Source organism: Apium graveolens, chromosome 4, assembly GCF_009905375.1.
Source record: "Apium graveolens cultivar Ventura chromosome 4, ASM990537v1, whole genome shotgun sequence".
NCBI classification, from domain to species: domain Eukaryota; kingdom Viridiplantae; phylum Streptophyta; class Magnoliopsida; order Apiales; family Apiaceae; genus Apium; species Apium graveolens.
The window spans coordinates 269795534-269867622 of NC_133650.1; the positions used below are offsets into that span (position 1 = coordinate 269795534).

The following is a 72089-nucleotide window of genomic DNA, read 5'->3' on the forward strand; positions in this document are numbered from 1 at the left end:
GGGAGTATATCACAGCTCTTATCTAAAATTTTAGTAGATAATAATAGCTAATTTTTTTACATTTTAACATGGAGATGCTAAATTTAGAGCGAAAATTTAAAGGCATCACATAAATCATGAACCCTGTGTGGTTGGATTTGAGCCTGCAAAATTTGTCTAGTATAGCTTTATAGTTATGTATGAGAGCAACATCCAGTGTAAAAGAAACAAATGACACATAAACGGCTGAAGTATATACTACAGTATATCTTTCTCTTTTTTGTCTTCAATATCATCAAATTATACTTGGATTTAAAATTTTACTTTTCATCTCTCTCTCTCTGTGGTCTATATATAGGGTGCGAATTGAAGACAAAGGTGTTATAGCATAAAGAAATACATGCAAGCTTACACCTGTCAAAGTGCATGGCTAGACTAGACAACTGTCTCTCTAAACCTCAAAAGCTTGGTATTTGTGAAGTTATTGAATATTAGATGTCTACATATATCTCTCATTTATAATCTCTCGTAGCTTTCAGGCTAATTATTACAAGTAGTTGCTGGTGGTGATCTTCTGAAGAAGCTAGTGTTAGTTTCACCTTCAGTTAAGGTATGTTTACACTGCTTCAAAAGTATATATCATGCAGGATTGAGTTTTATCAAGTACCAATTATGTTGGAGTAATTGTCGTCTCCAACATGTATGTTTTGCTTGCTGAACATTGAACATGGAAAATATACTATCTGGAACTTGCATGTTGAGGTTACTAATATCAAATCATCAATGTTTCTCAAGTAAACCCACACACTGGTCGAACCCTTGATCTCCTCCAAAGGAGGCAATACCTCAACCACTGCGCTGACCATTTGTTAACTCGTCAAATCAATGTTTTAGAGATATTTGATGTCATTTATCTATTTAGTACGTAGTTTTGAAGAGTATGAGATCATATTGACTTTAAGGTTTTAGATGTAACACGTAAAACCTTCAAATGAGTGAAATTCATTTTGTTTGCGTGTTGAAGTATTAGAGTTTGCTATGGTAACTCTCCAGAACCACAAATTAACACATATATTGGAGGATTTCATGTTGCACTTAGTTGATCGTGATTACAAAGTTGTTGATTATGTCGGTTGCACTTTATTGTTGATTATAATGATAAAGGAATATAAAAAGTTTTTGATGTGCTTGTATTCTAACATGAACATGCTTGTACTTGCCAGATAAGACTAATAGAAAAGATCAATAAAACGATTATTAAAAATGGGGCGGGAATTGTCCATAGAAGAAGAGTTTTCGAAGCTGCATCCTTGTTTTGATCCCAGTTCTACTAGGATTGCGATTGTAGGAGCAGGTCCTAGTGGATTATCTGCTGCTTATGCACTTTCTAAGCTTGGCTACACTGACATTACTGTTCTTGAAAAACACCATTCTGTTGGAGGCATGTGTGAATCAGTTGAAATCGAAGGTACGTAATCTACTAATCTCCCTGGATGAAACAAGTCACATGTGCCAGCGATGTGTGTACATTGTAATGTTGTGTTATAGTTTTCTGTACGTGATGATATGTTTAGGTAAGATTGAAAAACATGAATATTTTGTTGTACTCAGGAAGAATCTTTGATTTGGGAGGTCAAGTTCTTGCTGAAAATAGTGCTCCAACAATATTTCACTTGGCGAAAGAAATTGGCGCTCAAACCGAACAACTTGATAGCCATAAGTTTGCAACTATTGATAGCTCTACCGGAAAATATAATGACTCAAAAGTGGTAGATGATTATGTTTCAGTGATCTCTCTCACCTTAAAAATTCAGGTCAGTTTCGTGGTGAGGGTTACCAACTTTAATCTTTCTAAATGCTCAAGTAGTTTTACTTGCGAGTTACAACCGGTTTGATTTTCACAGGATCAGGTCCAAGATTCAGATAAAATTGGTGTTCATGCTGTTAGCGAAATTGCTTCAGACTTAGCTCCTCTTTTCTTAGAGACTCATGGGTTCAAATCGATACCGAAATCGGTGGCGTATGGATATACTGCATCTGGTTATGGATATGTACAAGATATGCCTTATGCCTACATTCATGAATTCACCAGGACTTCAATGGCTGGAAAGATTCACCGATTTAAAGGAGGCTACACAAGTGTTTGGAGGAGATTAAGTGAATCTTTACCTATAAAAGTCCGATCTGGTACTGAAGTATTACAAATCAAACGTAATTCAGGTAGCGTAACTATCAGTATCAGGGATAATACAGAGGCGGAAGAAGTAATGGAATTTGATAAAATTATTATTTCTGGTAGCCTTCCGTTCAATAGTGGGAAAACATACAGATCATCTTCATCAATCACTACAGGTATGTAAAACTTTTGAATATACATTTAATGGTTGAAAAAAACCCAGAAGCAATAATATGATGAAGAGAGAAGCTATAGAAATTTAGGTATCACCCATTCAGTAAATAGTAATATCCAAACTAGGTACTTCTGCTTACAACAAGCTCTATTGCCTATTTCAAACACTAACCTAGGAAGTGGTTTGAGACCCGAACCCGTATATGTAAACATATATAGGTCTCCAGTGAGACTTGAACCCGCAAACTCCTACTACAGGGAGAGGGTGATATTGCTGTAGCATTTCCCATTTAGCTGATGTAATTGTAACTTGCACGAGAAAGATGAAAAATTCAAAGAGAGACCTAAGTTTAGTAATCTAACTACATTTTATCTGTTCAGAAAATGTTAAGGAGATTATGGACAAGAGTGAGCTTGAGAAGGAGTTGTTTGAAAAAGTATATATTATTGATTACTACACAACTGCCATGAAGATAAAGGGGTTCGAGCACATTCCAATGGGATTTTATTACTTTGCGGAGTTCATGGATGATCCTGCATCAATTGGAAATCCTGTTGCAATGCAGAAGTTCTATGCAGACACAGACATATTTTTGTTCTGGTCATATGGAAACTCAACACATATTACAGGGGAAAAAATAATTGAATTTGCAAGCAATGCAGTAAGACGTATGGGAGGAGAAGTTGAAAAGACAATTCTGCAACGGCGGTTCAGATACTTTCCCCATATCAACTCTCAAGGTATGCTCATATTCAATCTTTACTTTTAACCCATAATCGAAGAATGAACATATTTATTCTGAACTGCAGATATGAAAAACGGGTTTTACAATAGAGTGGAATCTGAATTGCAAGGTCAGCTTAATACTTATTATGTGGGTGGACTAATGGCCTTTGAGCTGACAGAGAGAAATTCAACTTATGCAATGGCTCTCGTCCGCAAGCACTTTGCAAATGATAAGCTGCAGCCAAATTTTCCATATGTTAAGGTAGATCAACCATAGAAACAGTATTTTCATTTTTACATGGCTAATGTCTGCATATCTCAGTCTTTGTAAATGAAGCAGCTATACAGCCTGTACTTCTATAATTATATAACGCAAAACAAGGATAAAAAATAGTGTAGAACTAAATGAAGATGTCTTTTCACCAATGCTAACTGCAGTGGGAGCATCGTAAGATTCTACGATTTAGTTGATAAAAGTTGCTAATGCTAGCTATATATATTTTGCAGAGGCTATTCACATTGCAATCATATAGACAGCCACACACCTGTAAGCAACCAGATGAATCCCCTGGTTTGGAGTTTCCAGATCTTCTCTCCCTTGATGACTTTCTGCGTCATTGGGGAACACATAGTGTCACGGGGAACAAGATCCTCTACAACTGGATCAATGAAAAGGGAGAAGTGACAAGTAAGAGGACTTACAGAGAACTTCATGAAAATGCTTATTGTATTGCTCATAAGCTCTTGTCCAGCCATAAACCAGCCATCAAACCCGGAGACAGAGTTCTTTTAGTGTACATGCCAGGCCTGGAGTTCATTGATGCCTTCTTTGGTTGCCTGAGAGCTAGAGTAATACCTGTTCCAGCTATTCCTCCAGATCCATCTCAGAAAGGTGGACAAACTCTTCTCCATATTCAGAACATTGCAAACAAATGCAATGCAGTTGCAATTCTATCGACCAAGCGCTATCATGTATCTGTTAGAGCATTTTCTGCAAAGAACATTATTTTTCTGGCAGGAAAAAGTAAATCCTCCCCTCAGTGGCCTGAGTTGCCATGGTTGCATACTGACTCGTTCATAAAAAAAATTAGTGATGACACATACTTCCAAGCCATTGCTCCAGTAGGCAAACCTCTTCCAGAGGATTTATGCTTTCTTCAGTTCACATCTGGCTCAACTGGGGACGCCAAAGGAGTTATGATTACACATGGGGGGCTCATCCATAATGTGAAATTAATGCGTAAAAAATACAAGAGCACATCAAAGACAGTACTAGTAAGCTGGTTGCCTCAGTACCATGACATGGGACTGATTGGAGGGCTTTTTACTAGTCTGGTAAGTGGTGGATCTGCAGTCTTATTTTCTCCAGTAACATTCATCAAAAATCCACTTCTGTGGCTACAAACAATGAGCAAATATCAGGCCACACATAGTGCTGGCCCGAACTTTGCTTTTGAGCTTATTGTTAGAAGATTGGATCACAAGAACAAGAAGGAATTGGATTTGGACCTCTCCTCGGTGGTGTTTTTAATGGTTGCAGCAGAGCCCGTCAGACGGGGAACTCTAAAAAGATTTATTGAGTTAACTCAACCTTTTGGGCTCTCCCAAGAAGTGATTGCTCCTGGGTATGGGCTTGCGGAGAATTGTGTGTATGTAAGTAGTGCTTTTGGAGAGGGAAAATCTATTACTGTTGATTGGCAAGGAAGAGTTTGCTGTGGGTATGTTGATCCAAATGATCCTGACGTTGAATTTAGAATCGTTGATCCAGAGACAGGAAAGGAGCATGCGGAATACGGAAAAGAAGGAGAGGTCTGGATTAGTAGTCCAAGTGCAGGAATTGGATATTGGGGAATGGAAGAGTTGAGTCAGAAAACATTCAGAAACAAGCTAAAAGGCCAGACAGGAAAAATATATACTCGAACTGGAGACTTAGGAAGAATTATAAGGGGGAAGTTGTTCATCACAGGGAGAATTAAAGATCTTATCATTGTTGCTGGAAGAAATATATATCCATCAGATGTTGAAAAAACAGTTGAGGCCTCATCTGAAATTTTGCGCCCTGGCTGTTGTGCTGTGATCGGAGTTCCAGAGGATATTTTGTTGTCAAGACAAATTCGTGTTCCTGGAATAGCTGATCAAGTTGGACTCATTGTAATTGCTGAGGTTCGAGAAGATAGACCTGTTTTGGAAAATGTCATCGAACACATTCAGAATCGTGTTGCTGAAGAACATGGCATTACTATTGCTACAGTTGTGTTGATAAAAGCAAGAAGTATTCCTAAGACAACATCAGGAAAGATCAAAAGGTTCCAGTGTCTCAAACAGTTCACTGATGGCACCTTGAACTTAATCCAACAGCCACGGGTGGAGGAAAAGAGAAAAGCAACAAACATTATGGTCACAAAAAATTCTCTTTCTGGAAATAAAGATATTCAAAAGAAAGACATCATTGATTTCTTACTGGGGTTGCTATCAGAACAGACAGGGATTCCTACAGCGAACATTTCCATCACAGAGAGCCTCATGTCCTATGGAGTAGATTCTATTGGTGTAGTTCGAGCAGCCCAGAAGCTCTCCACTTATCTTGGGCAACCAGTAGGGGCGATTGACATTTTCACAGCGACCTGCATTGAAGATTTGGCAGATTTTGCTGAAAGTCTTTTAAAGAAGTCTCGACCTCAATCTATTGGTGATCTTTCTCACATGCATCAGGTCGAAACTTCCTCTATCAAGCTAGAGAAAGTCTCTTCATCTAATAAGTTGGCTATTTGGTTATACCAGCTTCTCGCTCTCATCTACATTTCCTTCATACTTATAATTCCTTCATATTTATCTGTATCTGCCTTTACAACACTGGTCTCAAAAAGTTACGCACCGGGATGGTTCTCCTGGATGGGTTACCTGGTCTCCTTTACTTGTGCACCTCTAGCTTGGTTACTTTGCATGTTCTCCACATGTATCAGTGTTTCATTCTTTGGGAATTCCTTTTTACAACCAAACTATGCACTGAGCCCTGAAATATCCATCTGGTCGGTTGATTTCATAAGATGGTGGGCACTATACAGGGTCCAGCAAGCTTCATCGAATGTTTTTGCAGTACACCTTAGAGGAACAATCTTTGCTAAGTACTGGTTCCAGATGCTTGGAGCTAAGATTGGTTCATCTGTCTTGATTGATACTGTTGACATTACAGACCCTTATCTGGTTTCGATAGGAGATGAGGCTGTGATTGCAGAAGGAGCATTAATTCAGGGTCATGAAGTGAGAAATGGTATCTTAAGATTAAATCCAATTAGGATAGGTCATAAATCTTCTGTCGCCCCTTTTGCTGTAATTCAGAAAGGCAGTATTGTCGGAGATGGATCTAATGTAGCAGCTTTGCAGGCTTGTGAAGGAGGCAAGAGTATGTACAAAAGTTTCAAGGCTGACACGAGTGAAAAGGTCAGTAACATATATCCCTGATTGTTTGAAGTCATTTTTTTCAGCTATCCTAATTTTGAATCTTAAGAAAACGATGTTATGTAACCAAATTTTAGGAAGAATAAGTACCTTAATTTACCCCCCAACTCTTACAAAGTTATTCCAAAATACAAAGAGAGAATTCTAATGATGTTTAAATGTATTCACAGGGAAATGTGATGCAGGTTAGCACGAACTTCAAAGACAACTCTACTTACCATTTTATGGGCATTTACATGGTGGGACTTCTCAGCAGTCTATCAGCAGCTATTACTTACATAGTTTACATATGGCTATTCCATAAGACGCCATCACTACAGCATTTTGGATTCTTATGCATATGCGGAACCTTTCACTGGCTCCCTTTTACCATGATTGCATACGTTACTATGCTTGAGAATGTTCCTTCAAGTCCATTTAGCTTTGCTCTTTTAGTCTCCATGGGTTACTTGGCTCATGGTGTTATCCTCTGCTTTCTCTCTTCTATATCTGTTCATTTTCTTTCAAGACTCGAGATAAAGAAGAACCAACATGTTGTAACTTGGCTTCAGCATCGAATCACTGTTTCCTGTCATTTGAGATTTGCCAAGTTTCTTTCTGGAACAGAAGCTTTCTGCATGTATTTCCGTCTTATGGGTGCAAAAATTGGGGAACATTGTTCCATAAGGTCCCTTAATCCAATCTCAGATCCAAAGTTGGTATCAATTGGCGATGGTGTCCATTTAGGTGACTTTAGTCGAATTGTCCCTGGATTTTATAATACAACAGGATTTGTTCATGGAAAGGTACAGGTACAGGAGAACTCAGTTGTTGGTAGTCAGGGTCTAGTACTACCAGGTTCTAACCTTCAGAAGGATGTGTTTCTGGGTGCACTTTCGGTTGCTCCAGTGAATTCAGTTCTGCAACAGGGCGGCGTCTTTGTGGGATCTCAAACTCCTGTGATGGTTAGGAACACGATGCATTTATTAGATGATCGGATCGAGGAAATGGATGTAAAGTATAAGAAGGTACTCGGAAACCTTGCAGCAAATTTGGCTGCCACAACCCTCAAAGTTAATGCTAGATATTTCCATCGTATTGGTGCTGGAGGAAAGGGAACTTTAAGGCTCTATGCTGACATACCAGAATTCCCCACACACAAGTTATTCTATCCAGGAAAGAGTTACCAGATCACTCTCCGACATAGCAACTGCTTAAGTTCAGATGATGATGCCAGACTTGATCCGCGTGGTGCTGCAATCAGGATCCTTTCAGACGAGAGCGATGCAACAACTCCAGTGCTTGATCTGACATTGAAGACAGGCAAGGCATTTCATGCGCGTTCTATAGGAGAATTTGCAACGTGGTTAGTTTGTGGATCTGCAGCACGTGAAGAGCATGTAAAACATTTTCCACATATACGGGAAGCTATGTGGGACTCCCTCCGACAAGCTGACTCATATACTGAGCTGCATTACTATTCAAATATAACCAGGATATTTAGATTTGAAGATGGACAAGAAATGTATGTGAAGTTCAAACTGAGGCCATTTGACAAGAAGTTCCCCGAGGATTCAGGAAAAGTAGAACCAAGAGGTATACTTCCACCAGAAACAGGAGCAATTCCAAGGGATGAAAATGACAAACGCCCACTATTGTTCCTCGAGAAAGATTTTCAACGTCGTGTGAATTCGCCTGACAGGGTTAGGTACATTCTTCAACTGCAAATGCGGTCCGTTCCAGGAGATGAAAGCGCACGTGAGACAGCACTTGACTGCACCAAGCCATGGGACGATCAAGAATTCCCTTATATAGACATCGGAGAGATAGTTATTAATCAAGTTTTGACAAAAGAAGAATCAGAAGCACTCGAATTTAATCCATTCCTCAGATGTCATGAAGTAGATGTCATTCGGGCCAAGTCATGCTCCCAAAGTGCGTCAATGGACCACGGACGCTCGATTGTTTATTCGATTTGCCAGCATTTAAGAAATAAGAAACCGCTTCCTGAATCATGGAAAATTTTCCTGGATCAGTCGGATGTAAAGCTGGACCTGTCCGGGTGTCCAATGGCAGGAGTACTAAAGGAAAAGACTGTCAAAAAAGTAACTCTCGCAAGACCATGGTATCAAAATTTGTGGATGATGACTGGACAACCAGTTTTACAAATCCTTGTGCCTTACTTTCTCATGGGGCTAGTTATGTTTGAGCCCCTAAACGCAGTACTTTCAAAAAAAGAAAGCATGAAGATCATCCCAGTGTACTGGTTGATATCGTTGTTATGGATATCTACAGGCCTTCTTGCTGGATTAGTATGTGCGGTGGCCAAATGGGTTTTGGTTGGAAAGAAAAGAGACGGTGAAATCGTGATGATATGGAGCATAGGGGTCTTTATGGACACTACATGGCAGGCTATAAGAACACTGGTAGATGATTACTTTATGCAAATGGTAGGAGGTTCAGTTGTATACAACATCTGGATGGCACTTATGGGTTCACAAATTGACTGGGAAGACGGTGTTTACGTAGACAGCTGCGGAGCTACATTGAATCCTGAAATGGTGAAGATAAAGAGGAATGGTTGTGTGGAGAGAGAAGCATTGTTGTTTGGACACATATATGAAGGTGAACAAGGGAAAGTGAAGTATGGAAAGATTTGTGTGGAAGAAGGCGGGTTTATCGGGAGCAGAACTGTCGCAATGCCAGGAGTGACTGTGGAGAATGAGGCTTCCCTTGCTGCTCTTTCACTTGCCATGAAAGGAGAGATTATCAGGTAAACCTCATGTAATATGTTTTACTGTTTATTTCAATCAGAAAGCAATAAGTTCCACAGTTTGAAATGTCAGTGTAGTACTCCTAATCATGTTTGTTATCTTGGAGGGCCTTATACAAGCAGAACCAAGAACTAACATGATTAGAGTACATTGTCTTCGTAAAACTTGTGTGAAGCAGTTGAATTAAGATGAAGTTTAAATATAGCTTCAAGTACTATCCCAAAACCAGTAAAAATGTTGGGCAACAAAAGCCATCACAGCAGTCAAATTCTGTTTGATTTTTCCAGTTTCTCAAACTAATCTATATCATATTCATGTCTACTTCAAAAAATTAACGAAACATTATAATACATTCGACGTCTAAAATTGCATTGAAGCCTACCAGATTTGATCATTTCCGAGGGGTAGTCGTATAGATGGCAATGCTAAACAAACAGGAGAGAGCAGGATCGTGAAGACGATGATGAAAAGAGGTTCAGAGAAGATGACAGAACACTTCTTCATCTCTAGTATAAATCACAGACTAACTATGCATACAGAGTAGATCTAACTAACTTCCACGCTCAACTATCTGTCAGCTAGACCTTCCACTCACTCAAACTAATTCATACAGCATCTTACATAAAGGTTTGTAGAGCAAAAATCCCAGTGCATCATTTGACCCTTGAGATACTTTAGATACTTAATATCAGACAACACAAGGACATCTTTTGAACTAAGATTGAAGTTCTAAGAAATGGAAACAAAGGCAGGCTTTACAGTCTTCAAGAGCAACATCTTTTTGAAGATCTTAAGAGATCAAGAACATGTTTTCTCTGGTTAATAAGGATATTAGATGTTCTAGTAACTTAAATGCCGAGGAAATAAGTCACATGACCAAGCTCGTTAATAGTAAAAGCTGTATTAAGAGAGTGTTTAACAAACTGATTACAGATAAGAATTCCGGTGATTAGCAAGTCATCTACTTAAGCAACCACAACAGTAGAAGTTCCATCTGAATCATTCTTCATAACCTATATAAACCAATGTTAAAAGGGTGATTTCTATTGCTCTGTTTCTCGTAATGTAGTACCTGGAAAAGTTTCATCAGCAGCAAGTAGTGTATGTACAGATATAAATCTCTTCATCAACACAATAATGCAAAAATGCATTATTATGTCTCCCTGGTAAATTTCACACCTACCAATAAATCTAGCTTTACTTTTATAAAAGGTACCATGAGAACTAAACTTTGTCTTACACAGCCATTTACAACCAATTACAGTTTACCAGCATGAAGAAGAATCAAGTCCTGTGTGCGCTTCCATTCTAGAGCTTAAATTTCAGTATTCATAGCATCAGTGCAATTAGAATCATTCTTAGCTTGAGGCTACGAAGTCTTAGCTTGCAAAACGAAGTACACTCAAAAACAGATAAAATCATTTCGAATGTAGCTAATATGCATGACTACAAGATGTCAAGTCGGGATGAATTTAAACATAAAACTTGTGACATATTAGTCTAGGGCTGATAAAGTAATAATTCATTATACTTCCTAGCCAAAAAAAATACTGGACCTTCTGAAAGGAACAAGTGATGAACCACCAGGGTCAGAAACAAAATCATGAGAGGATGAACTATTAGGAGAAGCATTGTCAATATGGTCAAAGAACAGAATCAGAATCAGGATCAAGATAAGTTAAAAAGCTTGGAAGAAGAATCCTGACTATGAGAGTGAACTGGAAATGAAGGAATAAACATCACATGTTACTTGTAGAAAAATAAGTCTGTGCAACATGGAAACATCTGCAAAATTATAAATTATTAAAATTCAGCATAAAAAGAAACAAACGCTCTCCAAAGGCAGCTCCCTACTCAAAAAATCCATAGTGATTAGCAAATTATATAATTTGTAATTGTAATCCTCTGGAGCAGAAGAATAAACCAAGAAAGGCTACATAACATTAAGCAACCTTTTACATTCAACTTCGAGTAATCAGAACGTTTATTCGTAAAAACTTGAAGAGGAGTTTTCCGAGCTTGTCACGTGCTTAAAGTATGTAGGAGTTCATTTAGATGGCTAAAACACATAGAAGAGTTCATGTAGATGGCAAAAGCACATAGAAGAGTTCATTGAACTTGAGCAGATTTTGATATTCAAGCAGACTTTAAATTATATAGATACTTGAACTTAAGGTTAACAAAAAAAAACACACTCGAACTCAATAGACAAAACTCGCTTGACAGCCCTGCAAATAAATTAATGACAATCCCTTTTGAGCACAGTTTGAAATTTAACTCCTGCATAGTTATCCTCTGTTATATAGAACAGAAAGCATACTCCATTTAATATTAGCTATAGGATTGATTTCCTCCCTATTCTAGTTTTTTTAACAGGTAGATCATGTGTACTATCTTACATGTTCATAACACGTTGTCTTTTTAGAAACTGATAAATATGTTTCCATGGGAGTAGGACAAAAGTTAATATTTTCAATGCCATGAACAGCAACCTTATCCTTTAGTCCCAGAAACAAGTAAAACCATTGACAAATTCCGACCGACAATAGCTACAACATTTAAACATAATTTGAACATTGTTGAAAGTTCACATTATTTTTGCTATTCCCGAAATAAATCCCAGCACAAGCCTGACAAATTCATGAATAACAGGGTTCAAAAGTAGTTTGTCTTGTAAAAATTCTTCAAGAAATCGGAGGCACCTTCATCCTTGGTGCCTGAATCCTGCGACAGCCCATGATGACCTACCACATATTGACCAATGATGTGATGCCGCTGCTTTGCATGCTCCACAACGTCCCCCAACTCTTCCATACCCTTGAAAAGCAGCATGTCTATCACCTGTGAATTTAAACATTAATCTGATGGGAAAATTAAATTTGTAAATGATAAGCAAGCATCATTTTCTTAGCACAATAAAGTCCAGAACCATGTTAGAGATGTTAAAGTTTACTCATCCGATTACTCTATATACATTTACAAAACATGCTATTCAATGCCTCATTTAAAATAACATAAAGACCTTGCCAGTTCTACATAGCCTAGTGGTCTAAATGAGTATCTTGCTACTATTTTGGCATAATCTTTGGATTTAATTTTAATACTTCAAGTCTTCAGTATTGAAGTAGCGACTTCAACAACCAATACAACACAATTCACAAATTTAAGTTTCAACCAATACACTTGATCAAGAGACAAATTTTGACTATAGATATTGAAGTTATTTTCTCTAGAGGGTTAACTTGGAACCAATTGAATCACTGAAGCTGCATAATAGAGTTGATTTATGATCTGACAGATCAATAGTATCTGAGTACGACATCACTAAGCAGCAGTTGATTAGTGATGACATGTACTACAAGTGAACAGAATAAGAAGTTTGGATAATGAATAACACCCAATAACAAATACTCTTCACTTAAAAACAAGCATATCCCACATTTGACCCATACATCTTTGATCTTTCTATATAATCCACAGCCTGCTACCAATTTGTGAAGGGTCTAATATTAATTATAACTTGGGCTCAATATCAAATTTGAGTTCAAAACCTGTGGAAACGATATAAGGCTCCAGTAAGATGCATGACAGCTACAGTGCTACTGCATCTGGCTGTGGAGTACCTTTAGTTATGATTCTCACTCTGCTTATCTGCCAATTTATTCTTAAAAGATCTGTCTTGCACACTTATAAACACTATTTTAATATATACTATCCATTTGCTTTAGTTATATATATCAAATGGTAATTTTACATTTTATGTATATACTATGAATACCTGTTATATTTATACATCTTGTATATATAGTCTAAATCACAGTACTGAACAAAAAAAAACTTGAATAGTTATTTAATTTTAGCAAAAAGATATACTGTATAAACACTAAAACAATGAATACAGTCCAAATTTATTTATGCACACCCTAATTTTGTTTTGGACTAAAGTACCCATAATGTCTTTACTTATCTATATTTAACTTTTTGATGATTCGCTTTTTATTCTTTTTTCAGATTAATATCATGTTTATATTTTAGTGATGCATGAGATTCATTTGTTAACTTGTTATAATTTATTTTTTTAATTTAGATAATACAGTCGAATTCAGATGCTTTTATTTTATTTATAAGTTATTTTTGTGGATGTGTTTTTCTTAATTTGATATTGTTTTCTATGTTTATCACACTTCTAGTGCATGAGATACACTTTCAGGAATTTCTTTGACGTATTTTATAACCATTAATAGACTTGGAAAATGTAATTATATGAAAATAATGTTAATAAGGGCGGTTTGAAAGCAAGGGCACCAACTAATTGCGTGGTTGAGAAAATATTGTAATCGAAATTAAAAAAAAAGGATAGTTTGGCCCGTATATCATCGCCCTAAAAGAAACTTGTATAGTTATTTATTTTTAACAAAAAGATATACTGTATAAACACTAAAACAATGAATTAAAATTAAGACCCAACCATAATAGTCTGATTTTCTATGTCATTATTTATTAACACTACTGGACAAGGTTAAGATGCAGTTTATATTACTGCTTGCTCTTTCTGTTACACATTTTTGTGAATACCCCTGGCATATTGTTAATGGAAAAATTGACCTATTAAAACTGGCATCTTTAAAGGAAATGTTGAATGAGAAGCAGGATCATTTAGACATCTACAATATTTTTGGCATATTTTTAAAAAAATCTTGAAAAAAAGAAACAAAAAAGCATCAGTAAGATGAAGATCTGGTCACCTGAAACTACAATCCTTATTAGACCTGGCAAAATGAATCTGGATCCGAAGAACCGAACCGAAATTCATGAAACCGAGATCTGATCCGAGATCAAATCATATATCCGATAATTATCTTAAAATCGATTTAAACCGATCCGAAAAATACCCGAACTGAAAATTTAACCGAAAATGATCCGAAATACAAGATCCGATTATAACTTGGAACCGATTAAAACCGAATAATATATTACCCGAACCGAATATGACCCAAAATAAGCAAAATTTATACTTTAAACAATTTTATGTTTATGATAACATACTTATTTAATCATATTCTTTTGTAAAAGTACATTATATTACATTAAAAATACTAAATTAAATAAAAAAGATATTTTTTAAATCTCAAAAATTGAAAAATAAATAAGTTATGATCTGAAAATATCCGAACCGAATTTAATCCGAACTTAATCCGATTTTAATCCAAATTACACCCGAACCGAATCACATCCAATCCGATCCGAATGGTATTCAAATATATCATAATCCGAAAATAACTCCGATCCGAAATTGATCCGATCCGAAACCGAACCGCTTATCCGAATTGTCAGGTCTAATCCTTATACCCTATGGACAACACTCCGTAGTATTAAAGAATGGAAGATTGGAAGCGAAGTACATCAGGCTAACAGGCTCTACTAGATCCAGGAAAAAAAAACTGTAACTAATACTTACATATTAGATCTTCCTCGAAAATCTAGTGCCTATTGAACATTTGATTGTCAAAATAAAACTAAGCTACTTATGTAGTTTGTGGAAATTTTGAATTGGGTCCATTAAGGCTATTAAGCAATGAAGGGGTTGGCAAAATCATTCATCAAGGTGTGGAAGTAACATAGTGCGGATGATGTCACTTGGGATGATGAAGATTTGGTGAACTTAAATTTCAATTTACTCCATGTCATGTTTTATAGAGATGGCCCAACAGGTATTATTATAATCAGTATTTTATAAACAAGAGCACTCTGTTTCAAGGAAAATTATAAATTCCAAAACAAACCAAAACCAAATTATTGTCTTCATCTCATTAAGTAAACCATATTATCAGTCTTTTTGTCTGCAATCAAATTGGCAATCTTGTTAACTGTTATTGCCTAAACTAAGATGTTCTTTTAAGAGACTTTATATAAGAATTAGAGGAGCTCATATATTTGAGAACATCAGAAGGTAAATAACAACTGCAGTTAAATATCAGTTCACAAAAAAATTAACCATCATCATCCTATTATATATTGAGCATGGTTTGTAATAGTATCATCCTATTATGTAGAACATAAGAACTTGTGAACTATAATTATTGGCAAGTGTAAATGGTAATTAACCATTATGTTAAATATTAAATTTATATTGGGAGGTGCAAAAGTAACACAAAAAAACAAAAGGAAACAGACTTCAAATTGCCAAAAGAATGAGAAAAATAGGCCACCATAAAAAAACATTTTCTTACAAAATACATATAAATATAACATTAATTTCTTAACGAGAGAAAGCTAGTACTTTAGAAATGATGCATATAACCAAAATTAACCAAAGCATATGAATGTATTTTTTAAATTAGTCCTACAATATAAGACTTTTACTATCAGACTGTTTAATAATTTATATTAATGCCTGTAACTTGTAACATATTAAGCATATACATATTATACTACAAAAAACTAATGCACAAGTGATAACTCATCCATTACAACCTAACACCAAAAATTAATTAGTACAAGCTAATACACTATAACCACAAGTTCTCACAACCCAAGGCTTCCAATAACACGCATAAGTCGTAAGAACCAAACAAGAAAGGAAGTAACAGAGTTAAATTTGGCGCTCTTACAGAAGATGAAAATTTTCATAAAATTAGAGTCTTCAACTAAAAATCACTTCCTTTACAGTCGAGCTGAAGAAGCTACAACATTCAATCTTCTTAAAGTAACCAACGAATAACAACAGAAGATCAAAGCTCTCAACTTCGTCCCAAGAGAAGAGTCGTATCTTAAAAGCTCTAAAGGCAGAGTTGTTAGTTGCAAACTAAAAAAGTACAATCTCTTTTCTGTTTTAACCAAATTACATACTGTCCAATTAGACACTTTCAACAGCCAAGGGCAAATTTAGACGGCTCGTATACTAAATGTAAATCTATTATAACCCCCAATTCACAGTTCCAACGAATCTAAATTAGTATCAATAAAACACGAAACACAAATCGAGTCAACCGAGGGACAAATGACTAAATTAGCCTACACAAGTGCACACAGATAAAATCGAGCAGCTACAGATCAAAACCGAAACAAATTCTCGATATCGAAAACACCGAAAAACATTTCTCAATTAAAACGCCACCATATATCGAAATCAATTACTTCTAATTAAAGCATATATAATTACAAGTAAGGGAGGTAAAGATAGTACCTTAGTGTTAGTAATATGAGAATTCTTACGAAACTGAGCGGCGATGTTAGAACGAAGCTGAGAAGGCGTAACGACGTCGTATAGATTGTAGATTTCCATAACAGTAGGAATAGATCTGCAAGCTGATTTGAAGAACTCGAAAGTACGAGTTCGAGCTTCTTCTAGACTCACTGAGTTTGGTGGTACCTTTACTGCTCTCATTGTAAACGCCATCTCTCTCCTCTCTCGATCTCTCTCAATCTCTCTCTCTCTGATGTAATCTTTTTTTTTGACAGGTCTCTGATGTAATCTTTAAAAGGGGAAATGTAGTAGACTATCCACTTTTAAATTTAAACCTGTTTTGAAATAAGAGTCTCGTAAAAAAATAAATTCTTTTATCGATTTTTAAAATTTAGAAAAATCGTCAAAAATACTAGAATTATATTAATTTATTGTAAAAAGACCTATCTTCTAAATTATTGCACATTTACTAGTTTTTCTGAAACACTAAATTTAAAAATTGCAATCGCATTTAAAAATGGTTGCTTTCTCCTCTCACTTTTTTCTTCATTCTCTCCCAAATTTATTCCTCTTTTATTACTCTCTCCCTCATCGTCTCCTTCAATTATTATCTTTACGACTTCTTTGTTTCTATGTAGGTGAGTTTTATACTTCGGTTTTTATTTTCTTGTTGTTACATTGCTTATTGGTATATGAAACCTAATTTTGCAGATTTTGTTTTAATATTTGTTGCAACTAATAAATGTATCATGTTTATTTATATGCAATATAGATATATATATATATATTATTAATTAATTTATGTAAGTTGTTAATTAGGATTTTTTTAGGTTATTTTATTGTTTGATTTTGTCGGAGGAGGACGAAGAAGAAGGAGAAAGAGGACAATTTTTTGGACAAATTTTTAGTTGCAAGTAGATCATTCAAATTTCTATTAACTTTAGTAATTGTTTACAGGTAGTTCTAGTTAAGATATTAATTTAAATAAATAGTAATTAGTGTAGCATTATGGAAAATTTATGTTATTGTATTTTACTACTTCAATTTAATTTTTACTTTTTAGTTCTTATAATGATAAAGTAGATACGTTCAATCTTATATTCATATCTCGCCTCAAATGCCTTATTGAATTATTAATATTAATTTAAGTAGAGAGCTATGTTTTTGTATTTTTAATAATAGAGCATTTGGTCATTATTCTGACTAATACACGATAAATTTTGTTTTGAATATTGTCCATATTTATTATTGCTAATGTTGTAGTTAGCTTATTTTTCCAACATGATATGCTTTTTGTACATTTTTTTTGTGACATGTTTCGATTTAGAAGCAGGTACCTTCTTTTTCCTTTGGATTCTAATTTGAATAGTTAGTTGTTTTCATTAAATTACTGTAATTGTGAATTACATTAATGGTTTTGGTCTTAATTTTGAGTTTATTTATCGTGTTTTTGTTTTTTTATAGGGATTTAAGTATACAATTGATGTTAAATTTAAAAATTACAATTTTCTGTTAAAACACACTTAAAACATATTTCTCTCTCCTCTCACGCTTTTCTTCATTCTCTTCCCAATTTCGTCTTCCTCTTTTATTACTCTCTCCATCGCCCTATCCTTAAATTATTATCTTTTACGGTTTTTTCATTTTTATATAGGTGAGTTGTATATTTCGATTTTATTTTCTTCCCTTTACATTGCTTATTGGTATATGAAACCTAATTTTGCAGATTTTGTTTTAATATTTGTTGCAACTGATAAATGTATCATGTTTAATTTATATGCAATATATATATATATTGTTAATTGATTTATGTAAGTTGTTAATTAGGATTTTTAAGTTATTTTGTTGTTTGATTTCGTCGGAGGAGGAGGACGAAGAAGAAGGGGAAGGAGGACACATTTTTGGACAAATTTTTAGTTGCAAATAGATCACTCAAATTTTTGTTAATTTTTTTTATTGTAGGGAATCCGCAGCCGCTACCCTTCGGGTGTGCACTGGGTATACCCCACGGGCTCAAGTAATAGCCTGCAAACTACGTGAACAAAGATAAACCACACTTAAGCAATAGGCTCTGGTTCAGGAGTCATAATAATAAATTCTCCTCCAGTGGGATTCGAACATGTGATCAAGAGAATAATTATCCTCTCTTTATAGGTAGTTTTAGTTAAGATATTAATTTAAATAGATAGTATTTGCATTAGTGTAGTATTTTGGAAATTTATATTATTGTATTTTACTTCTTCAATTTGATTTTTACCTTTTAGTCCTTATAATGGTAAAGTGGATGCGTTCAATCTTATATTCATATTTCGCCTCAAATGTCTTATTGAATTATTAATGTTAATTTAAATATAGAGCTATGCTTTTGTATTGTTTAATAATAGAGCATTTGGTCATTATTCGGATTAATATACTATAAGTTTTGTTTTGAATATTGTCCATATTTTTTTTTGTTGATGTTGTAGTTAACTTTGTTTTTCCAATATGATATACTTCTTGTACATTTTTTGTGACATGTTTCGATTTAAAAGCAGATACCTTCTTTTTCTTTTGGATTCTAATTTGAATAATTAGTTGTTTTGATTTTCTTTTTCTTTTGGATTCTAATTTGAATAGTTAGTTATTTTGATTAAATTATTGTAATTGTGAATTACGATAATGGTCTTGGTCTTAATTTTGAGTTTTTTATCGTGTTTTTGGTTTTTGTATAGGGATTTAAGTATAAAATTGATGTTACATCTCATGATGGTGCTAAATTGCTATGTTCCACAAGTATGATCACATTGAAGACATCAATGACTTGTTGTCTACTAAACAATTCTCTCAACTTAGTAAATCTTGTTTCAAAAATTTGTTGAAGATGTGTTTCAAGTTTCAGCACCATCTTGTTCATGATCTACTTATTAGGCAATTGAACCGGTCTAATCCAAATGAGTTGCGGATTGGTAAGGGTGTTATACTGAAATTTGGACAAGCCGAATTTGCAACTTTGACTGGACTTCTTTATATTAAAATATCAGATAAGACATCTTTTTAAAGAATATTTTGGTGGTGATGGCTCGGTTCATAAATAAAAGTTAAGAATGTTTTCTTAATAAACGGTGAAAGAGTGTTGAAGATACTATGAAGACTGCAAAACTTTACTTGCTGCATCATTTTCTTTTGACTACAAGCGTTACAACTCAGATTCCGAAAAGAGATCTTGATTTATTAGATTTTATGATATTTGAAAATTATCATTGGGGTAAAGAAGTGTTCAAATTTATATTGGATTCTCTAAGGAACAATGCGCTAATACTACTTCGAAGGATAGTTATTACAGACTCAATAGGTTTCCTTATATTCTTCAAGTTTGGTTTTACGAGTGTTGTCCTTACTTCAATGGGAAGTATTATGATCGAAATGGTGGTTTAAACCCGCGTATGTTGAACTGGATTTGTGAATGTAAAGCTAAGTTCGAAAATATTTATATAACTATGTGCTTCGGTGCAAATGATGTATGTATTTTTTAAGTTTTTAATATATTTTTTTGGTTAATTATATGTATTGGCAGTCTAATATTTTATACGTTTTTGTTTTCATTTGCAGTTGGGACCGAAGAAGTTTATTGCTAGTGATATGAATTTGAGGAGTTTAAGTTGAGTGAATTGGTGGCCCATGATTTTATTGTAAATGCGTGGTGTAATGATCCTCCTAATTTTTTTGGTGACGATGACTTTGTTAGCTATTTTTTACGTTCTGTTACGTTTGTTGATTCTTTATCAGGATGTGCTAAAGATCAACTTTCAGTTAAACAACTTGAATGTAAAATGTATAAACCGGAAGCAAGTCTAAAAAGCCTGGTTGCGCAGGTGAAGAGTTTGAAACTATTGTCATTGAACAACGGTCATATTTTGACGCATAATTGGCAAACGTACGTTATTTATTTCTGACCAAGGTACATATTTTTAATTTTGTAGATTATTATATAGTGGTAACTATAGTTCTTTGAATTTAAGTAATGCTAAAATTATATTTATTTTATTTTGAAATTGGTTGCAAGTTATTTTTGATAATCAAGAGTCTGACAAAGAAATTAACGAAGGAAGGAGAAATGCTCGTGTGTTTGAGGAAAATTGTAACGGCCCGACTTTTCAAGCTATTAAATCTAAATTTGAAACTAAAATACAATATAATTATTAATCCAAAATTCTATTACAAAGGTGAATATTAAAACGCGCAACTAATGGAAATTCAGAAGTCAATCTACTTAAGCCTTAAGTTCTCGAACTCCAATTCTAGCAAACTCGAATCTTAGACGAAACCTGAAAGTTTTAAGTAATGTGCTATACAGCCCAGCAAGAAACCAATCGATCCAACTAGTAGGCCAATTAACATTTAGACATATAACAAAATACGATAATCTATACGATACGAAATACGAAACAAACACTTTCGATACATATTCTTATTCTTATTCGATGCATTCGATACACATACCAAATAAACAATAATAATTCAAAACTCATAATTCATGTCATGACCACTACAACCCGGTGATAACAGTCCTAAATATTTAAAAAATTATCACTACAAACCGGTGAATATGGTCCTAAGTTCTTATTCGATATTTTCACAAACCATGGCATAAATCATATATCTGAAATATCATCGGCACACAACACATATACGATAATACATATCACCTCAAAATATATTATCAATTAGTCTATATTTTGTTAATCAAATATACACACATAACACATAATTTAGAAAACTCAAGTAAAATCGATCGAAAACTTACCTGAAAATTATGTCCAAAACTGAAATTAGCCTTTTTTGACAATCTAAGCGATGTTTTCTTGGATAACTCAAAACATGAAAGTTGTATAAAATGAAAATATCTTTCCGAAAAGTCTAGAATCAACAAATTATGACTTATGATGAACTTTCTACGAATTTTTACAAGACTGTTGATTTTTGTGCATAAAAGCCATACGAATTTTACTTATAAAGATGAGGATAACGAATATGGTGTATTTATAATGTTACAAAACCCTATTTCTTGACCTACATGTTATTTATATTAAAATTTGATCTAAATTTTAGGCACATTAGTCTAATTCAATTTTAAATCCTAGTATGTATCTAATTTTAATCCTTTTTATTCTATTATTCTACTATTAATATTATTCTAAAACATACGGGATATTACATACTACCCTTCTTAAAAAAATTGGTCCCCAAATTCACGCCAATATACATCTACACCCTCTAATCTCCTATACATCAAACTTAAACTATGGTCTAGAGGAACATCCTAAGAAATGTACTAGTCCCATAACTAACACACTCCTAATGACAGCGTGCTCTTGATACCAACTACAACAGCCCTACTTTTCAAATTATTAAATCTAAATTTGAAACTAAAATACAATACAATTATTAATCCAAAATTTTATAATAAAGGTGACTATTACAAATATGCAACTAATGAAAATCCAAAAGTCAATCCCCTTAAATCCTAAGTCCTAAAACTCCAACTTTATCCAACTCGAATCTTAGACGAAACCTGAAAATTTTATGTAATGAGCTATACAACCCAGCAAGAAACCAAGCGATCCAACTAGTAGGCCAAGTAACATATACACATATAATAATATACGATAATCTATACGATACAATATACGAAACAAACAATTTTGATACATATTCTTATTCTTATTCTTATTCGATACATTCGATGCTCATACCACATAAACAAAAATAATTAAAAAATCCATAATTCATGCCATGACCACGACAACCCGGTGATAACGATCCTAAATTTTCGGAAAGCTATCACTACAAACCGTTGACTACGGTCCTAAGTTCTTATTCGATATTTTCACAAACCATTGCATATATCATAGAACCAAAATATCATTGGCACACAACAAATATATGATAAAACATGTCACCTCAAAATATATTGTCAATTAGCCCATATTTTGATAATCAAATATACACAAGTAACACATAATTTAAAAACTATCTAATAAAATCGATCGAATTTTTTCTAAAAATTCTGTCCAGATTTGAAATTAGCCTTTTTTAACTGTCTAAGCGACGTTATTCTGGATAACTCAAAACATGGAAATTGTATAAAATGAAAAGATCTTTTCGAAAAGTCTGGAACCAACAAATTCTGACTTACGATGAATTTTATATAAATTTTACAAGAATGCTGATTTTTGTGCATTAAGCCATACGAATTTTACTTATAAAGATGAGTAAGACGAATATGGTGTATTTATAATGTTACATAACCCTATTTCTTAACTTACAAGTTATCCAAATTAAAATCTGATCCAAATTTTAGGTCCATTATTCTAATTCAATTTTAAATTCTAGTACTTGTCTAATTTTAATCCTTTTTATTCTATTATTCTACTATTAATATTATTCTAAAAAATATAGGATATTACGTACTACCCTCCTTAAAAAAAATTGGTCCCCAAATTCACAACAATCCTTGACCTCTACGCCCTCTAATCTCCTATACATCAAACTTAACTATGGTACATAGGAACATCCTAAGGACTGTACTAGTCCCATAACTAACACACACCGAAAGATAACCTGCTCTTGATACCAACTGCAAGAGCCCGACTTTTCAAACTATTAAATTTAAATTCGATACTAAAATACAATACAAGTATTAATCCGAAATTCTATAACAAAGGAGAATATTACAAACGCGCAACTAATGAAAATCCAAAACCTCGAACTCCAATTATATCCAACTCGAATCTTAGATAAAACCTAAAAATTATAAGTAATGAGTTAAACAACAACAAAGTTACGAGTAGTTGCTAGAGATTGTGGGGTTTCGGAGAACGTTCCCAAAAAGGACCAGAGGCGGAAAAGTTCAATCCAGAAAGAGAAAGACATGACAGACTCTCCAAATAGCAAGAATGAAATATGGGATTTAGTTGTGAATGATGATTTCTTATGTTATATTATAGTTTCTAATGACTTTGAATTTCTTGTTAAGTAAAAGTTATGTTGATGCATGACTTGTGAAATTTGAATGTCAATTAATGTTCTATAAGCATTACCAGATGTAACGACCCGTATATTTATGTACATTTATTAATATTTTGTCTGTATAATTTTTGGGTTTAATCAAGAATGAATGTGATATGTGTGATATGGATGATATGAGGTGTCTGAAAAGTCAAATATATGATTACGTGATTCCTACATGATGATCTGATCAAGTCGTGTCGCTTTTGCGGTTTTAGAATAATTTTTCTTCTTAATTTTTTTTTATCTAATTACTTAAAATCAATTAATTAATCAACCATACCCAGTATATACCCTTAAAGCAGTGTTTGGGGGGGGGGGTAAGATGTACGACCATGCCCATACTCCGAAGAGCAGGGAGGTTGTTTCGGTGAAGACTCCCAACTTAGTACAATAAATATATAATGTGGTATATATATATATATATATATATATATATATATATATGCGTGCGGGAATGAAAAGCAATGAGCCCATGGTTGTATTCACATGAGAATTATCCACAAGAAAATAACAGTAATCCAGTAATTATTAAAAGCTGTATAAGCATCAGAATATACTGAAAATCGCAGAGGCACACAACTCGAAATACATAATAGTAAGACAAACTCTATAATTGAAATCGTTGCAAATCACTAGAAACATCTTCAACTACACGCATTCGTCGTCTCCAAGAAACCATATTCAACGTCATGTCACTAGTGATATTCAAAGCTTCCATATCCAAAATTAATTAATCTGCCCAAGTTATGTGTAGTCTACCTCTCTTTCTCTTTCCCCGTACTACTACACGCTCAACCCTTCTAACCGGGGCTTATGCATGCCTTCTCCTAAAATGTCTATACCAGCGTAACCTACCCTCCCACATTTTCTTGAAAATAGACTCAACACATAGAACTTTCTTAAATGTTCCATTTGGAATATGATCTTCCATTGTACGCCCACACATCAATCTCAACATATGCATTTCTGCCGTATCTAACCGGCGTTCTTGAACTTTTCGCAATGGTCAACACTCCGAACCATATAATAATTCCGGTCGAACTGCAACTCTTTGAATTTACCCTTCAATTTCAAAGGTACATTCTGATTATACAGTACCTTTGTGGCAGCCCTCTATTTTAAGCCATCCAGCTTTAATACGATGAGTAACATTTGCTGTAACATCTCCATTGCTTTCAATGACCGAACCTAGATACTTAAAATGATTTTTCATCGGCACTCTATCTTCAGCAATACAAACTTCAACCTTTGACTCATTAATTTCCCCACTAAAATTTACCCACATGTATTCCGTCTTAGAACGGCTCAAATGCAAACCCCTTTGTCTCCAATAAATCATGCCACTTCTCTAATTATACATTACCCCCTCCTAGTTTCTACTATTATCACTATATCATCAGCAAAAAGCATACTTCATGGCACGTTAGTTAGGATTTCACGGGTGATCACATCCAAAATAACGATAAAATGCAACTTAAAATATTTAGATAAAATTATCAGAGTTATATTTAATCATGAAATCTTTTGTAACATCTTGTGCATTTTCTAAAAATAATGGCTAAATTTATTTTAGCTATATAGTAATTTAAATTGAATTTAGATTATTACTCTATTTACTTTGTAAAATTTTGTAGAAATATAGAGTTCGGCATAAGGTAGCATGTGCTTATCATCCTCAAACCCACGGGCAAGTTGAAGTATCGAATAGGGAAATCAAGCAAATCTTAGAGAAGACGGTAAATTCTACAAGGAATGATTGGTCTAAAAAGTTAAATGACGATTTTTGGGTTTATAGGACTGCATAGAAGACACCATTAAGGCTATCACCTTATCATCTAGTTTATGGAAAATCTTGTCATTTTCCTGTAGAGTTGGAACATAAAGCTTTTTGGAAAATCAAGAAGCTTAACTTTGATTTTGCTGTAGTTGGAGAAAGTCGCCTGCTTCAATTGAATGAGCTTGAGGAATTTCGATTAAAATCATATGAGAGCTCCAGTATCTATAAGGAAAAGATGAAGAAGTGGCATGACTAGAGAATTTTATATAAAAGAACTAGTGTCGGGGAAAATGGCCTTATTGTTTAATTCTCAACTAAAGTTAATATCAAAAAAGCTCAAATCTCGTTGGTCGGGGCCTTTTAAAGTTGTTCAAATTTTTCCATATGATGTTGTTGAGGTTGAAGATTTGCATACAGGATGAACATTTAAGGTCAACGGGAAAAGACTTAAGCCATATTTAGATGGTGATATTGATCATAATGTCTCATTCATCATTTTTTCTAAGTCATAAGGAGATGTATAGTCAAGCCATGATTATAAATAAGGCGCTTCTTGGAAGGCAATTCAAGCATGTTCTATTGTGACTTGGCACAATTTTTTAATTTTTAATTTTTAATTTTTTTAGGTTGGTTTATTTTCATTTTTCTACTTTTATACTCCCACAAGGTGCTTTGATATTTTTGGTATGATATGTTTCAAGTTCAAGAAGAGTAAAGACATTAATTTGATTTTGTCCGGGAGCTCTTGGGTCCCGGTTCTAAGAGCAACCCCAATGCGGGAGACCGGTTGCCACATTTTTGGACCCCACAAATATGACACATAAGCAAGAAGTGGTTGTATAGAAAAAGTGGCCACAACCCTACAGTAGAGGACCATTTCCTACCCCAGTATTCCACTTCAGTGACCCCACCCATCCACCCATTTGCAGGCATATGTACACTTTTATAAATTGATATATGATAATATAGTTAAATAATTATTTATAATTTTATTTTAATTTTATTTTATAATATTAAAATTTTAATAATAAAATTAAAATACTTAAAAATAAAAAAGACACTTTCCGTAATTAAAATGCATCATATTATAAAAATGGTAAAAACATTAGAGTAAGAACAACACACAAAAAACATAAAATTTAAGCCATACAATATAGAAAAAATTAACGATTATTGTGAAACCGCGAGATATGCTCAACCAAATCATTTTGTAGCTGGCGATGTGTCCCTCTATCACGCATCTGCATAGTATTTTGAATATACGTTTTATACGGGGCAAAAGGTTCTTCGCCTAAATTTGGTTGCGATAAGCCATTTGTTGCATCATCATAAGTTGGTAATGGACCAAATTGAGTGGCATATGTGTCCCTTTCATCTTCAACAATCATATTATGTATTATGATGCATGCTCTCATGATTCTTCCAAGATCTTCTTTTTCCCAAAAACGTGTCGGACCACGTACAATTGCAAAACGGGACTGTAACACACCAAACGCTCGTTCAACGTCTTTTCGTTGACTTTCTTGATATTTTGAAAATTATTTTCTTTTCTCAGCTTGTGGACGTGGTATCGTTTTAAGGAATGTTGCCCATTTAGGATATATTCCATCTGTTAAGTAATATCCCATATTATAATTGTTTCCATTGATAGTATAATTTACATCTGGAGCATGACCTTGTAGCACATCATCAAATACTGGTGACCGATCTAAAACATTTATGTCATTATTTGCTCCAGCAACTCCAAAAAATGCATGCCATATCCATAGATCAGATGAAGCAACTGCTTCCAGTATAATTGTTGCGACTCCTTTATGACCACTCATGAACATTCCCTTCCATGCTTTTGGACAATTTTTCCATTGCCAGTGCATGCAATCAATACTACCCATCATACCAGGAAAGCCACGAGCCTCACCCATCTGCAATAGACGTTGCACGTCATTCGAGTTCGGCTTTCGTAGGTATTCACCCTCAAATATCGTAACTACATTTGAGACGAACTTTTTCAAGCCTTCAACTGCGGTACTTTCTGCAATACAGACATAATCATCGACAGCGTCAGCAGATACACCGTATGCCAATATACGCATTGCTGCAGTGCATTTTTGTAAAGATGATAAACCTTTTCTTCTCAATGCATCGACCCTTTGTTGAAAGTATGGATCAAAATTTGAAAGAGCATCCACAATACGAAGGAAGACATGTCTTCCCATACGAAATCTTCGTCGAAAAAATTGCTCAGGATATACTGGATTTGGTGAAAAGTAATCATTCACAAAACGTCGATGACCTGTTTCACGATCTCTGAATATACTTTTTCTAGGCTTGGATCTTGAGCTCTGTCCATGCCTTTCATGATAGAGTTTGAGAATACGATCGTCTTCAGTATCATCATAGCAGAACTCATGAATAAATTCTTCAGTTAGAGTTTCTAGTGTTTCATCCATATGAAAGTGAGGATTTTGATTCATATGAATGTTAACTAAATGAACTAAGACAAGTAGTTTATATAGAAGGTAAAATGGAATATATTCGAAGACAGATGCTAGCTTCCAACGACTAGTTTACAAAGAGATAAAGACAAACACTAGCTTTTAACGGCTATATTACAAAGAGATAAAAACAAACACTAGCTTCCAACGGCTAGATTACACAAAAATAAAGACCAACACTAATTTCTTGCCATAATTTTCTCAAGCAATTTTGAATGAGCCTTCCGCTGAGCATCATTCATTTTGGTAGTATCTGCTAGAATGACTTGTAAATCCATCTCAGTTTGCTTTGCCTCAATCTCTTTCTGTTGAGTCTGAAGTTCTAGATGTTTAGTTTCATTTAATACTTGCATCAGGTTCATCTTCCTGCATGAATTAGCTCGTAATTCCTCATAGTCTTCATCCGCTTCTACCGTTCTTGCCTTCCCTTTTCCCCTCCTTTTAGCCGCTTTCACACCTTTAGGATGAACCGGAGATTCAACATCATTCTCAGTTGTTGGTGTATCGTTATTTCCCGATGATGAGTAATTTCCATAATTGCTTAATTTAGTTCTTTTTGAACTTTCAGTAGTTGAAGGACTTCTCCACTTGGGCTGTCTACGAAGCTCAAACCAGTGCTTGTCAAAATTACACTTCTTGTTGTATTTAGCTGAATGAAGTATATGAGCTCGCTCATTTATGTCATCCAAGTTTGAACCGCTCCCGAATGTCTTCTACGCCGCTTCATAACACGATCCAAATATTTGAGCACCTTTATTTATCCGTTACCACCTTTTTTTCATAGTCACGACTCCCCTCTTGATGACACCATGATTCTCTTCTTCACAATATTGATGAATCCGGTTCCAAAATGCCTCAGCTTTTTGATCAGTACCAACCAGTGGATCAATTGACACATTTAATCACGCACTTATTAAGAGTTTATCTTCAACCAACTTCCAATGATCATTAATTTCCCGAACATCTTCAGTTTCCTCAAAATCATCATTAAGATCAATAAAATTTGAATTATTAAAAGCTGGCACTTGTGAATGTGGGGAATTTTGAGTAGGTGATTGTTGGGTTTCAAATTGTGAATTTGAAAATGAAGGAAATGGAAATGGGTATGGAAAATTTTGAGGATATGGAAATGGAAATTGAGAATTTTAAGAATTTGGAAATTGGTATTGAGAATTCGGAATTTGAGAGTTACTATTAAAATTTTGCGGGTTTGAAAAAATAGGAATTTGGATATGGATACGGAAATTGAGGGTTTGAATTTTGAGAATTTGAATTTTGATTTGAAGATGGAGGATTATTTGGATTCATCTTTTTCTAATATTTTTTTTAAGAAGTAAGAAGTGTGAATAATAGGATTTGAAGATTAGTTTTTATAGGGAATAAAAATGACCGTTAATAATATTAACGTTATACGTAACATTAATATTTATAACGTTCAGCTCAAACGGTTCACTCAATAAAAAGAAAACAGCAGTAAAAGTGGTAGAGAAAGGACAGAAAAAGCAAAATTAAGGCAGAAGTGGCCAGGCCCTGCATGGAGAGACTGTACCACTTTTTCATAAACACTCCAACGCAGCTGGCCATTTAGTTTGCTAGACCAGGTCACATCACGAGTCCCAATGCAGCAACTGACCCTGCATTGGGGTTGCTCTAAGAATTAAAGTCAGAAAATATCACCACACAATCTTTTGTCACTCCCGTGCTGGAAGTGCGCCGGAATGAATGTCTATTGTGAACCAATGTCACCGGGGTGACATGTTTACGTCCCAAACCTACAAAATCTCTGGGAAGCCACGCTAGTATCCCTGTGTATTACTCCCTCCGTCCTTAAAAACATTTCCTATTTGTGTTGGACACGTTTGCCAATGCACACTTTTGATTGTTAACATCTTTAATTTCGTATTAATATTAAATATAAAAACTTCATTGTATTAAAATACTCATAAATACGAATCCAACAAAATCACTCATGACTATGTTTGATCTTATAAATTAGACATAAATTAGTAATCAATCGTTGAACGGTACAAAAAGTTAAAAATGGGAAAAACATTTTGGGACGGAGGGAGTATTTTTTATTTTTACTTTTATTTCTCTTTCATTTTGTACTGCCTTATGTTGTTATCATAGTATTAGTTCAATATTGTTTTTCATTGTATTTTTATTCATTTTCTTTCTTCTTTTGTTTTTTTTTCTTTTCGTTGTTCTAAATATAACTAGCACTGTTTATTTTAATATCTTGTATAATATAATAATATTTATAGTAAGGTGATTTTATGTTTATAACTTTGTATTACTAATTTGTAATTTTATACAAGTTTGTAGTTGGTAAAAAAATATTGTTTTTCATTTAAATTTTTTGATTATTATTATTATTATTATTATATATATATATATTAGATTTATTGTTACAAACATAATGTCATTTGTCATCGATCTCAATGATTTTGTCATACATGATCAATAATTTTTCATCACACAATTCGCTAACAGATACATTATTATTATTATTATTATTATTATTATTATTATTATTATTATTATTTATGTATATATATATGCACAAAAATTTATTCCCACATTTTGTAACCAAACCAAAACATGGATGTCTATGTTAGTTAGCGGGTAGTCTGCTGTAATATACGTGAATTTTAAATAATTTTAAAATTTTAAATAATAATAATAATAATAATAATAAGTTTTGGATTTGATTTGGATTAAGAATAAGTTATTAAATATATATAATTAAATTAGAAAAGGAAAAGAAATGATAATAATATTTAGTTAATTAATACAACTCTAATTCTAATAGTTATAGTTTACTTTGTGTAATAGATAAATATATATCAACACACCAACCATTATTCAAGTATGCAGTCTGATAATAAAACCCTAAGTTCACTTGGTTGTGAAGGGAGAGAAACAAAACAGCACTAGAAGAGCAAAACATTTTGTGGAGGGAGAGAAACAAAGCAGCACCAGAAGAGCAAAACAGAGTAACAGCACTACAGCTTCTCGTTAGTATTCAAATAACAAGAATTTTGTATGTCAGCACCCATCATACACTTGTTGTCCGGTTTTGTGTCAAATTATAGTCATATATAATATTTTATTATTACCATGTATGTGAGTAGATACTTGGTGTGTATTAATTCATATGAATTAAAACATTAATTTAATTATGTGAGCTGGGCAATTTCTATGTGATTTTAAAATATGTTTACTTAATTTATTTACTAAAAATTATTTTTGTATCACGTGAATTTATATACGATTAGTAAAAACAGAGTTCTTAAAAATCAAACTTTGGTTTACCTGCTTGATGGCCTTGTCAATTGCTTTACTGTCGAGGTCAAAGCCTTATCTTATTAGAACTTATTATTTTTATATTTTATTTTATTAAAGTTTACATTTACGATACTAAGTTATTATGCGATTGCTATAGTAGCAGAGAGTGAGTCTGTGATCTATCATGTGTCAAAAAGCCATTATATGCATAATTTTCTTAAATTAACGTGGTCAAATTATAAGTGTAAATTAAATATTTTCCTTAATAATAAATTACATTTGTAATTTAGATCGGGACACAGAAGTTTAGAGAATCGTTTATGGATTTCGTTAATTTTAGATTTTGCGATATTCCAGGTACGGATTCTGTCCCTTTTTTCTTCAGCGCTACTCCTTTTGGAAGAATTAAATATCGTTGTTTCGCTCAATTCCATATTTTGTTCATTCAGTTAAAATTGTTTGATCATTTTGACGTGCGGAAATTGTTTTAAAACTGATTTGAAAAATTTTAAATATATGTTTATGCGATTTTCAAAAATTATTTATGACACCCTCTACTTTGGATATCTGAATTAATTATCTCATGTGATATTTAAATATTGCGAGAATATTTTTATTTGAACCCTTAGAGATATAGGGTATACCGAGTTAACCAGCTATAGGGGTACTACAACCATGTCATTGCGGCACCAGTGACATGACACTTTTGTGACAGTGTGATTGGTCACAACGTATCCTTCTGTTAGCTCTTGGGAGGAGTTTTCGCGCATTTGATATTTGTTCAGGATACGTGAGTGCACCCAGAGTTTGATTTGTGATCTGATTTATGGTGACGTTGTATATGCCGTACACATTATCCAATTTGTTGCACGCATTAGGTACCCTATGATGTGTGTATTTGAATTTGTTCTGATCTCGGTATGGAATATTCTAACCTCTCGTTGTTTCATCCATGCTTGTTTTTAAAATTATTGTTTAATTATAAGTTGTGAAATATTCATTTCTGATTTTCTGTATTATAAATTGTATTCCAAATCCGTACTGGGCGTTTGGTTCATGCCATATTCTTTTTCTGGCAGGTGCTTAGGGGGATCTGAGACTGTGTGATGGAGAGCTACCTCATTTATTGATTAGATTTCGAACTTTATCTTTATCTAGACTTAATAATTTAATTAGAGATTTCTACATTTATATTATTGGTTTAGACATTTTGGGACATTTAATATTATTTTGGAGATTTTAGATTGTTAAATTATTTAGAAATATATTAGTGCTCTGTTTGTAGGTTTTTGGATTTTAAGTAATATCTCCCTTCTAAATTTAAGAATGGGGTGTTACAGGGATGACATTAGAGCTTAGGTTCTTTCTTGTACAAAACCTACTTAGGTTGACCTGTGAGTTTGGGTATACGATATGATGGGTGTTCTATTTAATTTAATTTCATTCTTCTCTTTATCATTTCATTCTGCTTCATAATTTTGAAATCTGTATCTAATTGCTTCATCATATTTATTCTTGTAATCTTCATTCGTTCGCTATCTTATATTATGTATGCCTCCTAGACGAGATTCTTTTCACATTGATCCAGCTCAGCTTACTGAGATGATAGGGCAAGCAGTGGCTCAGGCTATACAGCAGGCTTTGGCAAACCAAGGAAATCAGGATGGCGAGGGAAAGGATGTTGAGAAAGAGCGCATTGATTTTAGGACTTTCAGGTCTAATAGTAGTAAGAGGACTGGGATTATCAAGGTTTTGTACAGGATAGACAGTGGTATGGAGGTCAGAGTGGTCAGCAGGGACAGTGGCGCAGACATAATCAGAATAGGGGTGGTCAGTCATTCTATGGCTGAAATTAATATGTTGGTCAGAATCAGAATCAGCAGTTTCAGCAACAGAAGCAGCCTAGGTAGTGGCATAATCGTCAAAAGGGGCATAACCGTTACTCAGTGTATGGGGGAAACCCCAATATGATTCCAGTGGCTCCTTGTGCTACATGTGGCGGACATCATCCAAGTAGAGCTTGTTACAGATAGTCTGGGGCTTGTTTCTTGTGTGGTAGCATGTCCCATAGGGCAAATGATTGTTCAGTGTCACGCAACACTGGTGGAGGAGGAGCTGGCGGTGGTAGTGGAAGTCAGCAGAATCCTACAACCAGAGTGTTTGCATTGACTGCAAATCAGGCAGCAGCTAATTCAGGCACCATTTCAGGAACACTTCTTATTGGTAGACGTGATGCTTATGTGTTATTTGATACTGGTTCAACCCATTCTGTCGTGTCTTTATCGTTTGTTCGTCACCTTGGCATTCCACCTTCATTATTATATCCTCATATGTCTATTTCTACCCCGATGAGGAATTCTGTTATTATATCAGATGTATATCGAGAGTGTCTGATAGTTGTGGGAGATAGAAATTATAAGGTTAACTTGCTTCCAATGGAGATACATGACTTTGACATTATCTTGGGCATGAACTGGTTGAATGAACATCGTGCCACAATTGATTATCAAGGAAAGAGGGTGATCTTTAGGGATGCAGATAAACCAGAATTTGTATACCAATGGTCTCAGCCAAAGGGGGAGTTTAAGTTAATTTCTGTTCTAAAGGCGAGTAAATTATTGTCTAAGGGTTGTGATGGCTACCTTGATTTCGTGAATGATACATCGAAAAGTGAACCTCGCATCGAGGATTATCCAGTCGTGAAAGAGTATGAAGATGTGTTCCCCGATGAGCTACCACGCTTGCCACCATATAGAGAGGTGGAGTTTACTATTGAACTTGTTCTAGGTGGTGAGCCTATTTCTAAGGCGCCCTATCGAATGGCGTCGCTTGAGTTGCAGAAATTGAAGAAGCAGTTGCAAGAGTTGTTGGATAGGGGATTAATCAGGCCACGTGTGTCTCTGTGGGGCGCTCCGTGTTGTTTGTGAAGAAGAAGGATGGTTCCATAAGGTTGTGCATTGACTACAGGGAGTTGAATAAGGTGACTGTCATAAACAGGTATCCTTTGCCATGTATTGATGACTTGTTTGACTAGTTACAAGGGGCGAAGTTCTTTTCGAAGATAGATTTGAGATCTGGTTACCATCAGTTACGAGTTAGGGAGGAAGATATTCCGAAGACTGTATTTCGAACTTGTTATGGTCATTATGAGTTTCTCGTGATGTCCTTTGGGTTGACGAATGCACCAGCGGTATTTATGGATTTGATGATTTGGGTCTTTCATGATTATCTGGATAAATTTGTGGTAGTCTTCATTGATGATATCTTGATATTATCTAGGAGCAGAGAGGATCATGGGGAGCATTTACGCATTGTTCTTGACATCTTGAGGGAGAAGAAATTGTTTGCAAAATTTTCAAAGTGTGAATTCCGGTTGGAGGAAGTGGCGTTTTGGGGGCACATTGTATCTGGTAGGGGAATTGAATTAGATCCTGCGAAAGTCGAGGCTATTACTAATTGGTCTAGACCTAGAAATGTGACGGAGTTGATGAGTTTCTTGGGTTTGGCAGGTTACTACATGCGCTTTGTGGAAGGTTTTTCATCTATAGCTTGGCCATTGACTCAGCTAATGAGGAAGGGAATTAAGTTCGAGTGGAATGATGATCGTGAGAGGAGCTTTCAAGAGTTGAAGAAGAGGTTGGTGTTAGCTCCAATACTTGTGTTGAAATCAGGGAGTGGAGGTTTTCAGGTTTATAGCGATGTTTTTAAGAGAGGATTGGGGTGTGTTCTTATGCAGCATGGGAAAATGATTTCTTACGCTTCTAGGTAGCTTAAACCCTATGAGGTGAACTATCCTACCCATGACTTGGATTTAACAGCAGTGGTCTTTGCTTTGAAGATCTGGAGACACTATCTTTATGGAGAGACTTGTGACATCTTCACTGATCACAAGAGTCTCAAATACATCTTTACTCAAAAGGAGCTTAACATGAGGCAGCAGAGGTGGCTTGAACTTCTTAAGGACTATGATGCAAATATTCAGTACCATCCAGGAAAGGCGAATGTAGCAGCAGACACTCTTAGTAGGAAGAACTTAGGGAGTGTTTCATCTCTCATTACTCAGTCAAATCTTACTTCAGATTTGGAGCGGTTGGGTGTTGAGCTGTATGTTAGAGGGCCAGGAGGTAGCATTGCAAGTTTGAAAGTGCAGCCAAATCTTGTTTCAAGGGTCAAGGAAGCTCAGAAGAATGATACAGGTTTGGAGGCTATTAGATCCAAGGTGGTAGATGGTAAGGAAAAACACTTTCATGTTGATGATGAGGGCGTGATATGGTTGGGTAATAAATTATGTGTTCCTGTAGACCCGACAATCCGTGAGGAAATTTTGAAGGAGGCTCATAGTTCTTCATTTTCTATTAATCCAGGTTCCACTAAGATGTATGGAGATTTGAAGAAGCACTTTTGGTGAAGTGGAATGAAGGGAGATATAGCAGAATTTGTGGGAAAATGTCTTACATGTCAACAAGTGAAGATAGACCATCAGAGGCTTAGTGGATTGTTACAATAGCTAGATATTCCAGTTTGGAAGTGGGAAAATATTACTATGGACTTTGTGACACATTTGCCGAGGACTTTCAAGAAGAATGATGTCATATGGGTGGTGGTTGATAGACTTACTAAGTCCGCTCACATCTTACCTATTAGAGAGACTACTCATGTTCATGAGTTGGCATAGATTTTTTAATGTGATATTGTCAGACTTCATGGTGTGCCTGTATCGATAGTTTCTGACAGGGATACGAGATTTACAACACATTTTTGGAAGGGATTCCAGCAGGCTTGGGGTACGAGGCTTAATTTTAGTACAGCTTAACATCCGCAGACCGATGGGCAGTCAGAAAGGACGATCCAAACATTGGAGGATATGTTGAGGGCATGTGATTTGGAGTGGACAAGTGACTGGGATAAGTATTTGTATCTTGTTGAGTTTGCATATCATGCGAGTATTGGTATGCCACCATCTGAGGCTTTGTATGGTAGGAGGTGTAGGGCACCATCTTGTTAGGATGAGGTTGGTGAGAGAGTCATTGAAGGGCCGGAGTTGGTTAGAATCACTAATGAGAAGGTAGAGAAAGTTAAAGAAAGTTTGAAGGAGGCTCAATCGCATCAAAAGAGCTATGCGGACCAACACAGGAAGTTTGGTGGATTTGAGCCAGGTGATCATGTGTTCTTGAAGGTGTCGCCATGTAAGAGTGTGAAGCATTTTGGTATGAAGGGGAAGCTTAGTCCGAGATATGTTGGACCTTTTGATGTTATGGCGAAAGTTGGGGAAGTATCTTATTGAGTTGCGTTACCGCCACAACTATCTCATCTGCATAATGTGTTTCATGTGTTAGTTTTGAGAGGCTATAAGTATCATCCGTTACACATTGTTCAGTATCCATTACATAAGATTAGAGATGATCTCTCTTGTGAAGAAGAAGTAGAGGCTATTTTAGCTCGATAGGAGCGGGTTTTGAGAAAAAAACATCATTCTGTTTGTGAAAGTTTTGTGGAAAAATTATTCGGAGAGGGAGGCTACTTGGAAATTAGAAGAATCTATTCTAGAGAAATATCTGCATTTATTCTATTCAGGTATGAGTATTTAGTTTCGTTTGATTCCGGGGACAAAATCCTTTTTAAGGGGTAGATATGTAATATACGTGAATTTTAAATAATTTTAAAATTTAAAATAATAATAATAATAATAATAATAATAATAATAAGTTTTGGATTTGATTTGGATTAAAAATAAGTTATTTTATATATATGATTAAATTAGAAAAGGAAAAGAAGTGATAATAATATTTAGTTAATTAATACAACTCTAATTCTAATAGTTATAGTTTACTTTGTGTAATACATACATATATATATATATATCAACACACCAACCATTATTCAAGTACGCAGTCTAATAATAAAACCCTAAGTCCAGTTGGTTGTGGAGGGAGAGAAACAAAGCCGCACCAGAAGAGCAAAACAGAGATAGAAAGATTAAATAGGAGACGAGAGTAAGAGCACTACAGCTTCTCGATTTAATAATTGAAAAGGTATTCTTATTTACTGTACTTGATTGTGTGCATGTGTCCACCCAATTGTGTGTATGTAGAAATAAAGAAAATAATTTCAGTTTTACATGTTAGTATTCAAATAACAAGAATTTTGTATGTCAACACCCATCATACACTTGTTGTTCGGTTTTCTGTCAAGTTATAGTCATATATAATATTTTATTATTACCATATATGTGAGTGGATACTTGGTGTGTATTAATTCATATGAATTAAAACATTAATTTAATTATGTGAGTTGGGCAAATTCTATGTGATTTTAAAATACGTTTACTTATTTTATTTACTAGAAATTATTTTTGTATCACGTGAATTTATATACGGTTAGTAAAAATAGAGTTCTTAAAAATCAAACTTTGGTTTACCTGCTTGATGGCCTTGTCAATTGCTTTACTGTCGAGGTCAAAGCCTTATCTTATTAGAACTTATTATTTTTATATTTTATTTTATTAAAGTTTACATTTACGATACTAAGTTATTATGCGATTGCTATAGTAGCAGAGAGTGAGTCTGTGATCTATCATGTGTCAAAAAGCCATTATATGCATAATTTTCTTAAATTAACGTGGTCAAATTATAAGTGTAAATTAAATATTTCCCTTAATAATAAATTATATTTGTAATTTAAATCGGGACACGGAAGTTTAGAGAATCGTTTATGGATTTCGTTAATTTTAGATTTTGCGATATTTTAGGTACGGATTCTGTCCCTTTTTTATTAAGCGCAACTCCTCTTGGAATTAAATATCGTTGTTTCGCTCAATTCCATATTTTATTCATTCAGTTAAAATTGTTTTATCATTTTGACGTGCGGAAATTATTTTAAAACTGAATTGAAAAATTTTAAATATCTGTTTAAGCGATTTTCAAAAATTATTTATGACACCCCCTACTTTGGATATCTGAATTAATTGTCTCATGTGATTTTTAAATTTTGCGAGAATATTTTTATTTGAACTCTTAGAGATATAGGGTCACCGAGTTAACCAACGATAGGGGTACTACAACCATGTCATTGCGGCACCAGTGACATGACACTTCTGTGACAGTGCGATTGGTTACAGCGTATCCTTCTGTTAGCTCTTGGGAGGAGCTTTTGCGCATTTGATATTTGTCCAGGATATGTGGGTGCACCCAGAGTTTGATTTGTGATTTGATTTATGGTGACGTTGTATATGCCGTACATGTTATCCATTTTATTGCACGCATTAGGTACCCTATGATGTGTGTATTTATATCTATTCTGATCTCGGTATGAAAATATCCTAACCTCTTGTTGTTTCATCCATGCTTGTTTTTAAAATTATTTTATTATAAGCTATGAAATATTCATTTCTGATTTTCAGTTTTATAAATTGTATTCCAAATCCATACTTGGCGTTTGGCTCATGCCGTATTCTTTTTCTGGCAGGTGCTTAGGGGGATCTGGGACTGTGTGATGGAGAGCTACCTCATTTATTGATTAGGATTTCAGACTTTATCATTATCTAGACTTAATTATTTAATTAGAGATTTCTACATTTATATTATTGGTTTAGATATTTTGGGACATTTAATATTATTTTGGAGATTTCAGACTGTTAAATTATTTAGAAATATATTAGTGCTCAGTTTGCAGGTTTTTGGATTTTAAGTAATATCTCCCTTCTAAATTTAAGAAGGGGGTGTTATATCTGCCTTTTACTTGTTTGTTCCATTTTTCATGTTGTTATTTTTTTTTCATTTTTATCTAATTGTGTTTGTATAAGTACATAAACATAAAAATGTTACACTGCATGGTTTGTAATCTATTTTTTTCTATACATATTATGTAAATATCTATACATATTATGTACATATGTCTATATTTAATATTATATATATCTATATATTATTATTGTTGTTGTTATTATTATTATATTATTTTCATTTGTTTTTCTCTTATGTTAAAATAATTACGAAGTGAGAAGCATATCATTTTCGCTCTACAAAGATAGAGATTTGACACGGTAGTGATTAAAAGTTGTCACCGGTTCCAAATGTATTTGTGCTCCCTCCTGGGCTAAACAACTACCTACCCACCTTCCAGGAAACATGCTTCAGCTCCAAAAATCAAGAAAAGAAAGGAAATTGAACATATTTATACGGAGTATCCTCAATTCAACAAATTTTTCACCATATCGCAGCTTGTCCTCACGAATTTGAATCCATTTTGTCGTTCTTTAGGTCGCACGTGAAATGTTTGGTGAAATTCCACAAAGAACCAGACTTTGTTGTTGGAACATATAATGAAGTGCTCCACATCATCCACTCCCCAGCCTCCTAAAAAGAAACAAAAACATGGTCATGCTGTTACTTCAACAATTATTCAGAAATATCCAATAATAAATCTGCAACCATCGAAACAATACCAAAACTGTATACGAAACTAAATCCTAATCCAAAACCAAACTCCATAATCAACCCAATACAAACTCCAAATAACTGAATCCAAGTCAATAAACTGTATCCAATCCTCAACCAAACTGTATCCCAATTCAAATTATATCCAGATCTAATCAAATTCCGCAAAGGGCCAGTGTGCCTAGAGCACCAGGTAAACTAAACTAATGTGCTAGAGCACCAAATAACTAAACCAATCCCCCTGACGGTCCAATGTGCCTAGAGCACCAAATAAACTAAACTAATCCCTCAAAGAGCCAATGTGCCTATAACACCAAATAAACTAAACAATCCCTCGCAAGGCCAATGTGCCTTGAGCACCAAATATATTAAACCAATGTGCCTAGAGCACTAAATAATCTACACCGATCCCTCGCAGGACCAATGCGCCTAGAGCACCAGATAAAATAAAATAAAAAAGCGGAGAAGTATATAGATGTTCCTAGGGCTACCCCCATCATCAACACGGGGAAAAGAAAGGAAGATGAGAAAAAGAATAATCATCAATGCGAGACTGAGAGTATGTATTAGAGTTCCAACAAAAACCAACAAAAAAATTGTACGAGCATTCCAACCAAAACCAGCTGAGAGTCCCAACCAAACCAACAGAAGAAAATAAGTTTTAACCAAAATGATTTTTTTTTACCCATGAGATATCCAACCAAATCGAAGGAAAAAAATAATAGTCATAATTAAAATCAAAATCATCCGAGAAAAAGAAAAAAATAGTCGATTTGAATAAGAAGAACACGAGAAGAAACAATATTCATATCACATGTTTTAAACCCGACATATGAAACCAAACCCGATATAATTCATCATCAACCTATCCCGGATCGAATCATTGCTCTTGATACCATGATAAAATATAGATGGAAAATATAAAAGTAGGGTTTTATTATAATATGACTTGTTCTTGATTACAATGAAAAGGGGCTTATATAGCCACCAACCATATATAATAAAGGAAAATATCATAACAAGGAAACTATTATAATAATAAAACTATCTAATAATATAATATCATTATATATGTTAACATTGATGATATACAACAAAAGCTTTTTAAAACAGTGTCCGAGCGCAAGCCTTTGCTAAATAGGTATGTTGACAAATCATCATTGGCAGTGCTAGATATAACTGAGGAATTGCAATCCAAGTTGAATAAAGTGGGTTGGAGTGACTTAATGCACATGGATGAGCCCTCGTATAAAACTCTCACCTGTGAGTTTTTTTAGTTCTTTTCGTGAGATTAGTCAGAATACATTATCATTACGGATTGCAAATGTTCAACATGAAATTACCAAATCCGCTTTAGCCGATATGTTTGGATGGAAATTAATTGAAGAACAAGTTCTTGCAAGCAACTATGCAACTCTCTTTTGGCTTAAAATCACGGGTTTGCCAATATAATCCTCGCACCGCTTTATCCTCCGCAATCATGAGTTACAATCTTCGCTACTTTGCTCGACTTATGTCATTTATAATGAAAGGTAGCGCGTAAAGTAACAAAAAAAATTCAAAAAGAGGATCTTGTTTTCTTGTATCACTTTGATGCAGGAATTCCGGTTGATTGGACAAATGTGTTGATTAAGAGATTTTCGTATCAAGTCAATCGCGATAAAAGGGCACTTGTGATGGGCAAATTTGTAAAAAGAATTGCTAAAAAATTTGGTGTGTTTGATCATACTAAAACAAGTCTACCGGTTGTGGATATGGGAAACTATAATTGATAATGATTATTTAGCCGACATGCATATGTTGAAATCCAACACTCCTTTTAAGGGGCTGACGTGAGTTCCTCGTGCATGTGAGTCTTCCCTCTCAAAACGTGGCTCGGTACCATTAAAATCACAAATGTCAGAGCCTAGACGCCCGCTCATTGAACAAGTTGCTGAACTACGTCAAAGTCAAGCTGCATTACTCCAAAAATAAGTTGAGCTACAAGGCAGCCTCCAACAGCTATTGCAACAATAAGAAGCGATGGCCAAGAAGATGGATGACATGTTTTCTATGATGGAGCAACATTTTTCATGAAATTCTTCGTGACACCTAGAGGAGTATTATTTTTTATTCATTTTTGTATTTTTTCCTTTCTTTTGTTGCTTAGATTTCTTTTGTGCTATGACATAGTCGTTGTAGGAGTCATTGAGGATAATGCCTCATTTAAGCATGAAGATGTGTTGTTCTCGTTAGTAAAAAAATTAAAAAGATTTAAAAATTTAAAATATAATTCTAGCCTTATAAAATAATGAAAATGATATGGTGAAATATTTTTGGTTGCCTATGAAGTAGTTGATGCATTTTTTATTATAACTTTAGCTAAATGTATTCACGTATGCCAAGTGATCTTATGTTATTGATACTTTTATGGAGATGTGTAATTTAATGCCCTTGCTTACACACTTGCACTAGCAAGTTGAAGCAAATAGACTCATTGAATGCTTAAGTAATTAAAAGTACATAAAGTATGTGCAAAATGTATTCGTTTCATTCTTTGAGTACAAGTAGGTGCACTAGAAAGAAATTTTTCTTGTGGCTTGAGATTTTTTTTACCTTTGACACCAATTGAGATTTTGAGCCTATATGCATAACTTTTTCATCTTATTCATTGCTTGTGTGTCCTCATTGAATTTGTATTTCTAGAACTTGTCTTAGATGTTTCTTGGGATACATGGCATTGAATGAATGGTAATATGATGAAGGCACTTAGGTCGAACCTAATTATCCCACTTTAATAAATCTTGCATATATGATCCATTCGTAGCCCTTTGAGCTTAATCATTTTATTCGGTGACACACCACATTAAAAGCCTAGACCTATTTTTTCTATTGGCCTAATATGATTTTGATCCCTATTTGTCAAAGGCTGGTAGAGTAAGGAGGGAGTAATAAAGTATGATAGAAGTGCTACTTATGATCATACTTTTAATGTGTGAAAACGTTTGAGGTTTATTTATACTTAGTATATGTTGTTTTTGAGTTTTAGATCGGATCATGGTGATTGATATACGTTAATGCTTGCTTTTAGCTCTCAGAAAAAAATAAAAAAAAATCTAGAATTCATGGCTATGAATTTATTTTCATGGCCATGAAAAGAAAAAAAAATAAAAATTCCAAAAAAATATTGTGAGAGTTTTTGTTTTATTTCTTGTTATTTAGGTTTTGATCTGTTGTCTCAAGCTAAGTAAAGTGCTTGTACATGTTAGTCTAATTGTGGGGAGGACATATGGGGAGATTGTGTGAGTGGTTATGGAGAATCACTAGATTTTGAGACTTCACCCTATTTAGCTTTTCTTGACATACCTTGTCCCTCGCCTCATTACAACCCGAATAAATGTCACTTTGATTATCATTTTTTATGCATATTGTGTTTTAGTTGGGTCGATGCCAAGTGTCAAGCATAATTATGTAAATGATGGTTTGAGTGATACACTAAACCTATTCTTGAGCATAATTCCCTTGTGAATAAAAGGTGACGTATTACTTGTCATACATTTAAGAATCCCAAATTTTCTTGATTGTGTACTCTTGTAGTCTTAACATAATTACCAATTTTATTTTGCACTTGACGTGGACTTTTGAGTACTTTTGCACATTCATTGGGTAGATTATGTGAATTCGTGTGCATTTGACACAAAGACATTGCATTTACACCTTGATACTTGAGTTGAGATAGCACTTGTGATCTTTTTTGTACGGAGTTACATTGGTGTGCATCAAAGACTTGGTAGAACAAACTTATTTATTTCTATTATCATCCATATTAGTTTACAAGGCTAGATGGATTTTATGGGTACATTCGCTATAGGTCCTCACGAAACAAAACTCGTCCTACTAGGGCTGGCTAGGGGTTTAAAGGCTTGTTGCATAGGCTCAATGCAATCGTGTAGCCTACGAAAGTGGTGATAATAAGTTAGGAATGTAGATTTTATTTTCTTTCTTTGCCCGAGGACATGCAAAAGCTTAAGTGTTGGGATTTTGATGGATGATCTTATGATCACATTTTTTCTATATTTTTAGTTTATTTTACATTGAATTTTTATTTGATTACTTATTATGTTTTATTGTAGAAAAAATGAACTTTCTTATAAGAGAAGGATTGGAGTTGAAGGCAAAAAATATAAAGTTAATTCTAGAAAAATTCGGATTCTCGGGACAACTTGAGCAATGTTCACTGTTTTGGTCATTACGGGAGCTCCGGATGTCGAAATGAGGCGATTCAAGAGTCGTTGGAAAGCTTACGAGAAGAAATTTAATTCAAGTATGGTCTCGGATTTTATTAATATTCTAATCTTCCTAGAAAATTGTCAAAAGCAGCCAGCTCGAATTTACAACTTTGGAGTCCTACTCTATTAAGGAGACTTAATTATTTTGTTAGAAAATACAATAATTGAAAGGCATATGTCATAGCCTATTTGTTTATTCGAGAATTTAACTCAACTCAAATAAGGATGTAACAAGTAAATAGTGATTCTATCGTGAAAGAGATCTCACTAAGTAACATATGTCAAAGGATTAAGTAACATTGTTCATCTACAGGCTTGATGACTTAATTCACTGGAAGAAGCTCAAGAAATTGATCAAGCCTCAGTGATATAAATCAAGATTGTGGATTTAATCAAGTGACAGAGATCTTGTCAGGGTATCAATTAATTACAGGGATTTAATCTGAAGAAAATCAAGACATGAAGAAACATCACATAAGTTAGTCATTCATGAACCAGACAGTACATCGAGTGTCAACATTGAAGTGGTGAAATGGATTCATAATTTTCAGTGATTTTCAGAAGATTGTCAGAAGAGTGGTTGCTGTTCAAGAATAGTATTAATTCTCTATTAATTAATTGAGTCATATAATTTAATTAAGAAAATAAATTATATCTGCAAAGATTAATTTATTGATTAATTAAATTAATTGGTTAATTAATTCTGAATTAATATTATATATTTTTCAGAAATGATTTTGAATTAATATTCAATATTAACTCAGCAAGACAAATATTTGAACTGGTATGACAATTGGATTGTCATACCGAAAGTCTTTCCAAGTCTTTTTAGATTGTCTTACCGATAGTCTTTCCAGCTTAAAGGATTGTCTTGCCAATAGTCTTGCCAGTTCAATCAATAGTCTAACCGATTGTCTTGCTAGATCAAAAGGATTGTCTTGCCAACAAATCAAGTGGGTTGTCTGATTACTTAAGAACAGAAGCTGATTTTCAACATAACACATTAAATATCTCAACCAACTGAAGAACACATAACAAAAAGAAAAGCAGAGAACTTATTATCTTCAACTGCAATATTTCAGGACATTAATTTCTAGTATTTATTGTTAAATCTAAACCACAAGAAATCCTTCTCTTGTTCTTGTGTAACTATCTAGCGGATCAAAATCCCTAGAACTTAATCTCAAATTGCTTTTAGCATTTGATCTTTTTATTTCAAAAATAGAAAAAGTTCATGTCGAATTTATTCTAGATTTGGAATAATTTATTTGAGATTAATCCCTTGTAAACGATACCGTTGTTGTAACACCTTTCAAGTTTATTAATAGTTTTATTTAACTTGAATTTTGTTTCACTTTTTTATTCCACATTTTATTCGATTAAACGGTATAGTTTGTATTCAACCCCCCTTTTACAAACATATTGGGACCTAACAATTGGTATCAGAGCCTTCTGATTAACGAACAAATCAAGATCCTAGACTTTTGTGATTCTTCCACTCCTTGAATTTTTATTTACTCATAAATTCATAATGACTACACAAAAAGTTGGAACCGTTAAAATTCCAATATTCGATAAAGAAAATTATATTATGTGGAAGAAGAAGATGCTCTTGTTTTTACAAGTTGCAAATCCCAAATATCTGGACGTGTTAAAGAAGGGTCCAAAAATTCCGATGGTTATTGAACCAGAGGTTATAGAAGATGATGTTGTAATTACTAAAGGTAGAACCTATGTAAAGGATCCTGAGGATTTTTCTCCTGCTGAAAAAGAAGAAGCCTCCTGGGATGTCAGCCTTTAGTTAATTTTAGTTGATTCCCTTGATCCCTTGATGAACAGACATGTGATGAACTGTAAAAATTCCAAACATATCTAGGAAACTATTGAGGTGATTAATGAAGGCACAGAAGAAGTTCGGGAGAACAAGTTAGAGATCCTAACCTCTGAGTATGAACACTTTAAATCCAATCCAGGAGAAGGAATTACTGAAGTGTTTGAGAGGTACAATGCATTGATCAACAACCTGAACATAAATGGAAAATATTATTCAATCAGGGAGGTCAACAAAAAGTTCCTTTTAACACTGCCAACTCATCTTGAATATAGAATCACTGCCATAAGAGAAGCGAGAGATGTGAATGAGATTTCTTTGGAAAGACTCTATGGTGTGCTAAAAACCTATGAGTTGGAGCAGATTCAACAAAAGGAAGTCTACGGGAAAGGTAGAGTGGTCAGCACGTCTACTGCTCTAGTAGCTGAAGAACAACAACAACAATCTCAACAGTCAGAGAGAATGGTACAGTCTTCCAAGGCTGAAGAAAATATGATAGTAGCAGAATTTGATCCTCCTACTACAAATCAATCAGGAGATGATTTTTACTCCTTGGAAGAACTGGAGCAATTGGAAGATGAGTCAATGGCCTTGATTGTCAAGAGATTCTCCAATGTCAGATTCAAGAGGAATCCCAAGTTCAAGTACAAGTCCAACTACAACAGATTCCAGAAAGGTGGATCTTCATCCTCTAACACCAGCAGTGGTGGATACAAAACAGGGATGGTTGATCGAAGCACCATTCGATGCTTTAACTGCAATGAGTTGGGACACTTTGCCACTGAATGCAGGAAGCCAAAACAAGTTAGGAAGAACTCTTATGATTCTAATCAGAAGAGTAAATCTGAAAGGGCTTATCTGGCAAAGGGAAGAAGCTGGGATGATACTGACAGTGAAGATGAAGAAGTTGGGAATCTTGCTCTTATGGCTAGTGATGCAAACACCTCATCGTCAAGAAAAGAGGTAAAATTTACTGATGCTGAATTAGTTTATCATCTAGGAGGCTCCTTAGATTGTGCTCGTCGTGATAATGAAATGTTAACTTAACAAATCAAAGACCTTGTGAAAGAGGTCAATGAATTAAGACTTGTGCACATTAATCAAGACAAATTAACAGAACAAGTATCTTTTCTAGAGAATAGAGTTGAATGTTATAGACAACTCGAAACTATTCTCAAAGACAAGATCACCGGTCTTGAGACTAAGGTTAAAGTTTACTTTAATTCTTGCTCTAAGGCTAAAAAGTTCTACAATAAGCAAGCTATTAATCAAACATCTGGAGTAGGTTATGATTACAATGTTGCTATTGGAGAATTAGGCATAAACTCCACTCCTCATGTTTGTGCTAAAGGTAGGGAAGTACCACACGTGCTTAAGGGTGTTGATAAACCCCTCTATAAAGAATCAATTGCTGAACCATTTGATGAGACCTCCTTTATTATTCAAGAAGAAATATGTGCTGAAGATCTTGCTAATGAGAAGGTTATTTCCAAGTCAAGTGTGTCGAAAGTTCCAGTCAAAGTTGTGAAAGCAACTAAGACTAACTCAGACACACCTGAGTTGGATAACAAAAATGCCATGCCTACCATGCATAATTTGCCTGTTGCTAATTCCTCTCATAAAGTATGTGGTGTTCCTAATTGCATGTCTTTTGCTTTTAATTTGATGGTTGCTTATTTTAATGGCTAGCACGTTTCTAGTGATAAGACTACTCCTCGTCAGCATGTGAATAATAAGAAGCATAATAGGTCTAAGACTGCTAGTTCTCCTAAAGCTAGAAAGGAGACATTTGTGCCTAAGCCTATACAGAAATTTGTTAAGGCTGTTTATAAGGTCAAATGTCTAGTCGTTGAGAAAGTTGAGAACATAAAAGTTAAGAATGTTATTTTTCCTGATAAAGGCCAATTTTACAAGTATGCCGGACCCAACCAAGTTTGGGTTTCGAAGAAGGTCTAATCCATTTATATTGCAGGGCATTAAACAGGTGGAACCGGTAGTGTGGATTCTTGACAGCGGATCGTCAAAACATATGACCGGAGATAGAGCCTTGCTATCAAATATGGTTGAGAAACCTGGCCCAGTGGTCACCTTTGGAGATAACAACAAAGGTTTAACTGAGGGATATGGCTGTTTGCAAGCCGGTAATGTTATCATTAAAAATATGTATGTTGTGCAAGGACTTGAATACAATCTACTTAGTATTAGTCAGTTCCGTGACAACGGCTACAATGTTTTATTTGACAAGCTGAAGTGTCAGATTCTGCACAAGAAAAGTGAAAAACCCTCCTTGATGGGAATCCAGAAAGGAAATCTGTTCGTAGCTGACATGAACTCTGAAAGCAATCCTGAAGTCAATTATTTCTATGCAAAGGCATCTTCAGATGAGAGTTGGCTATGACACAAGAGACTTTCCCATCTCAATTTCAAAACAATGAATTCTCTTGTCAAGAGAGAATTGGTCTGAGGTCTGCCTCAGCTGGAATTCTTCCCAGAAGGACTGTATGAGGCTTGCCAGAAAGGAAAGTCAAAGAAAGCAAGTCATAAAGGCACTGACACATCCTCCATAACTGATGTTCTTCAATTATTGCACATGGATTTATTTGGACCAGTTAATGTTCTTTCGATGTCAAATAAGTGTTATTGTCTTGTGATAGTTGATGACTATTCCAAGTATACGTGGGTTTTATTCCTTCACTCTAAGGATGAAACACCACAAGTTGTGATTGATCATATCAAGTTGATCGAGGTAGATTCTAATATCCCTGTTAGAGCAATAAGGTCAGATAATGGAACATAATTCAAGAATTCACTTCTCAATGGATTCTGTACAGACAAAGGGATTACCAGAAAATTTTCAGCTCCTAGAACCCCTCAGCAAAATGGAGTGGTAGAAAGGAAGAATCGTACATTGATTGAAGCTGCAAGAACTATGTTAAGTGAATCAGGTCTTCCAATGTACTTTTGGGCTGAAGCTGTCAATACTGCATGTTATACTCAGAATCGAACTCTAATCAACAAAGACTTCATGAAGACTCCTTATGAGATTATGAATGAACAGAAACCTTCTATCAAATACTTTCATGTATTTGGTGCCAGATGCTTCGTGCTCAAGGATGGAGATGATCGTCGTGGTAAATTCGAGGCAAATGCATATGAGGGTATTTTTGTTGGATATGGAAGAAGATCATACAGGGTGTATATCATTGATCAACACAAAGTAACTGAAAGTGTCAATGTTACATTTGATGACACTAAACTCCCTAGCATCCAAACTGAAGATCCTTCTGAGAAACTGAAGTTTGATGATATGTCAGATTCAGAATCAGAACATGATCAAGAACCTGAGGTTGTTGCTGGTGAAGAACCTGTTAATCATGATGATACTCAAGGTAATGGTGATGGAAACATTGGCAACAATGGAGATACCACTGCTACTGACGAAGAATCATCAAGTCAACCTGGCAACAACTCAGGGGGAGATGCTGAAGGATCAACTAGTAGGACACAACATCCCAATAAATTTCAAGGCGAATCATCAAGATCAAATCTTCCAAGACAGACTGTCTGGAATAAAGCTCATCCTTTTGAGTTGATTATTGGTGATCCAGATGTTGGAGTCAGAACTAGACGTGCTACTCAAAATATATGTCTGTTCTCAGGATTTCTTTCTGAGATGGAACCTAAGAAGATTGAAGAAGCACTGACTGATCCAGATTGGGTGATTGCTATACAAGATGAACTCAATCAGTTTGAACATCAACAAGTCTGGAAACTGGTACCTAGACCTACACACAAGAAAGCTGTTGGTACTCGATGGGTATTCAAGAATAAACTAGATGAAGATGGCGTGGTTACAAGAAACAAAGCAAGACTGGTAGCTAAAGGGTATTCTCAAGCTGAAGGCATTGATTATGATGAAACCTATGCTCCAGTGGTTATACTAGAGGCCATCAGGATATTTCTGGCATTCGAAGCATTCTCGAACTTTAAAGTTTATCAAATGGATATAAAGAGTGCCTTTCTGAATGGAAAGCTGGATGAAGAGGTGTATGTAGAGCAACCTCCTGGTTTGAAGATCCAGATCATTTGGATTTTGTCTAATTTCTTTTCAAGGCTATCTATGGTCTCAAACAGTCTCCGAGAAAATGGTATGACACTCTCTCTGAATTTCTTATCGAAAATAACTTTATTAGAGATGTCATAGACAAAACTCTCTTTTCTAAAAAGCAAAAGAATGATACTATATTAGTCCAAGTCTATGTGGATGATATAATATTTGGGTCTACTAATGATAATCTCTGTAAGAGATTTGCTAAGTTAATGCACAATAAATTTGAAATGAGCATGATGGGAGAGCTGAAGTTCTTTCTTGGATTACAAGTAAATCAAAGGTTAGATGGAACTTTTATTTGTCAATCCAACTATCTCAAGGAACTCCTCAAAAAGTACAATCTAGAGGATTCTGCATCAGCAAGGACTCCGTCAACTACAACTGTTAAGCTTGGACCATGTGAAAACTCCATTAAGGTAGATGTCACAAGCTACAGAGGTATGATTGGCTCATTACTCTATCTTACTGCAAGTAGACCAGATATTATGTATGCTACATGCTTATGTGCAAGGTTCCAAGCAGATCCTAGAGATATTCATCTCGTTGCTGTTAAACGAATCTTGAGATATCTTAAGGGAACACTAAATCTAGGTATTTGGTACCCTAAAGAATCTGGTTTTAACCTTGTTGGAGACACAGATTCAGATTACGCAGGAAGTATTGTTGATAGGAAAAGCACCTCAGGGAGTTGTCAATTCCTAGGTAGCAGACCAGTCTCATGGTACAACAAGAAACAACAAACAGTTTCCAACTCAACGGCCGAGGCTGAATATATTGCTGCTGGAAGCTGCTGTGCTCAGATCTTGTCGATTAGGAACCAACTACGGGACTATGCCTCTGTATTGAACAAAATCCCTATTCTATGTGATAATACAAGTGCAATAGCCATCACCAACAACCCTGTGCAACACACAAGGACCAAGCACATTGACATCAGGTATCATTTTATTAGAGAGCACGTCATGAATGGTACTGTCGAACAATTTTTTGTTCCAACAGAAGAACAAATAGCAGATGTTTTCACTAAACCACTTGATGAATCCACATTTACCATATTAGTTGGTAAATTGGGTATGTTGAATAGCTTTAGTGATTAAACTAGTTAATATCTGATATCTGTTCTTGAATGAATTTACAAATGAATTTTTCATGAATGAAAAATTCATTTGCAAATTTATTTTATCATATTTACCATATTTCTTGCTTAATTCTATGTAATTGTTATTATCTTATCTTATTTATTTATTCAACTTGTTAATTTTAATATCTCAGAATATTTTATTTTCTCTAAAAATATTTTTCTATGAATTTTATTTGCTAAAATTCAACAGAAATCTGTTTTTGGAATAAAATATAATTATTTCCGAATATTTTAATTTTGTAAATATATTCTATACGTGTAAATTCTGTTTAATTTGTTTTATAACTGCAATGACAATCGGCAATACTATTGAAATTATCTTGCTGAAAGTCGTTCCAGTTTAAATGTGTTTAAGTTAAGTTTTCAGTATAGTTTTATACTGGCAAGACAATCGATATGACTATCAATAGTCTTGCAAGTTGTAAAACTTATATCATATATGTATTTCTTTTTATTTTGTACTAGAATGATAATCGGTATGACTATCGATTGTCTTTCTAGTTTATTCGATTAAAATTCATGATATGTTATACTAGTATGACAATCGGTATGACTATCAGATTGTCATACCAGTTATTTTTTGTTTTTTTTATATATTTAACCGTTTGCCCGGTATGACAATCGGTATGACAATCCCGGATTGTCATACTAGTTGTAGTACTTAGGCTATTGTGTGTATAATTTTAAAATCATTTCAACACAGCCTCGTCATTTTCTTCTTTCTTCTAACCGCTGTTTTTCTCTCTCTCTTCGATTATCCAATAGTCACCATTGTTCCTCTTGCTCGAGTTTTTACTCAGCACACTTAACTATTATATATACATATATGTGTGTATACATACAGGGAGGAGTGCTGCTAATTATTTTTTTAACTATTTCAGTTTGTTTTTTTTCCTTTCTTTCTCAAATCAGTTCTTGTTTTTTTTTGGTATTTCAATTTGGTTTTGTGTCTTGTGAGTTTGCAAATCTGATTTTGTGAGTTAAGAACATTAACGAGATACATTTCTTTCTAAATTTTTCGGATATAATTGAATTAATTCGAATTATTAATTTATTTTTAATTTGAATTTTCTTAATTTAATTCTTAAAATTCTGAAAGTGTGTGTTTTATTATATTTTTAATGGCTCTCAATCTCCAAATTGTCTCGCATAATCATGTTGGTTATTTTAATCCAGAAAAGTGTGATGTGGAAAAATTTAAGCCGTGGATTAGATTTTTAAATGACCATTCGATTGTTAGCTCTGCTATTAAATCAAATGTGCTACTAAATATCGATACGCTTAAACTGATTTGCACAACCTCTACTGTGGCCGATGATTCTAAATCTTTTTCATTCACCGTGGCAAACACACAGTATGTAGTTGATGAAACAGTCATCAATCGAGTGTTAAATTTTCCAATGTATAATTTCTGTAATTTACCCTCTGAAAATGAGATTTCAAACTTTTTCCATGCCATTCACTATCAGGGGGTGATTAATTTAACCAAGCTGTCTAAATCCAATTTGATTTCTGAATGGGATATTTTCTTCGATACACTTTCCAAAGTGTTTGCCAACTGCACTAAATCCAACTTTCACAAAATCACTTCCACTCTGCAGTATATTGGTCTTGCGGTTGTTTTCAATCAAAGAATCAATTTTGGCAAACTACTTTTACCCATTCTTCTGAGACGTCTCACTACAGCTTTGCGTGATCATTCTACGAATCGTAGGGTTTCGTGCTACTACGCTCATTTTCTTATGCTTATAGCAGAACATCTTCTCACACCTGAGCATAAGACTCTTTTTGCTAACTCATCAGTAGCTGAACCCCCTCTGGTAAGCAAAAAGATCTACACACGCCAAGACATAACCTTCAAATTCATGCAAGTTCCAGTACTTGTATCTGCTTTCATGGCCACTTTTATTTCTTTACCAATTTTCAATCTTCCCGGTCATGAACAACAAGCTCAACCTCCAGTGGTTCAAGCCACCCAGGTACAAACATATGATGCTCTTCCACTGTAGGTAATAATTCCTCACTCTCAAACTATTCCTACTTCTGTTGAAAGACCCCCAGTGGTTGATAGGGCTGGCCATGAAGTTATAGAACCGCAGCTTCAATCCCAGGTCATAGAGCCAAACACAGAGTCATAACCTGTCTCAAACTCTCCCCCACTGTCAAAAATGTTACCGAGAAGGTTAGTAGGAAGTAGTGTGTTGTTGGATGTGAATGAACCCTCAGCTCTGCCTCCTCCCAAGAAAAGAAGAACATTTACTGAGGCATCTGAAAGCCCATCCTTATCCTCCCAACAGGACATGGACTTTGAAATGGCCAATGAACAGTTACTAGAGACATTCTCTCAACAGGATGAATCTATTGAAATTCGCCATAGGGCCATGCCATCTTGTACTGAGTCAAGCACACTTCCATTACTCGCAATGGAAGTATACATACCAATAGATGATGCTCAGGACACAGAGAGAGGAGTGTACATTGAGTCGGTTACAGTGCCTGCCATAGTTACGGCAGAAGAGCAGTCACATGCTTCAGAGGGAAAATCTGACTTTTAGCCACCTATAATAGAGTCATTTTCTCCCCTCCCAGATCCAACACCTTTGGCTCCCTCACGGGATTCTCCACTCGCAGATTTATCTGGAGAAAGTGGAGGGCAACTCGGTCAATCTATCCCTGAAGCAATTCAGACATCTATTTCACATGAAAAGATAGATTTGACTGAGGATCGGGACTCGCGAATTCCCATTGCACCACCACTGGCCTCTCTTAAAGAGGCTAGGGTGATTTCAATTGCAGGTACAGAAGACCAGCTACAGGATGGCTCCTCACGAGCACTTATATTGAGAGAAACACAAGCACGTGAGTTGAGTGAACCAAACACGAGAGATATTCAGGTGAGCGCACACACAGACACAAACACTAAAAATCTGTTAGCTCAAATTGCTGCTCTGAAAGAACAACTTGCTAAAAGCCAGGCTGAGGCTCAAACATTCAAAGCACAAGTGGTTGAACGGTCTTCTTCTTCCACCTCTGTCAACAATCAGTTGGCATTCATCAGGAATGATATCTCAGATTTGAAGACCACTGTGATACCAAAGCTTAATTCCATTCAGAAATCTCCAAATTTATCAGCCGACGATATTGCAAACTTCTGCTCTCTCCATACTAGAATGAATTCTTTTGAAAACCTGGTTGAAATGAATCATTCACTGGACTCTTCCAGATTCGTGAAGATAGAAAAGGGCATGGAACATCTCAATGAAAGGATGAAGCACTTGTATTTCATGATAAAAAATTCTCACTGCCCTAATGAAGAACAAATTACTTTCTTTGAAGGGCCGTCTGGTGGAGGCTCAGGCTCTGGAGGTAATGGAGGTCATGGAGGGTCTAAAGGAAAATCTGTAGAGGATTCCTCAACTAAGGGGGAGAAGCAAGGGAGAAGTGAAAAGGGTAAAGAAAAAGATTCTTCTGCTGGAGAGACAAAGAAGGCTGATGATGTCTACTATAGTGGAGAACAAGATGACTTTGATATTTTTGACGTTCCCACTGAACCAGTCTTGGAAGATAAAGATGGTTTCTTTGAAGCTGAGGAGGAAAGTAATTTTGAAGACTGGGAAGAGGAAGCACCAGTGGATCCTGTTTTTGAGAAAGAGTTCCAGCAGCAGCAGTCAGAGTTGAAGAGAAAAGAAGCTGAACTTAAAAAGATATCTCAGATCATTGACATGAGGAAAAACATCCAACGAACAGAAACTCTTGAAAAGCAACGTCTTCATGACATTAAAGCTAAAGAAAGAAGAAGAGATGTCAAACTGAAGATTGGTGAAAAATGGGATGAAGCAAGAAGAGTTATTGATATACCTCAACTGAGTACAAATAATGATAGGGAGTTTCTACATATTCTCGACAGGCTGGAAATTTCTAATCCAAATAATGACTTGTACATGAATGCTATCAAGACTGAAATCTCAAGGATCTCAGCTGCTTTTGACAGCTCTCTAAATGAAATGAGCATATTTGTAAATTATCAGAGTGAAGGATCTTTCAAGGTATCACTTCATCTGTTTGAGAATCGTTCTTTATCAGAGATTTGGGTTCTTCTCAACAAAGTCAAAAGAAGCTCAGAATTGAATGAAGTCCTTCGTGAAAGGCTAAAAGAGTTTGCTAATAGGGCTAGTCCTCAAGTGGTCAACTTGCCCTTTCAAGTAAAATTCTTTAAGTCGGACTGTCTTCAAATCTGCCAGCTCAATTCACAATCTCTTAAAGACTACTCTGCTAAGCATCTTGTCTGGATGGAACATCACTTAAGAACTGCTGGATACTCATCTGAGTTGAAAACTAAAGCTGCTAATCTGATTCAAGCTTATTGTAAAAAGGACATTAAAAGGTATAATCAGTTTAAGAATAAGCTGAAGTCAGTTGGAGTTCAACCAATTAGACCATCCAGCTTCACTTCAGAAAAGGATCGTGTGTCTTTGACAAGGAGCTGCTTCAAGATTTGGAAGAAGGTGAATTCGGAAGGGAAGACAACTGAATTCAATTAGCTCAACTTAATGTAATATGCTTAGAGCTTTATGAATCAAGATAGACAAATGTAGTCATATGTTCAGTCTAGAGGAATATCTATCTTGTATTCACTTGTAAATTTCTTTTGGAATCTGGAAAATGTTAAATATAATCCAGAACTTTTCTGCTATATACTTTGCATTACTGTTTATATCTTTTTCTTATTTGTTAGTTGAGTTATCCTCTAGGTATTTGTTGTTATTGTCTAACAAATAAATATGGGGAGATTGAAAGGCATATGTCATAGCCTATTTGTTTATTCGAGAATTTAACTCAACTCAAATAAGGATGTAACAAGTAAATAGTGATTCTATCGTGAAAGAGATCTCACTAAGTAACATATGTCAAAGGATTAAGTAACATTGTTCATCTACATACTTGAGGACTTAATTCACCGGAAGAAGCTCAAGAAATTGATCAAGCCTCAGTGATATAAATCAAGATTGTGGATTTAATCAAGTGACTGAGATCTTGTCAGGGTATCAATTAATTACAGGGATTTAATCTGAAGAAAATCAAGACATGAAGAAACATCACAGAAGTTAGTCATTCATGAACCAGACAGTACATCGAGTGTCAACATTGAAGTGGTGAAATAGATTCATAATTTTCAGTGATTTTCAGAAGATTGTCAGAAGAGTGGTTGCTGTTCAAGAATAATATTAATTCTCTATTAATTAATTGAGTCATATAATTTAATTAAGAAAATAAATTATATCTGCAAAGATTAATTTATTGATTAATTAAAATAATTGGTTAATTAATTCTGAATTAATATTATATATTTTTCAGAAATGATTTTGAATTAATATTCAATATTAACTCAGCAAGACAAATATTTGAACTGGTATGACAATTGGATTGTCATACCGAAAGTCTTTCCAAGTCTTTTTAGATTATCTTGCAGATAGTCTTTCCAGCTTAAAGGATTGTCTTGCCGATAGTCTTGCCAGTTCAATCAATAGTCTCACCGATTGTCTTGCTAGATCAAAAGGATTGTCTTGCCAACAAATCAAGTGGGTTGTTTGATTACTTAAGAACAGAAGCTGATTTTCAACAGAACACATTGAATATCTCAACCAACTGAAGAACACAGAACAAAAAGAAAAGCAGAGAACTTATTATCTTCAACTGCAATATTTCAGGACATTAATTTCTAGTATTTATTGTTAAATCTAAACCACTAGAAATCCTTCTCTTGTTCTTGTGTAACTATCTAGCAGATCAAAATCCCTAGAACTTAATCTCAAATTGCTTTTAGCATTTGATCTTTTTATTTCAAAAATTGAAAAAGTTCATATCGAATTTATTCTAGATTTGGAATAATTTATTTGAGATTAATCCCTTGTAAACGATACCGTTGTTGTAACACCTTTCAAGTTTAATAATAGTTTTATTTAACTTGAATTTTGTTTCACTTTTTTATTCCGTATTTTATTCGATTAAACGGTATAGTTTGTATTCAACCCCCCTTCTACAAACATATTGGGACCTAACAATAATTATAATATTATTAGATAGAAGTCAGTTGTAATATTTATATATATAGAGGAGAAAAACATTATACATGTAGGTGTCTAGGGTGGAGAGCAGTTACACATAAAATAGAGAAAACAACACATGAAGGAGAACAAGGAAGCAATCAAGAGGAGAATTTGTGGAGGAAGATCAAATTAAAGAGTTTTATCTTCTCTTCCTTACTTCTATTAATTATAACCTTGATTTTTATGTATTTATTATGTAATTAACTCTTTATTTTTTTATGGAACTAATTCTTCTTCTGGGCCTGTAATGGATTTTTGTGGTTATATAAAAAATATTCTTAACTTCTCTATTATGGTGCTCATTACAATTGTTTATAGTGATTTGTATGTGATGATTTTCATGGAATGATCACCTTGGACTTGAATCGGTAATTTAGATTGACTTGGGAAAGAAAATCTAAATTAAGGCCTAATCACTATAACTAAGGATTTACATACATGTCAATTTGTGTTTAAGATAAGAATATACTTGAACACCTCTGGTAGTCATATTAAGGTGGATGTTAGTGTTATTCTAAAACTTAAATTCTTTGTAGGGATACAGGAATTAGTTAATGAATTAGGATCACTTGAGATTCGGAAGGTCCTTATGATTAGTTAGATGCCTTAGATTAGCAATTGGAGCACCAAAGTAGAGATATCCGAGTATTTTATAAAAAAACTCAAGATGAAGTTAGAGGCCTAGTTTTGTTAATCTCGATTTATATTTGTGAAATTTTAGTATCTTATGTTAGTTAGTTTATGCTTGCAAATAATTTTGAATTTGACTTGAAATAAAAGAAGAGTAGTGTATGATACTTAGCATCTTAAATTTTGTCTTTGTGAGAACGAATTAATTATACTACTTGCTATGACATGTGCACTTGCATTTGAGTTGTAAAATCTCTAATACTAGACATCAGTGATCCGTGAAAGGAAACCGAATACTATTATTAGAAAAAATGTTAAGTGATTTTTGTACTCGAGAAAAATGAATAATATTTTAAGTACAAGGACCCGAAGATTAGTAGATTAAAAGGCTTGAAGTTACAAATGACTACAGCTCGAGAATTTATAAGAATTATTTATTTGATGCTTGAGCTTTGATTAAATGAATGAATCGAAGCCAATTCATTTGTTTATAAACTTTGCATCAGCAATTAATTTTGCATGGCATGAAGCTGTTATTTTCTTTACTTGGTGCCAACCTTGATTTATAAAACGAAGCAAAATGGAGGTAATTGGCAAGATCGAGGCTTGAATATTCTAGGATTCCACGACTCTTGTTTTGTTTATTCAAAGAAATCAACTTGATGACCTGCTGCTTTCTTTGTTCTAAATGCAAATAAAAGAAATGAAGCAACAGCCTTGGTCTTGTTGTTTTTCATATGAATTAAACAAAGACAAAGCAAAACTTGGGAGCTCAGCATTTCATTTATTTGTTTAGTGTCAAACTTTGACAATGCAAAAAAAATTAATAGAATCAAAGGCCAAATGAAGTCAAATCCTTATAGTTTGTTTTGGTCGATTTCTAAGATTCAAGAATTGACAAGCCTTGCTAATAATACAAGTGAACATATGTTATGGTGCCCGCATGGAAGTGATTTCTGATTTATTTTAATCAAATATAGAATGTGCGGCTCATTCTACTAATCGACCAGTTGAATGTTGTCGAATATTGATTGCACTCATTAGATTAAGATTTAAAAGTTGTATTAAATATCATTGATTAAAGCTTTATCTTTTTAAAGTGATAGGTTGTATATGATATCTTGTATTCTATGTTGTAAGCAAACCTTCAGGTATTTATACTTTGAATAAAAGCATATTTACCTCGAGTTATGTGTGTTTGTTCGTTTGATTTAATTTTTACTGCATTAATTGATTAAAAATGATAAATATACATTCACCCCCTATATGTGTATTCTGGATCTAACAAGATCTTCTTTCTTACTTAAATGTCCAGCATTTTCGTACATATACAAGTAAAGGTTGTTTAAAATAAATCACATCAAGATTTTATTTACTATTTACATTATATTTATAATGTACTATGTACCTCTGCCTTCCTTTTGTTTTCTTTACGTTCATCTTCAGTCAGAGTGTTAAGTACTACTCCTGAACCAAATTCATCCTCCTCTGATTACATCACTTCCCTGTCTTTTAACTTTTCTTTTATCCATCTTCTAAAAACTGGGTAAAATCTTTCCACAAGTTTATTCCCTTGCCATTACACACGATCCGCATACAAAATCTGTAAAAGTTGACTTATTAGTGATCGTAGATAGTGACAAGTTTTAACATTAAAGTCTACAACATAGATAGTGTACTACTTAGAAGCAGGAAACTTAATGGTCCGGTAAAAAAAGTGAGGATGTGCGCATCCACCTTTTCTTTGTGATCAGTAGACTCTGTATTGCATAAGCTGACCAGTTGTATTTGAAGAATTGTCAAGCTCATCATCCAAAAAAGTATTGTTTGGCTGAAAATATTATTTGTATTTGACCGTATCAACACATTTGTCATCACCACAAGAAAGTTCATTTTGAAAAGATCATCCACATCCTCTCTCTATTTTATTTTCTCAACCACCTCACTTGCTTTGACTAGACTCTGACCTTCATTTGCTAAAAATTATGCTCTACATAGCTTGATTCTATCAATTCTATCATCACTTTGTTTGATTTTGATTTTAGCCCCTTTACATGGTAGTCCCAGCACATCATGCACAGCTTGCTCATTCACTTATCTAGTTCCATTTTGGAGTATAAGAATACGATTCTTCTCATCAAAAGCTTTAAGTACCTTGTATGCCAGCCTCTGAGGCATCTAGACTAATTCAAATTTAATTAATTCCCCAAAGCATGCATTTGTCACCCAATTTTGTTGCTCAACTGATAATGTATTTACCATATCAGTCAATAGCCTTGGCGAATTTCTACTTTTTGTAATTTTATCTTCATGAACAAATTAGATAATTAAAATATTGGATATGCGAGAAAATAGTGGTGATTTAATAAATTAATAATGATATGGTAAACAGTTTGCGGAGATGGATGCTAAATGTACCATTTTAATAATCTCATTTTTGGCCTCTATTCCTTTGGTTTAATCATCATTATTTGTCTGAAATAATCATTGATAAACTATAATATACCTAAAAATATATAGTCTATTGCTGAAATGAGCAATGATTACCGGTAATTTCGATACAAGTCATTGATCAAGAATTAAAATGAAATCACCAGACATAGTCAACAACCATTGTACCTTTCGTGAAAAATTTAAAATTAATCATATTTACCTTCTTACGCGTTTCTTTTTTCCTTTAAGTTCAGCTTCTGCATTTTTTTGTTCTGTTTCAGGAACATCTTCATCCGTGTCCTGATAAGTTATATTTTTAAATATTATATGACATATGTAGGAAAAATATATTCAATCTAAAGGTAAATCATATACCTCATCAATAGGCCTTAATTGTCCCTATCTTTTGTCATTTATGTCCTCCCCTTTTTGCCTTTTTGTAGGGCATTTAACATTTTTCTCATACAATTGTTTTTTTATAAAATCAGTAGAAATGTGTAGAACAATGCAATAATATAAATTACTGGCTGAAGTTACTACCTCAAAAATACTCATTTTCTTCACATTAGATTCATAGCAATTGTCAAATATGTTTGGTATGCCTCTTATAATTGAGACTGGTTCTAGACATTTAATATCATCATCAAGTTCATTTTCATAAACATGACCTGCATCAAAATATGAATTATTAGATAATATACATTATAAATTACTAATAGTCCATTCAAAAAAAGACACACAAATTTAAATACATTCACTAAGATCCTCATTTTTTTCACCAAATATCACCTCTTTATCATCATTCTCTGTTTGAAGTTTTGTATCATCATTTTGATTAGCAAGAATGACCACATTATCAAAATTCTCAACATTTTCTTCATTACCAGATTCTAAATTTATGTGATTTAGATTAGCACTAGGCCTGCAAAGTTTTGGTAGTATAAGACGCGCGCTTTGGTGTCTGTTATTGCCTATAAAATATCAAATAAGAAAAAGTTAGCTTTATATTTCAGGACATTAAAAAGAGAATCTAATAGAAATTTAAATATTACAACACAATAATCATAGACACTAATTGATCTTATAATAAAATAATTTGTAAATAACAGCGTTTTGTTGTTATAAGAGATGTAAATAAATTAAAGGCATGACACAACTTCTCTTTCACCGTCTCTCCCCTATAACTTCTCTCTCTCTCTCTCTCCCTCTCTCCCTCCCTCCCTCTCTCTCTCTCTCTCTCTCTCTCTCTCTCTCGCAACAAACATAACACAAGCGCAACTGCCAAAACTAACACAAATACACAATAACAACATACGTAATGCACAATAACAACATACTTATACGTATCCTCTAAAAATATCAATAAAACATCACAAACATCACTAAAGTATAATCATTGCATATGTAACACAGATTCAAAAACTCTTAAAATTATAAATAATTAAAATGCTAGCATATTAAAATAACCAAAAGAAAATCACTAACATGGCTAAAGTATCAACATATAACTAACACATTTCAAAATCACTTACAACTGAAAAATCACTTAAAATAGGTATCATTGATATATAGACAAATATTCAACATAAGCAATTAACAAATTATTACTTACAAAAATTTTACAAGTTAAGCTGCACATACCTTCAGGTATTTCATCTATTATTCTTCAAATAAACACCTCAAATCACCTAATCTTGAGTACATGCAAAAAATAATTAGTAACAAAGATGAAATTGATAAAAAAAGAGTAAAGTACACTTTATGTACCTGTACTTTACCTGCCAGACCACTTGGGATACCAACATTCATAAAGTACCACTTGCTATACTGAAAATCCAAATTTTTTATAAAAGGTGTATCTCCGTCAAATCAGTTTAACGTCGTTAACAATGTCAGGGGCAAAATCGTCTTTCAACAGTCATCTTCTTCTTCAAATCCAGTTTCACCATTAATAATAGGTTCATAACTTGGAGATGCTAAGTATACGTATCCTGATATCTGTCTTCTATTACCCAAGTGAAACATGTCATTAGTTAGTGTTGAATCTCTTATAGCACGGGCCGTTTTTTCAGTTTCTTTCCTCGAGTACAAAGATTAGGACCTGATGCTTACCAGCTACACTCATCACCTTCTCATAACAAACATCATTCATTAACCAAAATCTCTGCAATGGTTTATTCGTGGTGATCCCAATGTACTGTTGAGCAAGGGGACAAGGTCGATAACTATTGTCGAAATGAAATATCTGCAATGGTTTATTACCACATAAATAATCTTGTAATTTATGTGATTGAATGAACCATCTTCATTCTTATTTAATACAATTTGTTGAAGTATAGTAAGCATTGTAACATTTGTCTTACCCGCCCTCGTGGGAATACACAGTAGAAAATTTTGAGCTGAAAAAAGAGTTGTGTCATAAACTTTGCTTTGTACCCTATTGAACTGGGACATTTCTTCAAAAGCTGGTCTAGCCCATTCTCGCATGTCAGACACCCTGATAAGCTTCTCACCATCTGCAAGTGGCTTTGGCTTTAAAGCTGGCACGTGTACTTTTTCATAATCCTTGTTATGGTCTATATATGAACCTAACAGAAGCTCACAATTTCTATTTGCCATCAAAATACCATCTTGGCTAAATGAAAGGGTTTCCAGATCAAGGAACTAACATTGTTAGGTTCCATAGCACCGGAGGAATCAATGACCTCAGTTTGATGCATTTTAGGTCCCATGGTGTCGAAATTGAGTTAGTCTAGAAGCCAAGTTTCATACAACAGTTTTGGGCCCGATGTGTGAAGGGGAGATTTTTAGGAGTTGTCCCACATCGTTTGTGGGAGGGGCAGTTTGCTAGTATATAAGTAGTCAGATAACTCAATTAGTATGAGGCCTTTTGGGAGGTGCCCAAAAACAAATCCGTGCGGGCTCGGCCCAAAGCGGACAATATCATACTAATGTGGAGTTAGGCTTGCTCAGCAAGCCCAACAAGTGGTATCAGAGCTATGGTTGAGACGGTCCATAACAATCTCAGATGGGCCCCAGAAGTGACCTAGGAAGAGGCAGAAGGGCTTTCCCCAGAATGGGCTCAAGGAAAAGGCAGGTGGTCCTTCCAGTATGGTCCTAGGGGGAGCAGATAGCCAGATAGACTTCTAGTATGGGTCAAGGGGGAGCCAGATTCACAATCAGGAGGCAGATTCGACTGGTGTCGGGCCCGATGTGTGAAGGGGAGATTGTTAGGAGTTGTCCCACATCGTTTGTGGGAGGGGCAGTTTGCTAGAATATAAGCAGCCAGACAAACTCCAATTAGTATGAGGCCTTTTGGGAGGTTCCCGAAAACAAATCCGTGAGGGCTCGGCCTAAAGCGGAAAATATCATACTAATGTGGAGTTAGGCCTGCTTAGCAAGCCCAACAAGTGGTATCAGAGCTATGGTTGAAACGGTCCATAGCAATCTCAGATGGGCTCCAGAAGTGACCTAGGAAGAGGCAGATGGGCTTGCCCCAGAATGGGCTCAAGGAAAAGGCAGACGAGCCTTCCAGTATGGGCCTAGGGGGAGCAGATAGCCAGATAGACTTTCAGTATAGGTCGAGGAGGAGCCTGATCACACTGAAGGAGGCAGAATCGACAGGTGTCGGTCCCGATGTGTGAAGGGGGAGATTGTTAGGAGTTGTCCCACATCGTTTGTGGGAGGGGCAGTTTGCTAGTATATAAACAGCCAGATAACTCAATTAGTATGAGGCCTTTTGGGAGGTGCCCAAAAACAAATCCGTGCGGGCTCGGCCCAAAGCGGACAATATCATACTAATGTGGAGTTAGGCTTGCTCAGCAAACCCAACAAGAATTGTTAGGAGTTGTCCCACATCATTTGTGGGAGGGGCAGTTTGCTAGAATATAAGCAGCTAGATAACTCCAATTAGTATGAGGCCTTTTGGGAGGTGCCCAAAAATAAATCCGTGCGGGCTCGGCCCAAAGCGGACAATATCATACTAATGTGGAGTTCGGCTTGCTCAGCAAGCCCAACAAGTGGTATCAGAGCCAGGTTATAACGGTCCATAACAATCTCACGTGGGCTCCAGAATGGACCTAGGAAGAGGCAGATAGGCTTGCCCCAGAATGGGCTCAAGGAAAAGGCAGGTGGACCTTCCAGTATGGGCCTAGGGGGAACAGATAGCCAGATGGACTTCCAGTATGGGTCGAGGGGGAGTCTGGTCACACAATCAGGAGGCATAATCGACAGGCGTCGGGCCCGATGTGTGAAGGGGGAGATTGTTAGGAGTTGTCCCACATTGTTTGTGGGAGGGGCAGTTTGCTAGAATATAAGCAACCAGATAACTCCAATTAGTATGAGGCCTTTTGGGAGGTGCCCAAAAACAAATCCGTGCGGGCTCGGCCCAAAGCGGACAATATCATACTAATATGGAGTTAGGTTTGCTCAGCAAGCCCAACACCTTCATGCCAAGGTGCTCAAATCAAACAAGAACAGAGAGTTAATAGTGCTTGGGTGCCCTTTCAAACATTACGATAAGCTGGTAAATAACAAAACATATTTCTAACAGCTATTATTAAAAATACACAGAATTTGAAAGTAAATTTTTGTTAATTAAAATTGATATCATATTGTAGAGGAGAAAGAAACGAGTTTAATACAATTTAAATGAACTGATTTGGTCAAGAAATGAAAGATGTATAAGAGTTCCAAGTTCTTAACAAATTGTTAATGGCGGAAATGGTTTTGAAGAAGAAGATGATATTTAAAAGACGATTTTACTCCTAATTTTTCAAACAACATTAAGCTGATTTGATGGAAATACACATTTTGTAAAAATTCTGGATTTTCAGTATAACAAATGGTACTTTTTGAATATCGGTATCCCAAGTGATCTGACAGGTAAAGTGCAAGTACAGAAAGTGCACTTTACTCTAAAAAAATTTGAAAAATGAAGTGATTAATACCTTAGCAACTGGTGATTAACTGAGATTTTATCACTTTTAGGCGGTGATTTAGATTGGAAAAAATGAGTTCATCGGGAGCTGTTAGAAAGAGAGAGAAAGAAAGAGAGGAGAGAGAGAGAGATAGAGAGAGAGAGAGAGAGTTGTAGGAGAGTGATGGAGTGTGTTAATGTGTGGGTGAAAATAGTTACATTAAATTTAATTCTATGTATTTCTTTAGAAATTGTCACTATATAGACTTTGTCATATTTATAAAAAAAATAGTGCAATTTTTTTAAATCAGCTTGTTTAGATTATAAGATGGACAACTGTAATTGAATCTCAGATCTCACATTATGAAGGGTTCTCACTAGAGCGCGACTATATATATATAGGGAATTACTCAAATGACAACCCATGATATGAGATCTAATCTCAACTACAAACTTCTATATCTTCATTAAATCTTAACCATCCAATATATTTTTAATTTTAATCATGTCCCTCACCCCACCCACCCTGCTGTTCAACACCCCTCCTCCCTCAGATCTTATCATCTCTCTCTCTCTCTCTCTCTCTCTCTCTCTCTCTGATATATACATACAATAATTACACACACAACTTCGCCCATCTTTATCCTCCCTACATCTGTCTCTCTGCACACCCCATCAACCTTCGCCACTCCAGTCACCGTCCAACCTCTTCCGTCCATTCACCGCCGAACCGCACTTCCCAATCACCATCGCCGGATTTACACTGACAGGATTGTTGCGATTCTTGATTCATGTAGTACGTTATAGATTAATGTACATTTTCTAGTGATTTTTAGCTTATAGTTAGTGATTGTTATAATTTAATTACGGTGTTCTGTAATAAAATATGGTGATTTTTTGTAATGATATTGGTGATCGGAGTTGACGATGGAGTTGGTGGCCAGATCTAGTGGGTAGAAACAATGGTTAGTTGTGGTGATTTGTTTCTCTGGTGGTGATTTTTTATTTACCGACGGTCATATGTGGTGATTTTTGTATTTGTGGTAGTGATTTCTTACTTTGACGGTGGTGATTTTATATTTGACGGTGGTGATTTTTTGGTGGTCGCGGGAGGTGGTGTTCGCCGGAAATGAAGGTCGCTGGTGGTTGGAGGTGGTGGTGGGTGGTCGGAAACTTCTTATAATTAGGACCAAAACCCTACTATCAATTAAAACCTTCTTATAATTAGGATCAAGACCCTACTATCAATTTAATAATTTTGTTATTTTACAAATACAATTTTTTTATCAGATTACATATATAAAATTTAAAATACACATAAACCAACGCAACTGTCGACACCACAATCAGCATAATGATCGTCACCGTCATCTTTGCAACAACAATCACAACCTCCGTCACGGCTCACCACTATAATTACCTACAATATCATAATGTTTAATTCAAAAATTATCAAAATTTAAACCAGTACTTCATATTGCACCAACACCGCCATTAAAATTAATAGAATTCACCTCATTTTCAATACATATCACTGAAAGGTGACATGAATCACCAAATTTCAATACAAAACACCCAAATTTCAATATAAATCCCTAAATTTTGACATAAATCACCAAATTTCAACACAAATTACCAAAATTTATCGTAAATTGGTGAAATTTTTTAAGACAAATCACCTAAATGTTTCACCCATATACACTCTGATATTTGAAATAATTAATTATCCCCGAAATAAATCATAAACCATCAATAACCACAACTTTCGATCACTACGTGATCTTTTCTTCATCTTTTACATGTCCAACATTGTCCCATATATCCAATTCGTCGCTTCCAAATAGAAATCATGAGTTATACGACTTCCTCCCGATCGGAATCAATTTTAAACCATGCTTTTAATTTTAGGTTAGGTCACTGGACTAGTGTTTTCATAAAATTAAAGATGAGACCTGGAAAATAAAAAAATTAGATGAGAAGAAAATATGAAAAGAAGAGATTTATAAGTATAAAGAATAGAATAAAATGAGAGATGTATGAGCATAAAAAATGGATAAGCGGATGTTTTATTGGCATGAGAGAAAAAAATAAATATATGTATGTGTGTGTGTGTATTTGTACATACAAGTCAGGTAAAAATAATATGTGATCCGGATTAAAAGTTGCTACAAAAATTGAGTGGTTCAGATTTAGTCTCGGTTCTGATTTTAATATAGGGTCTCATTTGAACACTTGTGTATATGGTTTTATATCAAAGTGTCCACTATTCTTGTCAAAAGAATCAAGTAGCTACCCGATATACACGGGACTCATTTTGGCCACTAGAATCAATATATATCACTCTACTAAATTGAAAAAAATTAACTCAAATTAATGGAATCCAAATTAGCAAATGATGTGCGAGCCACATTAATTAAAAAAAGAACTTTATGCTTCTCTAATATTAATTATTTTAACAAACCCATCATCGATTCATTAAATTTTAGGTTAATTTTTTTTCAAGATTTATCATAGTGATTATAGTAAGTAAAATGAATCCCCATGGAGATCGGGTAGCCACTTGTTATCTTAGTTTTTGACAAGAATAATGGACACTTGATAGAAAATCCCTTGTGTATATTTATAACATCTACTAGAACATGGTGCATTACATATGTAACTTTACTAAACATAGCAAACAATACATATCCAATAAAGTAGAATGTGCTATCAAGATCCAATATCTATACAAATACGTACACGACAAAAACTTTAACAAACATTAAATAGTTACAAACGTAATATGTTGAAAATGCATCATGTGCGACAAAACTTTTATAAGTTACAAATGTGTAGCTGATCTAATAAGTATTAAATTCATAATACACAACATATTCCTAAATCATATATGATATTTACAGAGTAAAAAATAAAATACACAATGGATGAGAAGAGGAAAGACGTAGAGAGGAAAAAAATGGGTGTGCGACAAGCGATTTTTTCTCTAATAGTTATGTGGAAAGAGCTACAAGATCTTTTAAACTCTTCGGAAAATAAATCTCCTGCCGGTGTGTCGCATTATGAGAAGTATGGGAATGTTGTCAGTGAGAAGCTTAAAGAGATTGATTTGAATGCCGGGTGCTTTGATGATTTATCTGAAATTCTTGAATGCGAGCGTAAAAGGTTGGAAAATTTGATGAAAACAACTGAAGAGAAATCAAAGGAGATTGAAGAGAAGATTAGAGAAATTAATTTTAGTAAACAATTTATTAACGAACGTGCGAATGAGATTCAATTGAAAGAAAAGCAAATGGATGATAGATTTGAAGAATTAAAGGTCCAAAAGAGAAAATTTGCAGAAGAAAGAAGTAAAATTAAAGGTATTATATCTTTACCTATCTCCGGTTAAATTTATGAGTTTACATTGTTGTCAAAATTTCTTCATTTCTAAGGAAATTGGTTGTTATATTTTAATGTTTGAACAAATTTTTAAGTCAATTGATTTAAGACGAACCAAGAATTAGAACGAACTGAAGTATAAATCACCGATCATATATTTATTTTACGGTATCTTATTAAATTTCATATTTATAATTAATGTGTTTGCGCTTTTGAATACCTGAATTTTGAATAATAGCCACTTTAGTATACTTTGTTATAGATTTCCATTTTAATACTCATACACAGTTTAGTTTACATGTTTTCCTATACTTGTGTTGTTTACAATAATATAACCATAATTTATGATTAAATAAATTAAAACTAACGTACACATATACTATAATTCTAAAATCAAAATGCTAAAAGTTTTAGTTGGTTGGTAAGGCTTAGCGAACCTTTTTATTTTTAAAACTTATATTGACGAGTCTAATAAATTTATAAATCTATTTTGATTAAAGGATATAAAATTGATAACCAAAACTTTCAATGTTGGTGTTAGAGCTGTATTCACCTCCCAAATCACAACAAAATATTTAATGATAGCCTTATGTTTAGGTTTTATATAAGCTCTAATTTTTTTAAAAAAATATCCAAAAAATCAGACCTACGCTTCATAAGATAAATCCACATATAATCATTGAAATCATCAATAAACGAAAAATAATATCTAGATCCTCCTTTTGTGGATATAGGAGCAGGTCCCCACATATCAGAATGCATAATATCAAATGGAGTAAGAGATAAGTAACACTCTTTTGAAAAGGTAAAGTAGCAAATTTTGCTAATTTACAACCACTGGAGTCAGAAATATCATGAGCTTTTAGTTGTCCCAAGGCTCCTGTTGAAACTAAAAACTGTAAAGGGGATTGAGAAACATGACCTAAATGAGCATGCCATATGTAGAAGTCATAAGACAAATCACTCAAATGAAAAGATGATAAATCAACACTAGGAGTTCTAACATCAAATATATTGAGTTCATCCAAAACATAAAGTCATCCATGCTTACGACCTTTTCCAATCACCTTTTGAGATCTCATATCTATAACACAACAAGTAGTAGAAGAAAAATAAATCCAGTAACCAGATTCACATAATTGACTAACAGAAATAAGATTTAACTTGAGATTTGGAATATGATAAACATCAAAGAGAGACACTGTTGGAGTAACTACAAAACCCACACCTTGTAACGGCATAGGAGTGCCATCAACAGTCATGATGGATAAATATGAATCATTAGAAAATGAAATGAAAGACGGCCAATGAGGAGACATGTGATGGGATGCACCCGAATCCATAATCCATAGAAAAAAAATATACTTGAAGTACTAGTTGACAAAAGACCTGTTGATGAAGAGACATATATGTCGAGATATCTCTGAAACTAAACCCAAACCAAACCAGAAACAAAGTCGAATCCAAATCCAACATCAAATTCAAACTGTATCCAAATTTAATTGCCAAACTGTATCAAATCCAATTAAGAAACCAAACCTGAAATCAAATCCAAACTCAAAATAACCAATTCCAATCCAAAATCAAATCTGGTAGTTGATTGGAAACCAATTTCAATTCCGATTACAAATCCAAAACTAATAAATCTCAAGCAGATAAACCAAATACTATAACTTTAACATCCTAATAATCGAGTACTACAAAAGCCAATCAATTGAAAACCCAAATTAAAAGATCAACAATGATGGACATAATGAACTAATAGTAAACAATGTACTGTTGGAACCATCAAAAAATAATTTATGGAGCTCCAAATATGATCTCCACCATTTAAAATTTAGATACTAATACAAAGAAGACATAGTTAAAATTTCAGGATGATCCAATAGCTGAAACTCTGGGATCGCAAAAAAAAGTTGGCTGATCTGGGCATAAAATTTCTTGCAAATTTTCAGGATTTTTTTTATTGTAACGTAACTCTATCTCCTTAATAATTCAACTAAACTTCCACGATCATCCCTAAATTTGATACTCAAATCACTCGAAACCTAGCTCTGATACTATGTTAAGTAATCAGTCGCACTAAAATTTTAAGGTGGTAGAGAAAGACCCGAACATGATCTTATACTCTTTAATAGCCATCATTGATCATATATATATATTTATTCTATCTTTATTGTCTCATGTTTCATTGCATCATCAAATTACATTCAAAAAGCTCAGAGTTCGATCGCGTTCACTTCTGAAGAACTCGACCCCATGTTCTCATTTAAAAATAAATACTACTTCTTACTATTTATCTGGCCATTGTGATATTTGTATATACAAATGTAACTCTTCGACAAGATCAATATAAAATAACAACAAAACTTGAATTAATCGAGTAACATCTTAGTCAATCATTGCCAACTTAGAACTTGAACCAACTTCTACTTCTTTGAACCCATTAATTAAAGTACCAAAAATCGCAGATTTGAGATATGGATTCAAGAAACTCCAGACCTCATAAAAAACATACTTTACATCGCTGTCAAATGTTTTCTCCCTACTTTTGTGACAAATTCAAATAAAACTATAAGGTCTATCTAATACTAACTGACATACACTCCATCAAAATTTTCAAAAGTTGTAGTATCCCTGTACTTCAAAGTAGCTATGTTAATCACTTAACCTTCACTTCTATCGGCGCGAACCAATATGTTCTTCCAAACAACAACATATGATGCTACATAAATTTGTGGAGGCAACTTGATTTTATTAAATATATTCTTGAAATTAAAGTTATCATGATATTGACAATCTATCATAATCGTAAAGTTTGCAAATTCACCTTGCATAATGACTAAATTAAGTTATGACATTGCAAATAATTTGTTGATATATTTTTTCACACCCTTCATTTGTAATTAAACATCGTTATTATTCTCATCTTAAAGAGATTTCTAAAGCTTCTTCTAAATCTTTGTTCTTGTCGTACTCTTTGATCATATCAGTTTTAACACAATCCATAAATCTACAATTTTCAGAACCCATTATCCACATCCTTCTCCAATCATCTCTGCACCTTTCAAATATTCTATAAACAAACTATTTTCTTTCTCACTCATCCAGCAACCTACCCTATTTTGATTGAAGACACATGTCAAACACGTTGTCAACATGTTCGTATTCACAATGTTGAACCGTATCATCATCTTTAGTTGAGAACATTTGTTGAACACGTTGTTAACATGATCGCGCGTGTTTACTATGTTGGAACATATTATCATCTTTCTTATCCCTAATATAAATCTTAGACTGATAGCCCTTCAATAAAAAACTTCTATCATCAATTATTTAATTTTATGTCATGTTCTTATATGCTTTTTCATTTGCTTCTCTCTCTGCATAATAATTCTATATCACCATATAAAAGTAGTGCTCTTTAATCAAACCACCACCATCTTAGCATGATGACATGGAAAATTTATTAACAACAATATGCCACTTTCAAAACTAATCAAATTCTGGAGACCCTAGAATAATGGTGTATTAGCTTTTAAAAATTCTCACAACATGATATTTCCTGCCTAAAGGCATTCGATTCTGACCTTCTCTTTCACATGTGCATTGCTTATTTTTTATTAACTTCGATAATGTATCCGCTCGATCTTCGTAAATCTTTAAAGTTGTTGTTAAGGCTGTTATAACATATACTTTTTATTGTCATTTTTATTTGTCAAATAATTTAAACTAATTTCATTGTATAAAGTAATTGATATGATCAATAATAT

The 72089-nt window shown here is 34.4% G+C and overlaps 6 protein-coding genes across 6 annotated transcripts in view; 3 read left to right on the top strand and 3 right to left on the bottom strand.

Annotated features, from left to right (window-relative positions):
- Positions 1-7161: 7161 nt before the first annotated feature.
- LOC141717136 (uncharacterized) lies at positions 7162-9392 on the top strand. The gene is made up of 2 exons (XM_074519243.1): positions 7162-8625; positions 9154-9392. The coding sequence occupies exons 1-2, from the start codon at positions 7457-7459 to the stop codon at positions 9269-9271; spliced, it is 1287 nt and encodes a 428-aa protein (XP_074375344.1). The 5' UTR covers positions 7162-7456; the 3' UTR covers positions 9272-9392.
- Positions 9393-11720: 2328 nt separating this feature from the next.
- On the bottom strand, positions 11721-16750 carry LOC141720975 (NADH dehydrogenase [ubiquinone] 1 alpha subcomplex subunit 6). The gene is made up of 2 exons (XM_074523692.1): positions 16455-16750; positions 11721-12109 (listed from the first exon to the last, which is right to left on the bottom strand). The coding sequence occupies exons 1-2, from the start codon at positions 16665-16667 to the stop codon at positions 11924-11926; spliced, it is 399 nt and encodes a 132-aa protein (XP_074379793.1). The 5' UTR covers positions 16668-16750; the 3' UTR covers positions 11721-11923.
- Positions 16751-26819: 10069 nt separating this feature from the next.
- LOC141719627 (uncharacterized) lies at positions 26820-27731 on the bottom strand. Its single transcript, XM_074522001.1, has one exon. It carries the CDS (start codon positions 27729-27731, stop codon positions 26820-26822), a length of 912 nt encoding a protein of 303 aa, XP_074378102.1.
- Positions 27732-27955: 224 nt separating this feature from the next.
- Positions 27956-29533, bottom strand: LOC141719628 (uncharacterized). The gene is made up of 3 exons (XM_074522002.1): positions 29523-29533; positions 29326-29410; positions 27956-28489 (listed from the first exon to the last, which is right to left on the bottom strand). Exons 1-3 carry the CDS (start codon positions 29531-29533, stop codon positions 27956-27958), a joined length of 630 nt encoding a protein of 209 aa, XP_074378103.1.
- Positions 29534-32615: 3082 nt separating this feature from the next.
- On the top strand, positions 32616-35472 carry LOC141719629 (uncharacterized). The gene is made up of 4 exons (XM_074522004.1): positions 32616-32923; positions 33124-33983; positions 34313-34669; positions 35057-35472. The coding sequence occupies exons 1-4, from the start codon at positions 32616-32618 to the stop codon at positions 35470-35472; spliced, it is 1941 nt and encodes a 646-aa protein (XP_074378105.1).
- A 32359-nt stretch (positions 35473-67831) lies between these two features.
- Positions 67832-72089, top strand: part of LOC141717137 (uncharacterized) — an 8096-nt gene continuing 3838 nt past the window's right edge. The window contains exon 1 of the mRNA XM_074519244.1: positions 67832-68297. Coding sequence (XP_074375345.1) covers positions 67859-68297 — 439 coding nt within the window. The 5' untranslated portion in view covers positions 67832-67858. The remainder of the gene's footprint in view (positions 68298-72089) is intronic.

Excerpts from the sequence above, each read along its gene's own strand:
- LOC141717136 (XM_074519243.1), top strand. The coding sequence starts at position 7,457 with ATGGTTAGGAACACGATGCATTTATTAGATGATCGGATCGAGGAAATG. Across the intron at positions 8,626-9,153 it reads CTCGCAAGACCATGGTATCA|TGTGGAAGAAGGCGGGTTTA; the intron begins AAATTTGTGGAT and ends TGGAAAGATTTG.
- LOC141720975 (XM_074523692.1), bottom strand. The coding sequence starts at position 16,667 with ATGGCGTTTACAATGAGAGCAGTAAAGGTACCACCAAACTCAGTGAGT. Across the intron at positions 12,110-16,454 it reads CTCATATTACTAACACTAAG|GTGATAGACATGCTGCTTTT; the intron begins GTACTATCTTTA and ends TTAAATTCACAG.
- LOC141719627 (XM_074522001.1), bottom strand. The coding sequence starts at position 27,731 with ATGGATGAAACACTAGAAACTCTAACTGAAGAATTTATTCATGAGTTC.
- LOC141719628 (XM_074522002.1), bottom strand. Across the intron at positions 28,490-29,325 it reads GGAGTGTTTATGAAAAAGTG|AAGACATTCGGGAGCGGTTC; the intron begins GTACAGTCTCTC and ends GAAGCGGCGTAG.
- LOC141719629 (XM_074522004.1), top strand. The coding sequence starts at position 32,616 with ATGCCTCCTAGACGAGATTCTTTTCACATTGATCCAGCTCAGCTTACT. Across the intron at positions 32,924-33,123 it reads TCTATGGCTGAAATTAATAT|CATGTCCCATAGGGCAAATG; the intron begins GTTGGTCAGAAT and ends CTTGTGTGGTAG. Across the intron at positions 34,670-35,056 it reads GTTCGAGTGGAATGATGATC|GAAAGGCGAATGTAGCAGCA; the intron begins GTGAGAGGAGCT and ends AGTACCATCCAG.